Source organism: Triturus cristatus, chromosome 1_2 (genome assembly GCF_964204655.1).
Source record: "Triturus cristatus chromosome 1_2, aTriCri1.1, whole genome shotgun sequence".
Taxonomy (NCBI): Eukaryota; Metazoa; Chordata; class Amphibia; order Caudata; family Salamandridae; genus Triturus; species Triturus cristatus.
In genome coordinates, this window is record NC_140580.1 from 305,548,092 (window position 1) to 305,620,180 (window position 72,089).

Genomic DNA, 72,089 nt, shown 5'->3' on the forward strand with positions numbered 1-72,089 from the left:
ACCCCAACCAGGGATCGCGTAGTTTCTCAGCAGAGCACCCACTTCATTTTTTGGGGTCAATGTCGCCGATCTGGTAGGATTGGGACAGGATTTCAGTGGTCCGGACACGGAGCTCGCTCACACTGCGTCCGCCATGCTTGGCGGTTAGCCACGCCCCAGAAACATCTAATACATTTATTGAAACTATCGTAGTCTATTATGATGCAAATGTGCTGCTGTTATTAGATAGATACAACTAAACAATGTAATTAGCATTACTATCAGGCCGTATAAATAAACATCCCCACCATGGCAAATTATGTATCTGTCTAGGCCTACCCTTACTGTGTGAGCACAGGGATATATAAATGATCTCTGGGATTGGCAACATACCTCATACCTGGTGTACGTAGTTAGGTGGTCCGCATCACAGGTATAAACTCACTTTATGCAAGGCTGCATATCAGGCTCTGCGGGCAATCATTCCAGTCTGCTGGAATTCAGCTCTCTGCCCCCAAGTGAACAATAAACAGTTTATATGATAGACTGTGTTGGAAAGCTGCAGCTGTGCTATCATGTTATGTCTAAAACGTTAGGCGCTGTTGCTGACTCAAGGAAAGAAAACAGTACACCATGTTGTTGTGTATTCCAGGCAACCTTGTACAAAATGTGCAGCTTGACTCCTGAGAAGAATCACTGAATAACAAACAACATGTACAGCGTATTCCTAAAATAATGTAATGAAAAATAAGTGCATTATGTGTCGCTGTACAAAGCAAAGGTAGCCTCAAACATTTAATACGGAAAACTAAGGGAGAGCCAAAGTGGGCCAAGTACGGCTATCACTACACTAAGGGCCAGATGTACGACCATTCCAAATTGCGACTCGCAATTTGCGCTCAATTGCGAGTTGCAAATTGTGAGTCTCAATTTGGAATGTACAACAGTATCCACCAAGGACTAAAAGTTAAGAACATACCAGGCTTATTCGTTCAGATTAAGCAATTCCTGGAAAGATGCAAAAACAACAGTTGATGGACAGAATGCAGAACAATGTCATACGTTCACCCCAGTACAGAGATCTGGGCCTAAATCCATCGTTTTTTGGTTCACCATGCCATTCCAGTTTGAACCCAGCCATATGCAAATCAGTCTTGACCCTGTGCCTCATGGGAACAGTCCAGCCCGAACTGCCAAGCCAGGTCCTCCCTGGACTGGAAACAAGCATCCTAGGACCGGTTTTGGGGTTTCCTGGAAAGATGGTCATTGATCGCAAATCGCTGTTCTCGTGACCTCATGATGTTGATCGTAGAGACAGGCAAAAAAGTCATGCAACAACTGGCCCTCGAAGTTTCTGAGCTGGAAAGTAAAATTAAAAGTACCCTAGCCGTAGAAGACGCTAAAAAGAAATTAGAGGACGTAGATAGAGATCTCCACTCTTATACAGAGTATCTAACAAAAAGAAAAATGGACAAATTGAAAAAAGACATACGCTTTTTTAGTAAAGAAAACACCTATACTTACCTAAGTGATAATTAGTACACCACACTGAACAAGCCTCTAATCAACAATTTACTCACAGACATTATAATCGTAAAGTCACGACTTTCTTGGATACTTCGGATTCTGACAACGAGAATCCAAACAACCAATATGATCAAAGAGGTAACAATACAGTACCAGACCCCAACAAGTTACACAACCTTTTTTAGGGAGACGCTTTTACAGGAGAGGTAATTGGCAGACACAATATCAGCCGAGATTCAGGGGAAATCAACAGATGGACCACAACCGGTATCTTGTCACACGAAATGCACAGTACTGGAGGGAGTAAATAAGATCCTTATCTTCAATCTCAGTACCTCTAGCCTTTTACCGGCCACCCATTTATTATTGGCGAAAGGTCTATTGTATGTTCCCCATTCAGGTCTAAACAAATTTGAATTACTTACTGATTTAATGGCCTTTTTCGCAAAGTCCGCCTTAAAGCCTTTTTCTCGCAGGAGGACAACAGGGTTACCAAAACCAACATCTCAGGGTTAGCGCCTGCGTCTTCATTTACTCTCCAGCTAGATCAACTTCCACCCGAAATCGCGGTGTTTGAAAAGTGGTATATGATAAAATTGTTTCTATAAGTAAACATATACCTAAAACACCCTATAATCTGAGTAAAGAGGAATACCAAGCCATGATTGATCTAAAACAGACCCCTTCCATCACAATCAAAAATTGCGACAAGGGAGGAGGCAAAGTGGTTTTAGATACTTTCACATATATCAACAACATGGAAATAATGTTGGGTGATACAAATTTTTAACAACCTGTTCATCGTGAACCTACAAACAACACGATCAAGAAGATTAAAAGACTGACCAATTTGGCCTTCAAGGACAACTATATATGTGAAAAAGAGCTAACCTAACTAAATGTCCAGAGGCCAAAAATGGCCAGTATCTATGGCATTCCAAAGATACAAAAACACGAAACCGATCCACCTTACAGACTGATAGTAACAACCGTTAGTTCTGTCACAGAACCATTATCCAAATACATTGCTGCCATTCTTCACCCACATGTACCTCAAGTACCCTCCAATGTCCAAGATACTAGACACATCATCAATCTAATAGAAGATACCATCTTTTATACCAATGCCCATATATTGGTTACCTTGGACATAGAAGCGCAGTATAGCAATATTCCCATTGAAGGAGCCCTAAAGGCTGTAAATTGGTTCATGATGGACAATAATATTGCATGTTCTAAGATTTTTATCCTAGAGTGTCTTCAAATAGTTCTAGAGGACAATGTCTTTGAATTTAACGGTAACCTCTACAAGCAGACCAAAGGAGTAAGCATGGGGGCTTCCTGTGCCCCAACAGTGGCAAATATATACATGGCCAAGTTTGAAAAAAGATTCATCCATAACGAGATAGCACCATTCTTCGAATCTGTGACCAAATGGTCGCGATATATGGACAATATCTTTTTCATTTGGATAAACACCTCTGCTACATTAGCTGCATTCTTAGAATGGCTAAATCTATGTGACAATAACATCCGTTTCACAGCCAATTCAAGCAGAACCCAGGTGGAATTTCTGGATATTGTTGTCAAAGACGTAGAAGGAACATTAGGTGTAGATCTTTATACAAAACCTACTGCTTGCAACACCTTGCTTCTCTACACCAGCTTTCATCCCCCTGCCCAAAAAAATAGCATTCCTTTTGGGCAATTCCTCCGTCTTTGAAGGAATTGCACAAGTATAAAAGATTTTGACATCAAACCAGTCAGTATGAAAGAAAAATTCCTCCCACGAGGTTACCCAAAAACATTGGTGAGAGATTCTATGAAAAGAGCTTGATATTACGATAGACAGCATTTATTGACAAACCGCATCACCAAAACTAATACATCAACTGTATTTTTGCCAAGACACTCCATGGTAAATGAAAGAATCCGACAAGCGATCTGTTCTAGCTGGCACATTCTCAATATCAATCGGTCAGTCCCCGACAAATTGCTCAAACCCTTATTTGCCTACCATAGAAACAGCAATTTGAAAGATCATATGGTCCATTCCAGGATGAAAAATACCAACTCAGTTTCACAAAGATCTATAGATGGACTTAAACCAGTTATTGGCAACTTCCGCTGCAATACATGCAAAGCATGTCCACAAGCGATAGAAACCTCTGAATTGGAATTTAATAATCAGGTTACCAAATCGAAGGGATTCAATAATTGCAAAACAAAGGACATTATCAATTTATTGCTGTTTCCTTGCAATTTAGGTTATGTTGGGGAAATGTCTAGATCTTTAAACACACGTCTGACAGAGCAAAGATCTGCTGTCAGAACTAAAAAAATAACATCGCCTATTGTCCAACATTATATCGATAACCATCACACTCCGGAACACATACGATGGTTTATACTGGAAAAAATACAAAACAAACCAGGTACTAATACTGAAGCCATCAGGGAACAGACAGAGGTTTATTGGATTTTCTTGCATGGTACTGCCACCCAGGGACTCAATTTGGAGATCCCGTTGCACCAAGCAATCCAATTCAACGATTAACGCTTTCATTTATATTACCTCTCAGGAAATTCTCGGTTCTAGACATGAGGATATAGCTGAAATTATCTGTATAATCATAAATGGGCTTTTAATAACCCATCCTTATTGTCTTCTCAGCCACTCTTCTAAAACAAAATGGCTTTATTTCATCATTCTTTATGTGCCATCTTTGACATGTACTCAACATAGCCATTACAATTGGCACTTTTGCTATTTCCATGTACCGTTTTATCTCACTTTACGCTACGATAAGTACTTCCAGTATGGCCGCCAGCTCTGGCCGTCATGTTGTTCTATGTCCTGTTCCATTGTTTTTTTCAGTTCAGTACACGTACTTTCACTTCCGGTCCCCATTAAGGATTTATATCCTGGTTTCAAAGGTGCTTTACAAACTGAAACGCTAGTTGCCGGTTGATACGCGTTCCACATCTAGGAACAGGTAAGTTATACCATGGGGGTCGACCTTGAGCGCTCATGTATTTACGCGATAGCAGGCAGGCAGGAGCTCGGGATGCGTGATTTTAGAAATGTGTGAGGATGGACTGCCACCCCCACAGCGCTGCATCAATTGCAATCAAGCTCTCCCCAAGTTCTACGGGGAAACTAGTAAGTACTGTTCGGCCTCATCAGTGCCTTGGATAAGGAAAGAACACACTGCAGTTAAATGCCTGTTACTTAACGCTAGATCCCTGGTGAGACACAGTATAGAGCTAGCGGACCTCATAGTTGAAACCAAATCACAGATAGCATTCGTAACAGAATCCTGGACAGATGCAGCCTCAGGTCCGGATATCGTCAAAGCTACCCCCCCTGAGTACGACTGCTTTGTCCAGAACAGAGGACATAAAAGGGGGGGAGGTCTCGCTATTATCTACCATAATTCCATCAGAGGTTCATTCCAGTCGGGTACCACCGACCATTTTGAAGCCCTTATCTATAACCTGACCCTTTCTAACCATCAATCTCTCAAGGGTGGCCTAATTTATAGGCCCCCCGGACCCAAAGCCCCGTTCCTCCCTGCACTCAGTTGCTTGCTAGAAGAAGCACTTTGAGCAAAAACATTTACTGCGCTGGGAGATTTTAACTTTCATCTGGAATGTGAGTTAGATCCCGACACGCGGAATCTCTTAGATCAGATGCGTGGGGTTGAGCTCAACCAAAGGGTTATCGGCCCAACCCACAGGGCTGGGCACACTCTAGATGGGATTTTCTCCAATCTTCCCAACCTTGAAATCACGGCAATTCTTCAGGTCTCCTGGTCTGACCATGCGGTAGTGCACTTTGAAATCAGCCTGGCCCCGCCTTCTAGACCTAGTAAGGTCATGAACCCGCCTAGAACGATCAGGAGGTGGAAAAATATAGATGGAGAGGCCCTAGAGAACCTGCTCAAAACCTCCATGCGGCCCCTTATGGCTAACGTGGAAGATGCAGCCACTTCATACACTAACTGGCTGGAGGCAGCATGCCTCAACCTTGCCCCTCCAAAAACGTTTCACTCCACTCGATCCAGCCCCTCTGCGCCGTGGTTCTCTGAACGTATCAGGGACCATAAACAAAAGAATGGGGTAGTAATGTATCTGAGGGTGCACATCATAACAATTATTAGAATCAAATTGGGTGTATAGTAATAGTTGTCAGAGAAACAATAAGATCGATAACAAGTTGAGTATGTGGTGCCACTCGGGATGGGGAAGCACCCTACTACCTAAGTGCTGAAATATACGGATCATGCAAAGCAATCCCCGTAATAAACAGGTTTTTTACATAAAGAAATCCCGGCACTCTAAAGTCACGTATTATTCTTATTGGTTATTAGCCAAAGGGACAAGGAACAAAGTAATGATAGTGAAAAACTGGCTACGGAACAGATTGGGTCCTCACAAAAATATATGACAAAGAGTAATTTAATTCATAAATTTTACAGAAAGGAAAGTCATAATCATGAACATAAATCAGAACTCCCTAGTACATTTGGTTCTAGTTGTTGGTTCGTAGAAAGGAGACTTGTATTCTCCAAATCTTGATCCAAATGGATGACAGCCGACACGTGTTTCGTCACGTATAGTGACTTCCTCAGGGCTTTTGTTAAAGAGTCTTAGGACACTTTATATGTCAGACATGCAATTATGCTTCTGCCAGACGAAATATTGATTGTAGGATATTTCAAGGGACACATTCAGAGGTACGATATGATTCTGTGAAGAGGATCCAAGATTTTTAACCCTTGTGATGGTCCAAGGAGACAGTTTCAATCACAAGGAAAGCTCCTGATGTCTGTACCAGTTGTGTATGAGCAATAACGAATCTCCGCCAATAGTTTCTATTGTTTTAGGAAAGATCGACCAAGAGAAAACTATCCATAGTTGTTATTCTTGTAATCATTAACGAGTGTTGTTTGTATCACAGTGGAAGTTCCTGGTGTCTTGCGTCTTATTTTGAAGAAGAGCGGGTCTCCACCAATATTTTCTAATACTTAGACATGGTGGACCGTCTTATAAATCATATTTCTAAGAATAAGTCGATGTGACGGTCTTCGTGTTGTCCTCTAAGTAATGGTTTTTAATATATTTTTGTTGGCTCCATCATGTTAAGTGAAGTCAAAGAACCGGCTCTGGTAAGCCCTTGTAATATAGTAGGTAATGACCGAAAAGTAACTCCCGTCTCTTCTTTACAGCAATAGACGTATCAGGGACCATAAACTGCTTTGTAAAAAGCAGGAAAGAATCTGGCGGAAAAACTACAAAGAGGAGGACAGAAAGCTTCTCTATCTAGAGATAAAAAGGTATAAAGGTATAAATTTGCGATCCAAGAGGCAAAACACGAGTTCTACACGAAACGTATCAAGGAGGCCAGTAATTCCGCTATGGAATTATTTCGCACAGTATCGTCCCTGGCGGCCATCAAACCAGTGGAGATACCCCCTAGCCGCAAACTATGCCAAGAGCTGGCAAATTTCTTCCTAGAAAAGGTAGAAATGATCTTCCGTCCGCTAGACATGCGTGTCAATACCGCCGCTCCTGAATTTAACCCTGAGGCAGACATTAACCTTCCGAAGCTTCTCAACTTTTCCCCCATTAGGGAGGAAGAGGTGGAGAGCAGACTTCTACGGACAAACTCAGGCTCCCCCAATGACCCGTGCCCAGCCAGCGTGGCCAAACTGGCCTCTTCGGCCGTGGCCGCAGGGCTCACCCCACTGTTCAATGTCATGTTGGAAAATGGGGAATTTCCCTTACGTTGGAAACAAGCCTCCATCTTACCCCTGTTGAAGAAGCCGAATTTAGCGGTGACTGACCTGAACAACTTTCGGCCAATAGCTAGGCTACCCCTTCTGACGAAAATCCTGGAGGGTATCCTAAACACTCAGCTAAGCGCTTTTCTAGGGGCAGGCCAGGGCCTGGACTGTTCCCAACATGGATTCAGGGCAGGGCATAGTACCGAATCTGCCCTGATTAAAGCAAAAGAAGATGTGAGAACAGTGATGGATGCAGGAGGCAGAGCTGCCCTGATCCTGTTGGACCTGTCCGCGGCCTTTGATACGGTCCACCATAAGATACTTGGGGACCGGCTCAGGGCCACTGGGATTCAGGGCAATGCGCTAAAACTCCTGCCCGCCTTCTTGTCGGATAGGACTCAGAAGGTGGCACTAGGGGACTACGAATCAGACCCTTTCATGCTTCCCTGCGGAGTCCCTCAGGGATCCTCCTTGAGTCCCACCCTTTTTAATATATACGTCTCCACCTTGGCACCAGTCATCAGATCTTTTGGCTTCAAGTTAACTTCTTACGCAGATGATACTCAGATAGTGGTATCTCTGCTATCAGGGGAAATTGACAGCACAGCGGATAGATTCAGAGGCTGTATGCGGGAAGTTAGTAACTGGATGGCTCTTAACTGCCTCAAATTAAATTCTACTAAAACCGAAGTCTTGCTGTTCGGGTCCAGCGATAATTTCTGGTCCCCACGTTGGTGGCCCGAGGAAATGGGCACTCCTCCAGCTCCGGTCCCAAAGGTCAAAAACCTGGGTGTACTTATGGACAACTCTTTGTCCTTTAAGCCCCAAATTAATGCACTCTCCTCAGCAACTCACTTTGTCCTAAAAACCATTCGGAAAGTCTTGCCGTTTCTTGCAGATGAGCATAAGAAGACCGTGGTCACAGGGCTGGTGATGTCTCGGCTGGACTATTGTAACAGCCTTCTGCTGAACGCCCAACAGGGGCTCCTCAACAAACTCCAGATTCTGCAGAATGCTGCAGCCCGACTAATCACAGGCACACCCAAATTCGCCTCTGTATCTCGGGACCTGGCTAAGCTACACTGGCTACCAGTTTGCAAGAGAATTATTTTCAAATCACTTTGCGTAACTTTCAAGGCCTTGCATGGCCTAGGCCCCCACTGTATTTCCCAACTCTTTCAGTGGCATAGACCAACAAGACTTCTGAGATCAGCTGAGCAGGGTCTGGTAGTCATCCCCAGAGTTAGGAAAGCCCGCTGGGGAGGCAGGAGCTTCTCTCTAGGGGCAGCAAAGGCATGGAATGCGCTACCACTAAACCTCAGACAACTACCGGACCTCTTGTCTTTTAGGAAAGCTTTAAAGACCTGGCTTTTCACACAGTAACCCCCTGCTTATACACACTCTCTCAACTAGCGCCAGGACACCTCTGGGTAACAGTGCGCTCTATAAATGTGAAAAATAAATAAAATAAATAAATAGCGCCTGCATATAATACACGGCTATGAATTTAGGTCGCTGGCCGTTCTCGCATCTTGAATCAGAACCATTTCTTTCAGCCATCATATTCTCATGCGTTATTAGTTACATGAGTAATCGTTGTCTGCATTGGGTAGTACATGTCATACGATGTGTACAGTCTTCTTATACAAGGGCTATATCTACATGTTTGCCAAAGTAGGAACCAGCACTTTTGAAACAGGGACACTAATGGGATTGTAGTTCTAAGTTTAATATCTCTTCATGCTAAAATATGTTATCTGTCCTATATTTTCTTTATTCCTTTTTTCTCCGTAAAGTCCCATACCATATCGTTTCAGATCAACAAAATGCCTGCAGAGAGTCTGCCTCATTAGAATCTTACTGTCCCGCTCATTCTACCCACATCTGCTTTCCGGAGGGTAAGACACCATCGGCGTCCCGTAATCTCCACACTTTGACCACTTTTAGAGTCCAATCATAAACAACGTTACAATCCTTTTTAATATGTATGCTTTTCCGCTTTAACAACAGGGCCTCGCAGTCTCCTCTGACCATATCTTGAATAGACTGGAATATAATTTTACCTGGCATACATAAAGTAAAACCCTTCTGTTTCCAAATTAAGGTAACACCTTTAGCCATCAGTTTATACTAAAGTACTGTACTGCAACAAATATTTTTTAGAAGTCAGTTACATCAGCTTTTATATATCTATACAGGAGATAGATATTCTATCGTGTTGACATCCCCATCACCATTGGAAATATCTGAACCCCATTGGACACAGTTTCAGATAGGTACTCAGTTCATAGGTGCATAAAAACAATTTTGGAAAACAGTCTTCCTGGGTTCCACAACCTCTATAGGAATGTTAATGTGCACATCTTTTTACACTATGGTGTTACTCAAATGTAAATATGAATTTCAACATTCGGTCTTCTATTACTTAGTTCTTCATGTGGTTCACAACTCTTGGATCTTTTTTGTTTTTATTCCCTCAGCTATTTCATTTGAGATATCCTCTATGTTATGTACAGAATAATTTGATATGCTTAGGTTTGGGCATTGAAACCTAGTCTCGTTGTTGTTTCTTATCTTTTCAGTGTTCACTGAGACGAAATCCTGAAGAAGGCAATGCCGAAACACGCGTAGTGCTAACCTGCCGCCAGTTTTCATAATTTTATTATGCCAATTGTCCATATAAGATATATGAAAAGAGCGTTTATAATGATTGATATGAGTTTATGGATCTAAACAAATTAGAGTTCACAATTCAGGATATAAATCAGATTTGTGTATTCATTGAATTATTGAGAACAGTCACAACAACGCCTGATGTATTCTTCTTTTTGACACCTGTACTGCATATAATTCTTTTTATGCAAACAAGTGCTATTGATGGAAAATCAATGTATTATAAACAAATAAGAAAAAGTTTATATAATAAAAATTATTTAAAAATGTAATACAATTTGTATACAATAAATCCCACAATACCAAAAGTTTGTTGTTAGTGTTGAATTTGGTGTTTTTCACACACTTGGTTTTTCTGCCCAAAGTAACATATTTTTATCGCCTCGCCTTGGCTTGTTTCCTTCAATTGTGTTTTTCCTTGTAACAGGTATGTTTATCTTGAGTACAGGGGCCCCGTTGCTTTCCAAATTTATCAACAGTGTGTTTAACACTGTTTGTGATTCCTAATGGGGTCGCAAATTGCGAGGCTCATGAATATTAATGAACCTCTCGCAATTTGCAAGCCCATTGGGAATGACAGGCCCTGCCAGGGATGGTGGCCTGCTGGGCTTTCTAAAAAATTGAAAGATCTCTGTTTTTAGTGCGAAAAAGTCAGTTCGCTCAGGGAAGCAGAAATACTCAAAGCCAAGCTAGTTACAAGAGGGTACCCTAACAGACTAGTTAGAAGGTAGCAAATACGTGCCTGGCCTTGTCCAAGAGAAGAGTTACTGAAAACTAAAGATAAACAAGGTTTGGATAAAATAGTTTGCGTCACCACCTTTGGCACTCACACCAACCAAGTTCGTAACCTTATCACAAAAAATTGGAATCTAATCTAAAACATAGACCAAACACTTGAGACACCAGTGTTTGCATACAAAAGAGGAAAGAATATAAAAGACCACCTTGTGAGATCTGCAACAGACATAAAAGTGACCCCACCCAATACACTTATCGAAGCATGGGGCCTGCCCGAAATAAAGGGACATCATAAATGTGGAAATTGTGTCTCATGTGATTTCACATTCAATACCACCACATTTGAGCATGGCAACCTCAAACACAATCTAGAAACCTTCTCTAACTGCAACACACGGAACGTAGTGTACTGTATCTGGTGCCCTTGCAATCTTCCATACATTGGTCAGACACAACAACCAGTTAAGGCTAGGATCAGCCAGCATCGCAGTCGCATTCGCAGATCACACTATAATGAGAAAAACCACACGGCAGATGATGTCAAGTGGCAAGTGATTTACATTGCAACCCTACCAGAAAGAGGAGGCGATATCACTAACATACTCCAACGTATCGAATGCCGTTGGATAGACAGAGTCAACTCCATAGAAGAAGGACTTAACTCTCTTGAGGAATGGAGAGGCTTTGTAACAACACTACATTGACAAATCCCCTTAAAATGAATCAGTGCCATCAACGTACACTTTCAGCCAGAGACCCCTTCCGCTTGCAAAGTAAATGTGCAACACACTTTTGATTGAATAATACTGTCAATACATCTATATAGTATGTCTAGCGCAGCCATAGTACAGTTCATTGTGCTCGCGCTTTGGGAACATTAAAACTAGCTTAATGTCTAACAGACTCTGCCTCAATAGAATGTATACTACATGCTGTATTTAACTTGGTTGAATTTAATAATTGTAGATGTAAATAACGAACTAGTGCCATTTTTTACACATGCAATGTTGAATATGATGTTTCAAAAATTGTAAAACCAGTAACAGTACAGCACTCACAAATCACTGGGTAGAGTAACTATCTCCAGACCCCATCCCAGACAGTATCTCTTCTGTTTCCATCGCTTAATGGAAACCGAGCACCAGATGGATCGGTGGCACGGTTTTCCATTGGGAAGCCTGCCGGTTCCCAGATCAGAAAGGCGGGAAACCCGAGATAAAACAAAGCGTCCCGCAGGCGCTCGGTGTCATTGCACCCGGAGCCCACTTGGGAGGCCTCACTGCAGCTGACACACGCTGCTGCCTAAGAAATTGATTTATCCAGACAAGAACAACAAGTAAGTCCCGAGCCCCGGTTGCTCAGCTCCCCACCTTTTCCACTCAGAACCCATCCCTAAAGCTTAACTCTCCGTATGCCTTATTTCACAGTACCCTACAGTGCACCGTCACTGCAATCAGCACCACGCTGTCAAACAGAACGCTACGGCTGTAGCGAACTTAAAGAAGAGCTTACCGGCCATCTAACATCCTGAAGTGCCGTCCTGACCTCACTTTGAGGTAAATATCATTTCTTCCACCACGACATGTTATAACCGGCTATCTCTATGTCTTTACTATAATGCAGTAACTGACATGCATTCTCTTGTCCTTTCACTGAAGAACCCGGCCGGGTCCTCACGTGAGTTTTTACCTTCATCTTTCACTTCACTGTCACAGAGGCAGCACTCTCTTCATCCAGGTAATTCCCTATAGATGCCTTCTCATTAGTTTTTCTTGCATCTGTGCCGGTATATAGGCCTTATGCTTTACTTATTTTGTTTTAGATGTCCCTACATAGTTAGTCCTGAGGAGACCCCCATTGATAGAAGGGTCGAAACGCAGTCGACAAGTAAAAAAGAACAGACCATTACCCAGCCCGTATCATTGTGTACTGAAGCTGTAAAAAATACTGTATAAGAATGGTCGTTTTTCACAACAGATGGAAACCGTGTACATAATAATTCACTTTGTATATTCACTTATTGGTTCCATTTCTTCACTTGGGGACACAATGCACAAACAGTACTACTTTTGACTGAAAGAAGTGTACCTATTGTTTTTTTTTTTCTTTCATAAAATATGTTATACCGAGCAAACTGTGTAGAAAGTTTTTCTTGCCCTCTGACATTAGATGGTCCTTTTTTTTGCGAATGTGCACAAGTATTTCAAATATTAGTTCTATTTATCCACAGGAACCATTGTCAACTTTTATTCAAAGCATATGGTTATATAGGAAGATGGACAACTATACCAGAGCAGAATCGCCGATAGCAGTTGAGAGTGCCAGACTATCAATGATACTAGATGGTGTCGAAGGTGGCAGCTAGATCAAGTAGTACCAATGCAGTAGGGTGCCCTTGGTCACGGGGCCAAACTGGCCTCTCTAATGTTTGATAGAGGGATTTCAGTTGTCCTTTGTGGCCTGAATCCAGACTTGAAGTCACTAAGGAGGCCACTGGACACCAGGTGAGAGGAGAATTGGCATGAGGCACCAGTTTTATGTACCTCAGCACTAGAGCAGAGGCCTGAGATATTTCTGCAGTTAACAAGGACTACAAATTGCACAGTATGTTCTTATAAGATGAGAGTAAAGATGGTGCTTATAGGACAGTGGATTTTCTCCACTTGCTAAGAAGTTATGCATAAGGTTGGTGTTGATTGATGATAATACAGGAACGTCAAGATTGAGGACTTTGGCATTGGCAATATCCTAAGATGGAGAGCTCTTCTTGAAGGAGTCCAGGATGTTGCTAACTTTAGATTCCATGGCAGGCGCAAACTCTCTTAAGGTGCTTTCGCTAGAGGGCTAGGGAGATGGATGACTATGCATTAGGGTACGTTCGATGGAATCAGCAATTTGGTCTCTCAGGGACTTAATTTTTTGGTAAAAGAAATGAGGTGACATGACATGAGGTATCACTAAAGTCAGAAGAGGGAGCAGACAGGTTATTAGGGGCTATAGCGGATACCATTTTGTTATAGGTTTATGTTTATTCTTTATCTCTATCTTTCAAGGTTCTGTATTAAATGGAAACCATATTGTAATGTTGTTGAGGCATCTCTTGACAGATGTTCCACACTTCAGTCAGCTATTTGGTGGAGCCTGGAGGAGATGTGTGAAGACATTGGAACTGTTCCTGTATTTCGTGCACATTAAACTCAGATAAATTCCTTGCGTCTAGAGCACTGTTCTTTTAACACAAGAAACACATATTTTGGTGACAAGTTGTTTTGAGCGAACCCAGAAACGGCACCTTTGAACTATATTTGAAATCTACATTGTAAATGTCTTTCATCTAAGCGGGAGGTGAGCCACTTGTATAGACCAACTGGATGCTAACATACATCAAAACCAGATTGTCCCAACTGATTTTTGGAAAGTTTACTGAACCTACAGTTATTCAGCCTGTGCACACAAGACCTACTAGCTCATGCTCTCAGAGTTATTCTCTAACCAAGAGTGTGGCCAAAACATGGATCAGCATAGAGTGTATGGTACAATGTGGCAGTAACGTGTATTCAGTTAATGGTCAGCTACACATACCACTTGAATGTTGTCCTTTCTTTTTAGAGCGTACGCTACATCGTGGTGGTGATGTGTGTTCACTTTACGTGTCTGCTACCGGTACCCCCTGAAATTTTCCTTTCTTCGTCTCCGACCATGATGGTCCAGGATCACACTGCGTTCACTTGAAGCTTCTTGTAGAAAGGTTCAGATCATTTAAATGCGGAGGAGCAGTGCTGCACTGCATCTGTTTGGACTAGTCATCACTATCCCCTTAACAGTTGCTGCGAAAGGGAGCTGTTTGTTTATTCATTTTAATAAAATTCTTCCTGCCTTTGTTGGTAAACATGCATAATGCTTGTTCCTAAAGAACCTTCTGTACAGAAACTGAAATGGAAGTAGTGGTTTAAGATCTTTAAAAGTTATTTAATTGCAATTGATGGACCTACATATGATCCTATCAGGAAAAAAGCCACATTATATAATTGTCTGGGGACAGAAAGTCAGAGAAGTTTTGATCATCTGACTGGGGTGAGTCCTCCAGCTATTTGGGATGTTTATACCAAAGCAGTTAAGAGGCTGGAAAACTTATGTAAAGATGACACAAGTATAATTGTCAAGAGGCACAGTTTTCTCACACGTCCACAATTACAGCATGAAGCAATTGATGGTTTCCTAGCAGAACTTAGGATTCTTACACCTATTTGTGAATTCGATGGTACATTAGACAATTATTTCAGGGACCAATTGGTTGTCAACTGTTAAGATTCAAAAACACAAGAAAGACTTTTATGCTGTAGGAATCCAAGCCTTGAGGAAGCCTTAGAGATTGCCATAGAAATATAAAAATAGATAATGGCATCCAAAGAACTAGGAAAATGTAATAATATGACTGATTTCTTGAATGTGCACACTAGTGTCCAAACCAAAGTATAATTGTAACCCGATTATTGACAGTAAGAAAATGTGAAAAAAAATATTCAAGCCCCTTAGGCATGTATTATAGGTGTGGCTCCAATAATCATCTGGCTAATTTGAATACATGCCCTGCTGTAAAGAAAAGCTGCATGTAAGAAAGTTAGGCATTTTGCAAGGGGGTGCACAAATTCGCAGAAATTATTTTTGGTCAATGAGAAACATGCTTCCATGGAAAGTGAGGAATAAACGAAGAATGTTGGCAATAGAGCGGTGTTATATATCAAGATAGTGGAAACACCGTACAAAGTATTAAAGGATGGAATCTTGTCTATGTGTAACAGTTAGGGAAGTTGAAGTTGACGTCACTGTTGATTTGGGATCAGCTATTACTATAGTGACAGCTGAACTATATTGGAAGGAGTGGGGTTGTCTGAAATTATACTCACCTAATACACGCATGGCAGCATGTTGGGGTAATGAAATGGACATGATGGGCTATTTCCAATAAAACGTCAGGTACAAGGCTAGGCAAATGTACACCAAAGTTTATGCAGCTAAAAAGGGATACAGAGATGGTTAGAGAGATCAAGGGGCTTTCGGTATGGTTTTGAGATCAGGTACTGAATTTTCTATTTCGTTCGTTGAGGTATCTGATACGCAGTTTGACTTCTTTGAACACCTGTTAGACATGCATAAAACGTTATTTGAGAACAGCTTCGGAACTGTAAAAGGAAATAAACATAGAATTGTCTTAAAGCAGATACCATTCCAGTAGTTCATAAAGTGCGGAGTGTCCCATTAAGCATAAGTAGTGAATTAAAGAAACATCTACAAAAACAAGGTTGAGATAAGGCCATAGAATCAGTTTATTCTTCTCTTTGGGTCTCCCTTATTGTGGTTGGAAAAAAGAAAACAAGAAAAGTAAGGTTGTACATGGACCTTAGATCCTTGAATAAAAACATTTTGGTTGAATGCTTTTCCCTGCCAAAGATGCATGAGATATTAGCCCCATTGCGGCAAGCAAAGATATTCTCAGTGTTGCATTTAAGGGATACTCATTACCAGGTAGAGTTAATTGAAGACTCTCATTCTCTCATGGTATTTAGTACTCCGTTTGGGGCCTTTAGATTTCTTCAAGTGCCCTTTGAGCTAGCCTCAGCTTCTTTGGATTTTCAAAAACCAATGTATCAAATTCTGGAGGGACATGAAAAAGGGCTTGGCATACCAGGAAGATATTCCTATTTTACTGATATGGAAACAAACCATCTCCAGGTCTTGGGAGAAGTCTTGAAAGCATTCAAAAGCATGGCATTATAATGAAATAAAGTAAATGTATTTTTTTGTTAAGACGGGTGCACCATCTGTGGCATAATATTTCTGCTGAGTGAATAAAACCAAAATTTGATCTGGTGGACGAGATTATGGACAGTCCTGTCCCAAAAGACAAGGATCAGCTATATTCTTGTTTTGTGTTCAAGTGAATATTATTCACGTGTTATAGATAGTTTTGCACTGTAGACAGAATCTTTGGACCAGACTCCTTCCTGGTGAAGAATAACAGGAGATGAGTGCAGACTTTGTGGGAAGAGAAAGGAGACAATGATTCACATCCTTTGTGTCTGTTCAGCATTACTCCCTGAAAGAAGAAAATTACAGAGGGGGCTCTATAGTCAAGTTAGAATAAGAACCTGTAGACAAGCATTTACGCAAGATCTCAATCCAGTACACACGTACCTGAACATAAGAGTTGTCAAATTTGTCTAGATATTTGTGGCAAAAAGTAAAGGCCAACAACAGTGAGAGCAAGACTGAAAATGATAAATGAAATGAATCAGCTAGTCCATTGGAACCTGACAAAATTTTTGACATTTGCAGGGACCGGGCATTTTAATAGACTGTCGACCGGTGGTAAAACATCCCTGTTGGCTTAAATTACTGGAACCTCAGGACATTTTTAATAACTGTAGGAATGGGACATTTTTATCATATCATCGACCTGATGTGAAGAACATTTTAGTTTAACATACTAATTGTTTGATTTGTGCTGCTTTTATTGCAATGGTCTTAATGTGTTATTTTTTGTGTATTGGTTTAATTAACTATGCACTTTATAAATAAACCTAAAAACCTAATGTAATCTGTCTGAGACCGATGGAAAGATAGAGTTGATGACCCTGAAACTGAGAATGATAAAATTGTGCATAGTCTGTAAGCACACATGAGAATATCAGAGGATTCACCTACATAAACCCAGATGTCTTGGAGCTTTATCATGAAAAGCCATCCCATGTGACTAAATATCAAGACACCACTAAACAGGAGATCAAGGATACCTTTTTAGCTCATCAAATAGAGATGCGTAGGAGAGCGGAAGGGAAGCAACCTACCCTTGTATTTTATCAACAGATTGAGCTCAGAGCGGGAGTTCAAGATTACCTGTCAGAAGTGACTAGGCCCTCACACCGCTTTGTTCTGAGCCGTTTGAGACTAGGTATAGCACATCACCTAGTTGCCTTCCATACTATGAAAATGTGTCCTTCTACCCCATGCCCCTGTGATGGGCTATCGAAACAAAGCACCATACATTTTATGCTCTTCTGTAAGTTTTATTCATTTCTAAGACATTTTTATCTGAAACCATTTTTTAAAAAAAATCAATGTGAGAACAACCCATGCTGCTATGAACTTATTGGTTACTCTTGAAGGTCCTGGGATATGTTTTTATGTTGCTTCTTTTATCCAAAAAACAATTGCTACTAGGAAAGGCATCATGCTTGATAATTAATTTGACTGTTTTATGCATTGAAATGTCTTTAAACATGTGTTTTAAATCTTGTTTTTGATTCTATGGTTGTTGTACAAACCGAATAAAGTTATTTTGAATTGAATTGAATCAGCTAGTCCATTGGAACCTGATGACATTTTTAACATCTGCAGGAACTAGGCATTTTAACATACTGTTGACCGGTGGGAAAAAAAAAAAGTTAGCTTAAATTACTGGAACCTCAGGACATTGTTAATATCTGTAGGAATGGGACATTTTTATCATATCATCGACCTGATGTGAAGATCATTTTAGTTTAACATACTAATTGTTTGATTGTGCTGCTTTTATTGCAATGGTCTTAATGTGTTATTTTTTTGTGTAATGGTGTTAATTAATTATGCACTTTATAAATAAACCTAAGAGCCTAATGCAATCTGTCTGAGGCAGATGGAAAGATAGAGTTGATGACCCTGAAGCTGAGAATGATAAAATTGAGCGTAGCATGTAAGCACACATCAGAATCTCAGAGGAATGACCAACAGAAACCCAGATGTCTTGGAGCCCTATCATGAAAGCCATCCCATGTGACTAAATATCTAGATTCAAAGAGGGCATAGTCTCATAATATTCTCACCTAATTATCATCCACAGTGTTTTATTTGTACCGTGGTTGCCAGTGGTGGACACCAACACTCAATTTTGGGGACCAGGACTTATTTTTCTACATCAATCTGCGTTCAAAAGTGATAGGCAGAAATGGGAGTAATATATTTGGAAACAATATTTAGGCTGCAATATTTATGTCATAACATATTCATGTTATCATATTCTCACATACAACTTCACAAGAGAAATCTGCACATGTCCCCAGACCTCAGGCATCATGGTCAGGGTGGTGTACGCCTGATTTCCACCCAGGCTGTACATGTGGACTAACAAGCATTTCAGGTCAGTGATGTGCCAAACCATGGACTAGTGAGATAGGTGCTGAAGTGGTGACAGGTGTTAGTCCACCTTGATGCCCAGTTGCTACCTTTTTCACTGGAATTTAGAACTAAATGTACTGGTGCGGCAAACATTGGGAAATGGCTTTGCGTATTCCCCAGCCAAACCAACTGACATAAATTGTTACTGCATCTGAGCAGAGGGAAGAAGTACAGAAGTCTTTGTGAGAGTGGTAAGAGCATTCTTGGGACTGGACATTCAAGTGAGTTTTCAACAAGGTGCAGTAGAACTGAAGAATGTGTGAAAGCAACACAGAATAGTAACTGCTGATCAATGGAAGTAGTGAACTTATGTATTGGACTTCCAAACAGATTGGTAGCCACATACAAGTTCCTCTGCCACCTGCAGTGTACAGTTCCCTCTTTGAGCCCATCTGCTTCCTTTCAGTGGCAGAATCAATAATGTCAATTGTAATTGTAGTTAACAGTCCTCAAGCCCTAGACAGTCTTACCGCAGAGCACAAGGTTAATTAACTTTTAGTTGTCGAAATGCAGGACTATCCATGGCAATAGTCCTCCCTCAGTCTTTGCCCTCATTCAGGGCACTGCAGATATTCTGCATAAAGCCTTCTGTGGCTGATGGCAACCAAGATCAAGCTGACGAGTAGATCTGGAATAGGGGAAGAAGTGAGCACAAGCTCAGACAGTGCTCAAACCCATGCCATACTGGAGCCCAGAGTCGTCATTTGCCCTAGCTGAAAGCCACTTGAACTACTCATTCCACACCTCCAAGTAGACAGGTCAGCTGTTCAGAGTTAGTGATGTCCTCTTTGCCTTCACCTGTCAGCTCTGACTTGCTGTAAAACCCGTCACGCAGTCATCTAGCCACTCCATTTCCCACCTAACTCAGCTTTCACATTCCTTGCCCATGGCAACACCAGTCCTTTACATGACCATCAGCACTCATCCCTTTGCCCAAGGCCAACGGATGTCATCTCCTAATCTCATTATGCAAACACCTGTGCTGCAGATCCTTGCAGGATTGTCCAGCAGCTGAACCCAAGAGCCTACCAATCCTCACCAACGAATGTGGGGGAAATGTACAGAACGAGTTTCGGCAGTAAGGTTTCAGATTTACTTCCTGCCCACTATGCACAAACAAACACAGTATTGCTTGTTTAGTACTTTATGATGGGTCCATGTTGCATTCATCTGTTTTGTTCCCAGAATGTTGCAAAACATTGTGAGGTACTAGCACAACTTCACTTGATTGCTCCTCACTAATCATCTTTCCATGTGTTGCCAAGTAATGTCATTCCTGAGCCTGGCTGAGGAGACTATAGACTGAAAAATTCCCCAAATGTATCCAGGTGGATGTAAATATTGTGATGCATAGAGTGTCCTTGTTAGGGTCCTTTGCCGGTAAGGGATCACAAGATAGAGCTGAGCCAGAATACACACTTGGTGATATGGTAGAACATCACCAGGAAGTGCAATACACTGGCTCGTGCTACCAAGAAGGGTGGGGAAGTTAGGAAGATCTGGGAGAAACTTCAGCCCCGATCAAGAATCAATGCCATGGAGATCCTGGGAAAATATCCCCTGCACCAACAAAAGATTATTTTACGGCCCACCAAACTGCAATACTAGGGCATTGTAAAGACCTCAGCAGTCCTCCATGTTCAGCTGTAGGAACATGAACAGCTGTCTAGTGGTAAGGTACTTAACTTTGCAATGCTGAACATACTAAAGCTTATGTCATGATCTCATGTATTGCTTCTCACCTTTTTTCAATTTTACATTTTTAAAGTTCATATCAGCATGACCTCACTCACTGTCTTGCAAGGGGTTGGTTTAGGGTTGTTGCCTTGCGCTCTTCGTACATTTTCCTCATACAATTGCTCACACATGTATTTCCACTCAATGGCATGTTTTAATATGTATGCCACAATAGCATATGGCGATTGAAACACAAGATGAGGATTCAGTGTTTAAAATCAGATCATAAGATTCAAGGGTCCAGTTGTTCCCAGCTTTAAAAAAAGATGGCCTCTTTGTGGATTTAAGACATTCTATCAAAGAATGGGTGTGGGATTTTTCTGGAAAAGACATGAAACTGATAAAAACAAAAGTGCATAGACAGGTAAAATTAGAATAAAACCTCACACCATTTTCCCAATAATTAAGCAATATAATCTTTCAGGAGAAGCAGAGGAGGGTATGAAATCTGTTATTGAGAACATGATTGAGCAACAAATTCTTCAGGAGGTGCATGATAGCCCTTGATGGGTATAAAGAAATCTGGTGGGAAAAGGTTAGAAATGACGCATAGTGCATGTTCTTGGAAACATTCATAGAACTGTCACTCCATTTTGTCAGGTGGTACTAAATCTAACAGTGATTTTGCTCCAAATTCCTTCACATGCAGAATTGTATAGTCATTGACTTATGCCAAGCGTTCTTCTCAGTTCCACTACATGATTAAAGTCAGTTCCTCTTTGTATTTCAATGTCAAAATAAAGTTCTCATCTGCTGAAAAATCCCACAAGCATATACTGAAAGTCCTTCTATCTTTAGTCAAATTCTAAAGAAAGATCTAGAAAATGAGAGATTGTCCTCCACTCAGTCCTAGTACCGTATGTCGATGACTTGTTTGTCTTGTCCAAGGCAAAAGAGGACTGCAGATGTGATACATTTGCCTTGTGGAATCATTTATGGTCATAAAGTTTTCTCTAGAAAAACAAAAAGGACAAGTTTTTGGTGATTTAGAGCAAACGTTTTTCGCTGTCACCTTATGGGAAACTTGAAGCAGAATCCAATGGTGATATCAGCAAACAAGAAGCATCCTTCCTTACCTCAGGTGGCACCACTACTCCATATTTCTACACCATCCCAAAAATCCACAAAAACAAAACACCACCTCCTGGCAGACCGATTGTTTCCGGAATAGGCTCGCTACTCGAACCCCTTTCCCGCTTTTGCGACTTCTATTTGCAACCACTGGTTCAATCAACACCAGCCTACTTAAGAGACACCAAAGACCTACTGAACCAAATCAATAATCTTGAATTCAACCCTACTACATCTATCCTAGTAAGCCTGGACATAGAAAGCCTTTATACCAGCCTACCTCAAGATGCCACCCTCGAGGTCATCCGCACCTCCCTTGACAAAACAACTTGGGATTACAATACTCCTAAATCCTTCATAATGGAATGTGCTGAAATAGCTCTCAAAGACAATTTCTTTGAATATGAAGGCACCCTCTTTCTCCAACAATACGGTACATCTATGGGGAGCACCTTCGCTCCCAGTGTAGCGGGTCTGTATGTGTCTAATTTTGAAGATCTACATATTCTAAACCATCAATCACCATATATCCAGGACATCACTTTCTACAAAAGATACATCGATAATGTATTCCTGATATGGACAAATGAAAGCCAAAGACTCCGTGAATTTTTAAACTGGATAAACACACTCGATCCTAACTTACGATTCACTCACACAACAAGCCGCACCAACATCACTTTTTTGGACCTAGAGATTGAAGCACGAAATGGGGTACTGTCGACAAAAACCCATTTCAAACCCACGGCCAAAAATTCCCTTCTACATTTCCAGAGTTTTCACCCAAGGCCACTGAGGGACAATTTACCATTTGGTCAATATCTTAGATTACGCCGCAATTGCAGTGAAATAAAAGAGTTCAAAACACAATCAGAAGAATTGACAATAAAACTACAAAACCGTGGATACCCGAACAACATCATCCAAAGAGCGCAAAAAAGAGCAAGGAACCAAAACCGAGACAGTCTACTGGAACCCAAAGTGGATACACCAACAACCATACCACTCACATGCGTAACTACTTTTAACCCCATCTCAAACAAAGTAGCCAAACTCATTCAAAGCAATTGGAAAATGGTAACTTCAGGTAAACTACAATGGGACAAACCACTATTCTCCTACAAAAGGTCTCACAATCTTAGAGACAGTCTTGTTTCCACCAGACCAAAAAAAGTCCTCAACGCCCCCAATTCAGTACGGAATGCATGGGGGCTACCAGAAGTGACAGGCCACTACCCATGTGGCAACTGCAGCATCTGCCATCTTACTCAAACAACTAAAACCTTACATCTCGAACAAGGTAAAACCTGGACCATCATGAAACATACTAACTGCAATTCGACAAATGTAATCTACCTTATTACATGCCCCTGCAAATTACGGTATGTGGGGATGACCAGCAGAAAAGTTAAAATCAGAATCTGTGAGCATCGCAGCAACATCCGCTGCAAACGCAGCACGACAAAACTCACAGAACATTATCTAGCTAAGGGACATACCACCAATGACATGTCCTGGGTCATAATTGAACAACTTGAGTCTAATCAGACCAATATCCAGGAACGATTGTTCGAAAAAGAACAACGTTGGGTATATAGACTCTCAACCCACATCTCAGGGCTAAACGATAACGTACCCTGGAACAGCATACATCGCTCATGAACAAATTCCAGAACCAATGTATGTAACAGACGTAATCACGGTTTCAACTGCACGTTCCCTAAACAGACTTGAGGATATTTGCAGTGGGATTATCATTATAGACACATGCCCACTCTTTACTACACTGGCTTGTTTGACATTCTGCCATTGGCACCCCATCTCTTACTCTTAGGACTCTACATAGACGTTATGACGTCACAAGAGTCCTCTTAGCATTGCCAACATCAATAACCCAGAGATAAGTCCATGTAATTATTTAATTACACATTTGCGACCTCTCACTCCCATTTCCTGCCCGCTGCTCCGGGATCATGGCGCTCACACAACTTGTGTGTAGTCACTACCTTTCAAGATGTATTCATAAGTTAAATACACATAATGATACTTTAATCTACTACACTTCATAACACACATAACAGGTTTTTAATCCACCAGACTTTGTATTTTCCATCCTGATGTCTTTAACTATTTGGTAGTACTATTACACCACACATGATCTCATGGATGACAGCCATCCCCAAAACTTTATTGAGATACTCGAGCACAGTGTTAACAGGATGGCATACGCTTTATTCCTTTCTTTTTTGCCTATCTCAACAACTTTATTGAGACATCTGAACACACTCCTAATAGGATGACATACACTTTACTCCTCCCTCCTTTTGCCCATCCAGCTCGCGTGTCTTCACCAGATGATCCCCAGCACCGCAGCGGAACGACACACAAAACCTCGATCCATAGTCAGGATCTATCGTGTCACCTCCATGCTAGTTTCCCCTCCCATTCACATCGCGCTCACGCATGCGCAGTCTTCACCCTTCGCAGGCACTACGCTCTAGCCTTTCAGGGCTGCCCATGTGACATCCCGCCTCCCTTCCGCTTCCTTGTTAGCCCCCTCCAACCATCAGTACGGGGCTTACCAAGCGGACCCGATCGACGTCCTAGGTACTCTGGACCTTACTTTCCCTGACAAACGTGAGTACTTCGCTCCAACAAGGAGCACGCCGCCATACTTGCTACTTTAGCCCCTTACAGAGGCTCAGACGAGCTCCACACATAGTAAGTGGCGCTTACATGCTCCGTGTAAAATAACCCCACGTAGCCTCATACTGCTCAACCTCCCGATCTACACATCGCCATCACCTCTCTATTTCATTAGGGTCAAGAGGGGAATTTACACGTTAATCGGATACCAGAGGCATAACCACCTCGATACCCAAGTGAGATCGCTTTATCAGCCTTCATGTTGTCTGTCTTCAATGTTGTTGTCTGCGTGATAGTCTTCACGCTATTTTTTAAAGTAAGATACAACGCGCCACAACTAAATCAACGTTGAATGTTATTCACGCGTATGTCTACAATATACTGTACTAGCCATTACACGTGTTACCATTTATCACTAATAGTAGAGTGTGTCTCATGCAAGATATAATTGGACCAAACACACATACACTACCGATAGATGATAGAGATTATGAGCACTATGTGCCCTAGTATACCACGCTATCGACTCACTTTAAGTCTACCCACTTATGGATTCCCCGTGTATATCTACACCATTGGGGCACATTGTAGCCACGCAAGTTCTTTCTAGTGTTCGTGCATGCCCACCATGCCACAGGCATTAGACCACCGGCTACAAGTACAAAGGAGCATGCATTCAATTGAGATGCATGTAAACAACTGTTGTATGTGTCCTTATTAATTAACCTTTTATTTACAGGTACTCTCAAACGGAGATACTGTGAGTAAACTACCACTACACTCACAGCACACTTTAGGGTGTGTGCTGATATTCACACTTCACCTGGCCTTGTTCATGTTTTTGCGGCCAGTCACCAGTTTTTCGGTCCTGACGAAAGCCTCCAGATCCATTTAGTAGGCTGAAACTAGTAGACCTTATGTACAAGGGATACCAAGAAAAATAATATTCCTATTCAGAGATCCCGAATAATTTTTAACACTTGTCCTGGGACCCTTCTAATAAAACTTTTTTCAAAAGGGCATTCCTCAGAGACATTTTTAACCTATATCTACACCTCACATAGCACGTCACTTTCTGCTCAACTTCAAAAATCCTGCTCTGCTGTAATTCAGGCGTCGTAGCACAGCTGGATTGTACTAGGCAATCCAGTTGGGCCCCAATGATGAATCATGCCACCTACTAGGTAGGTGGGTGAGGGGTTTTTCTACAACAGTTGTGCACTCTCCTTTCAAGTTTCCCATAAGGTGACAGCGAAAAACGTTTGCTCTAAATCACCAAAAACTTGTCCTTTTTGTTTTTCTAAAGTTACTGGGGAAGTGGACAAGCTTTCTCTTTTTCCTCGCTCTCTTTTTGTTCTTATTCATAAAGTTTTCTCAACAAAGATACAGTACCTTAAAAAGGAATGATTTATCTTGGTCACCATATTGAGAATGGTGCAAGGAAAGCCTGTAATGAACGTGTTTTTGCAATTCTGAAACTGAATCATTTTACCACCCAGAGAGAGATGGGAATGTTTCTGGGAATTGATGGTCACTGTTGTCAGTAGATTCCAAATTTCTTAAAAGGTTGTCTCACAGTTACATGAAAGATCCAGTACAATTTGACAAAGAGTGTTCAGAGGTATTCCACATATTAGGACAGTGTTTTTGCAATGCACCTGCCATTGGAATTCCTGACTCTAATTTGACTTTCTTTCCATACTATCATCAGAAGGGTGGGTGTGCATTGTTGGTTCTTACACAGAGATATGCAGGGATGATGAGGCCAGTGGCATACCTTTCAGCTATATTGGGTCCAGTAGCTATATTTCTTCCCACTTGTCTGAAATCATTTACAGCTGTTTGTACTGCCATTGAACCAAGTAAAGGAATAGTAATGGGCCATACTTTAATTGTAAATGTCCCACATTCACTTAAGATACTTTTAACATACACAAGGACTCAGCACATGACTAGCAGTAAACTAACTAGATGTGCAAATCATTATTGCAGTAGAAAACATTTCAATTGAAAGGTGCAATTTGCTCAACCCAGCAACATTGCTTCCAATATCAGACAAATATGTCGACAGGGACAAGGATGAAAATGAGGATGAAGACAATGAGCGTGAACATTACTGTATTGCAGATACTGAATTATGTACCCAACCAATACCTGATGTAATGGAAACTTCTTTGGAAATGGCTGATCTGACTTTATATATTGATGGTTCTTGTTTGAAAGACCAACATGGAGCATAGAAGGCGGCCTATGCAGTATAGTTAATTCTGAAATTCTTGAAGCGTCATAGCTGCTGAATTTAACTTCAGCTCAAGTGGCAGAATTTGTTGTACTGGCAAGCTTGTTGCCTGTCAGAAAATGTAAATGTGACTATTTATACAGACAGCCAGAATGGTTTTTGTGTGGTGCATGATATTGGTCAACTGTGGTCACAAAGTGGTTTCATGGCATCTTCTGGAGCTTCCATGAAGAATAGTCTCTATATACTTAATATCTTGAAGGAAATACAACAACCAAAGGAGATTGCTGTGGTTAAATGTGCTGCCCATAAGGTTAGAAAAGATTTGGCTACCCTTGTGTCACGGGGCGGGTGTTCCCAGTCAGATCAGATATCAGCTCAGATGTGTACATGGCGATGTCAAACCTTATCCTATTGCGTTAATATCCCTCACTCACTCTAATGGGATAAAGAATAACATAAAGGTGAGAGTATTAGAGGGACTTCCTGAGGATTTAATCATAGGAACCGACAACCCTGAGTTTCTCAAACTATTCTCACAAGTACTACAGGTAGCAGAGCGAGAGGAAGGGACAGAAAGTAATCCCAAAGCTACGGTTCCAGCTCTAACGACCCCGGAACCGTAGCTCTTAGGCAGAAGTTGTAGGTTTGCCCAGGCCAACGACGCTACTCTGTATAATGCATGGGAACAGGCGCATAGCACCCAAGATAGTAACACCACTGTATATCCCAGATTCCTTATCAAAGAAGGATTGCTGTACCGGCAGGCATCCCCCACCGAACCCCACCAACTATTGGTTCCCCTCTCCTTTCGGAATCAAATATTATTTTTTTCCCATTCTCACCTCACTGCTGGACACACTGGGGCGGAGAAAACCACCCAGAACGTCTTGAGGCATTTCTTTTGGCCAGGGGTTTACAAGGACATAAAAATACACTGTCAGTCATGTGTTATATGTCAAAAAAGGTACACTCATCGACCACCAGCAGTTCCCCTGCAGCCCCTCCCCATCATTGGTAACCCCTTCGAGAGAGTAGGGATGGACTTGATAGGACCATTACCCCGCACGAAGAAAGGGAATTTGTATGCCCTGGTGATACTGGATTACACCACCCATTTTCCGGAGGCGTTTCCACTACGGGCACCCACCACCCGCAATATAGCTGAGAAGTTTTTGGAGCTATTTTCCAGTCGGCTTCCCGAAGGAAATTCTGACCGATCAAGGCACCCACTTCATGTCACGCCTTATGAAGGAAGTATGTAAAATCCTGGACTTACGCCATATCAAGACATCGGTTTACCACCCCCAAACAGATGGACTGGTTGAGCGCTAAAATAGGACACTGAAGCTTACGCTGAAGAAAATGTTGGAGGTGAACGGAAAGGAAGGGGATCAGCTGTTACCCTTGGCATTGTATGGGATAAGAGGTCAAGTACAAAGTAGCCTCGGCTGCTCAGCCTTCGAAATGCTTTATGGACGACAACCAAGAAGTCTCCTAGAGTTGACAAAAGAGGCCTGGGAGAAAGAAGAGGCGAGCAAAACCGGAGAAATGTTGGAATATACGCAGGGACTCAAAGCCAAGATAGGAAAACTCTGCGACCTAGCCTATTCCAACCTCGTGAAGAAACAGGAAAGGCAGACTCACTTCTATAACAAAGGAAAGAAGTGGAGGACCCTAAGTATTAATGATTGGCCACTGGTACTGCTACCTACGTCCACGAAGAAGTTCAAAACGGAATGGAAAGGTCCCTATAAAGTCATCGCCACCATTGGGGAAACCACATATAGACCGCAAATAACTCCCTGCCGCAGCCAGACGTTTCATATAACCCCCCCCCCCCCCCCCGGAAGAGTGATAAAGCAACAACCTTAACGGATCCCTTCCGCCAGACGAATAGCCATTCAGAAAGAAGTACAGGACATGTTAAACTTGGGTGTGATAAGACCCTTGAGAAGTGAGTGGTCATCCCCGATCGTAATGGTACCCAAACCTGACGGCAGTATACGATTTTGTATGGACTTTATGTTACGAAAGCCTGAGTTCTGTCTCAACAGATCTATTGTCCACTATTGACCAGTAACTTTCATCCTGTTGTAAAGGGTTAAGTGTTTGGTTTAATGTTGTTCTCATTGCAAATTGCTCTTCACGCTATTTGTAAACACTGTAAGCGAATATAACTAAGTGCACAAGTTGTGCGGTTGCCAATGCTTGTTTCTAGACAATTAATCGAACTAACAAAACAGCAGTGGTCCCACGTTTCAAGACACATGCTGCGCACGCACGTGTAAACCGTTCTGGCTGGCACACGCGCTGCTTTAATTATTGGCAACCTCAGGACACGTTTAAACTGCATTAGCATGTGCAAACCCTATTTACGATGCTTCGCTTCTTGAAAGCAGGAACTAACCTGACTCCACTTCGGTTCCCGATCCTCTCCTGGATTTCCCATCGCGCTCTCAGCTTTGCATCAGTCCCTGGCTTCCTCGGAGGTGCTTCAGTTTCAGGATCCGGCTGGGTCCTCTTCAGCTTCTTTGGCGCCTTCATTTCCGGTGACCTGTAAAGAGAAGCAACCCTTCGTGAACACGGTAACCGTCCTTTTCCTAGACTTTCACTAACAGGGTAAGAGCTCTTACATTATTTTTTTATTGTTAAAAGAACTGAAGGTCAAACTTGGCAGCAAGTCTTTCACGTTTGATGTTACTTTAGAAAGCCAAGTGAAGCCTTTAAAACGCGGATGCTATTTCTTTCAGGAAAAGAAAAGCAAATAGAGTTAATTAAAAGACATTGAACTCTGCTCAGTAAACGCTTGGCTACAGGAAAGGAAGATTTCCATTTTGTAATTTGAAGAGCCTTCCGAACAATTAACGCTTTTGCACGATTAAGAATAATTTAAGTTTTGTAACAATTAGTTTATTTAAATATGCATCTGGAAATCTCTGTCCTTGAAAAGAGTGGTACTGTTAAAAATTACTTTGTTTTTTTTTGTGTGGGTTTTGCTGCTATTATTTTTTCATGGAACCTTTTAAACAGTCTAGCTTTCTACTAGGTATGTTCTGTTCCTAACACATTACAAGAAGTAGACAACCTTGGTAAGATATGATTCATGCCTCTGTAACCATCTTATTGTTTATGTTTAAACAAGGACCCAATACTTCTAAAGGACATTACGCACAGTAAACTAATCGCAGTTTAGAATCCAGGAGGTGATTAAAACATCCGGATTCTTTTATTGGGTACGTGATAGAAGAAACTCTAAAAGTAATAATTGTCTAAGTTGCATAGTGTATGTGCAAGAGTTGTGTATGATATTTGTCTTTTCTCCAATAGACGAAAGTTGCAAGTCTCATTACAAGAAAGAACCAGGAATCAAGTCCCTTCCAATCCCCTGAGAGACCCGTGGTTGAATCCAGTCCTTGGACTCCAGTGTTTTTGTATTTTTGTCTCTCCTTCCCATTCCCCCCTTCCCCCGGAAGTCAATCAGAAAGGTAAGCGAACCCTATTCTTGCCTCTCTTGTTGATTTCAGGGGGAGTCGGGACCAGGCAGCATCGAAGAAGGAACAAACCGGAGTTCAGGTGGGTGACTTCGTAACACTTTAGGGCCCTCAATGAGATCTCGTCCTTCGATGCCTACCCTATTCCTCGAATAGACGAGCTGATAGAAAAACTAGGAGATGCCAGTTATATCACTACGTTGGACCTTACCAAAGGCTACTGGCAAGTGCCTTTAAGGGAAGAGGACATAAAGAAAACTGCTTTTTCGACCCTGGATGGACTCTATGAATTTACAGTGCTCCTGTTTGGACTACACGGGGCCCCAGCAACATTTCAGCAACTCATAAACACCGTGTTGCAAGATCACCACTCCTTCTCATCGGCACACCTTGATGATATTGTGGTTTTTAGCCCAGACTGGAAGACCCATGTGAAACGCCTCCAGATCGTATTTAAGGCCCTACAGGAAGCAGGTCTGCACGTGAACTCCAAGAAATCCCGTGTAGGATATCAAAAAGTAAAATACTTGGGGTATGTTTTAGGACATGGGATGATTACCCCTCGAACTGAAAAGGTTAGAGCCATAGCAGAGACCCCTTTTCCAACCACTAAATGAGAGCATTTCTTGGCCTGATCGGCTATTAAAGGCGTTTTATTTCCCAATTCTCTGAAGTGGCAGCCCCCCTGACAGACACCCTGCAGAAAGATGTAAAACCACAGATCCTGTTACACCCTACGGTACCAATGATAGAGGCATTCCAAACCTTAAAAAGAGCCAGAACCACCAGCCCCGTGTTGTCCTCTCCCGATTTTTCAAGGCCTTTTCTCCTGCATACTGATGCCTTGAACCACGGAATAGGTGCAGTACTCTCCCAACTTTCCCCAGAAGGAATAGATCACCTTAAAGTATACATTAGCAGGAAGCTATTCCCTAGGGAAATGAAATATCCCACCATTGGGCGTGAGCGTCTGGCTGTGAAATGGGCCATAGACAAGTTACGCTACTATCTAGAGGGACACCATTTCACCCTGTATACGGACCATGCACCCCTCCAATGGATGAGCCATAACATCACTCATAACCCCAGGGTTCTCCGTTGGTTTCTCTCTCTCCAACCCTTCTCCTTTACAGTCAAACACCGCAAGGAAGTGGACAATGGTAGTGCGGACTATCTCTCTAGGGTGTTTCCTCTCCGCGATCGGGAGAATCCAGGGGAGGAGGAGTGTCGCTGGGCGGGTGTTTCCAGGGAAAGAATGGACCAGACAAGGAACTGGTGGGAGGTACAAGACGTTATCGCACCTCTTCTTTTCCCACAACAGGATGACTGGAGATGTCCTCCCCAAGCAGCCACCACAGAAATGAGCCCCGGTCCCTTTAACTGGGACTCTGTGATTGAGGACTCCAACCCCAGGGATGACGTCGCAACCTTCGGACCAACCAGAGTAGACGAGATCTGGAAGACCGTGTGTGTTATCACCGGAGGACGAGAAGAGTGAGGAGTGAGAGGAGAACCGAAGAGTGGAGAATGAGACGGAGAGAGAAGGAGTACAGAGAGAACATCAGGCCGAGGAGAATCAAGAGACGACGGGAGAGCCAGGTGGCTACCAGGAACACGCTTCGCCCAGCCACTCTCCAGGAGGAGCGTGGCTAACACAGGTATGAGAGCGGTTTGCGGGCTGGATAGGGAGGCGGGGGAGCCCTGAAGTGTAGAGGCGCCAGCCCCTTACCGGACCTTGTGTATATAAATACCCCAACCCAACACCTTCACTCCTCTCCACTAGAAGTGTATCACTGGGTTTTGGGTTGCTCCTTCACTCCCTTTCCCTCCAAACGCACAGCGTAGCAGAGCACTTACCCACTTTTTTCCCCCCTTGTTTTCCTCTTCCTTTTTGGGGTTCCCTAATGCTACAACAATACTGCCCTGGTCCTTGGAACTTTCAGAGGGAGAACACCTGGTAGTCGGCGAGGGAGTCACCTGGAGACGTGGGAACCAGGAGGTGGCGTACCGGTTGCTCTTGTGTTTATACCTGCATTCTGGCTACACGTAGAAGACGAGAGCTCCACAAAATAAAACCTTCTTTAACTCACCCTATTGTCCCGCCCCTTACTTCAGAAACGCTACACCTTAGAAATAATCATTTTGATCATATATCCAGATATTGTGTACTTAAGGATGAAACGGTGGTTCAGGAAACTGAGAATGATGAATCAAGAATAAGCATTGTATAAAATGCAGAAAATATCAACAGTTTCTCTTAAAATTTGATCCATACTTGTTTAAGTGAGTTGAGAAACCTTCAAGAGAAAGCTACACAAAATTTGAAAAGAAAACGGGAGAAATTGGATTACAAGAAAAATCATCAAGATTTATATGTTAAGACTGAAAAATAAATACATTCTCCTAGATGCCATGCTATATCCTATTGCGAGGTATTTCCACAACCAATATCACTTAGGATGAGATAGCATGATTCACACATTTAAAAAATATTGGAAACATTCAAATATTAGAACTGTTGCTAAAGTTTTGTGCTCTAGGTGTCTGACATATCATCTCAATAATCGGGGACAGACACCATTAATAGTGTTAAATCATATTGGCAAATCAGAAGGCCTATTTACAAGACTCCAGGCAGACTTTGTAGACATGGCAGTTTGAAATGGCTTAAAGTATATCCTGCCTATTGTCTACTTGATTTGTAAATGGATGGAAGCATACACCACTTGGAGGGACAATAGCATTACAGTTGCGAAACATTTGTTGAGGGAATTGTTGCCTAGATTTGGCCTAGCAACTTCTATTGAGACAGATCGTGGCTTGCATTTTAGAAACAAGGTTTTGCAAATAAATCAGAGGTTTTGTTGGAGTTATCGTCCTCCGTCTTCCATTACGGTAGAGAGAGTAAATGGAGATTTCAAGAACAAATCGTCCAAAGTCTGTTCTTTAATTGGTTTAATGTGACCTGACACACTTACTCTTGTGTTAATGAACATCAGTGGACCACCTGACACAAAGACTGGCCTATCACCTCATGAGGTGATCATGGGCTGAGTATTGCGCATGGCTTATATTCCTTCAGCTGCATTAGGGTCATTAACTGAAGACATTGTGCTAAAGTAGTGTAAAGGTCTGGCTAATATGGTGAAATCTGTCTCTCACCAGGTAACTGTGGCAACAAAAGAAACGAAAGACATATTGTGGCATGGACTGAAACCAGGGGACTGGAAAGTGGTCCTAAAACGCGTCAGGAAAAGGTGTCTTGAAGAGCGCTGGTATGGACTCTATCGGGTGATCTTGATGACGAACACTGCGGTAAAGTGTGCAGGAATCCTGCAGTATATCCACGCACTCATACGAAAAGAGTGAAGGCACTAAATTAAGAGGTGGTAAAAACAGCTAAATCTCAAGTTGGTAGAGGGGATCCAGAGGATGGTGAACACTTAGATTTTGAAACTGGTGAAAATTAAGTAATACAAGTCCAGATCAGTGAAAGTGAGACTTATGATGAATAACCTGGCACCTTTATAAGTAGTAATACAGTCCCGTTTCAAGACGGGTCAGAGCGAAGAGCTGTTGCAACATCAAAGGAATGAGTGGAAGCAAGAAAAAGTAGACTCTGATCCAAACAATGAAAAACTGCAGTTGAAATTTAGAGTTACAAGAACCCCCAGTGGAAAAAAGTAATTCACAGTAAGTCGTGCAGTGGGGGTTGATGAAGATTAAAGTTCATCATTGAGTGAAAAGGCAGCTAAAATGGTGAGAGTAGTGGAAAATAAGTCACTGAAAAGAACCTGTAAAAGAAAACACTGTCAACCAGAGAAACAATACAGACTAAAAACAATGAATGTAAATCTTGAAGTAATTAAATGGGACTCAGAAAATAGTGCAAGTAAAACATCTGTTGCTAAAAGAACCATTTAGAAAGAGAAAACAAATATAAAATATGTATTGCCTGAACAGGTATATCTAGCTACAGTGTCAGAAGAATCAGAGACAGAAATCTACAGCTCAGTAAATCGTTGCCAATGCAGTTTTGAAAATGAAATTGAAAGTAAAACAGAAGAAGAAAAGGAACCACCTTGAAAAGTTCAAAGACTGTTAAAATTGATTTTTGTGTGCACAAGTAAATCAAATGAAAGAAAACTTGTTGAGAGCATGAACTGAAAGATTATTTTTTTTAAAGAAGACTGTTTTTGAAATTTCATGTTTTGTTTAATGTTTGTAAGAAATAAGAAAAGAAGAACATGTAATATTGTTTTAAAGGAAAGTTTTGAGTTTTTGAGACTTACAATCACATTTATTCTTTGTAGAAAATGAAGGAAAGCAAAAGCTGTAAAATGATTGGTTATATTGTGTTATTAATAAAATCACTGATCCTAGTTAGCCTGTTACTTACTACCTCTGGTGGGACATTCCTCCACAAGAGTTGAATTAACTAGAGATCATAATGCAGTAAAGCATAACATATTTGAACATAGGGAAAGCTTAGTCAGTGAATTTCAAGATAAAAGTTATACTAAAATGGGGTTTGAATTTTCTAACATGAAGGTTAGGAATTGCTTAACTTGTACTTACCTTTCTTCTTTTTCAGGTGAGGGTGTTGCCTACATGCAGCTTCTGATTTCATATGGTTTATCCTTTACTGTGTTTGTTAGCATATTTAATGAATTTGTGTCTCCTTGTTTGGATTTCAATATGTTGCTTGAAGATTTGTTTATTTTGGGGAATGAGGAACCTGGTAATGGAAAAAATATGGTAAAAAAGTTTTGATTATTGCACAAATTAGGCATTAAACTAAAACTATTTAAAGAAGTATGTGTCTGGTTGAGTGAAAAAGGACACACATTTATTAGACTATAATTAGAGAAGAGTGAAAATTGTAAGAGAATGGAAAGATGAAAAGCTATAAGGGAGCAAATTAAGGAAGAGACAATTTAGACTGTCAAATGTACATTCTAGATTTTTTATTTATTAATTTTTTGTAGAGTTTTATATAGCACGAACAAGACCCAATCGGTTGACAGAGCGCTTTACAAGAATAACTAGGGAGGTACGGTACAAAAAAAACACCCAGCAAGCTATATAATAAAACTTATAAGTCAAGAGGGGAGTATTTACAGGAGCAAGGGAGATAAGAACATATAGTTAATCAACAGTAATGGCCTGAGTAGAATTTGCTGAATGTCAATCGGTGTGGGGATAAGAGTACAGAGCAATAAGCATTATGTAGAAACATAATTAAATATAATGAGACATGATGCCAATATTTACAAGAGAAAGGGTATAAGGAGAGAATGGAACACAAGGACAATCAGAGGTACTGGCATAGGCAATGTTTGATGGGCGTCAGAATGGTTTGAGGTAGGCTGGAAGAAGGCTGGAAACACAGGAAGATATTGTGGTTATCAGGGATATGTGGGAAGGCGTGAGCAGATATCAGCACCAGGCCATCAGGAAGGAGTGGCTCTAGGGGGAGGTAGGTCTGTCTTTAGTACAAGAGGATTTGTTGAGTAGTAGAATGGAAACTGGACCAGGCTGCTGTATTTTTAAGGATGAGGAGGTGGTTTCTTGGTTATTGGTTGTGATTAAATAGGGTGGGGTGTATGGGAGGTTCATCAGGAAGGATTTTCATATTGTTCTAGATCTCTGTGGTGATAGGCATAATTTTCTCCGCAAAGAAGGAGGCAAGGTTTTCGCAGTTAGCTACAGTTTTGTTGTCTGAGGACGAGGGATCGCTTTTCCGTATAATCTGTTTTTTAACAATTTCAAGCAGTATTTCAGGTCGATTAATTGCCGTGTCAAGTTGAGTTTGAAAGAATGCTGCTTTGGAGTTCGTGACATGTGTGTTTTAGGGGCTCAGTCTCTGCCGTAGAAGCTTGAGGTTGGACAGTGATATGTGTGTTTCCATGCTCTTTTTGCAAGTCTCAGGTGTCAGCGTTCTCCATTAAGGTTGCTATTGAACCAGGTGTTGCATCTTTTAGACAGGATTCTCTTTAGTTGTTTTGGGCCAGGGTGTCCATGTGTCTGATACGGAATTGATGTAGTGTTCAGTGAGGTCCTGAGTGTTATGCATGGAGGAAGGTAGAAGTAGGAAGTTGTTACTAAAGGTAGACAAAGTGAATGGGTTAATGTTGCAGGTGTCTCGGACCCAACATTAGGCTTTTACTGGTAGGCCCTTAGTGATGGTTGCCATTCAAGAAATGAGGAAGGTGACACAATAGTGGAATGGAACTAGAAAAAAAGACCTCTTAAGGGTGGCAAGGCTGAGTATTTAGGGGAGAGTGAGTGTGGAAGGAGCTATGTTATAAGTGGTGATTATCTGATTGATGAAGAGCTGATTCTGAGAAGTCTGTATTATGTGTGTTTGTTAAGACTGTTTATTTCAATTTGCCTAGAAATTGGGTTGGATCTTGTTATCTTGCATTGGTGTTTCCTAGAGCTTACCATATGAGTGAAATAGATGATGCAGTTGGTTTGAAAAGGGTGTAGAGAGATGTGGCAATGAACAATGTGAAATTATGATGTTTATCTACACTAGTGGATAGACTTACTTGAAGTACAGAGGGAGTACTAATTCAAAAAAATTCTAAACTAATGGCTATTAGAGCTATGGTTATGCAGAGTGGCTTAGCATTATATATCCTTTTTGGAAGTCAGGGGGTGTTTGAAGAGTTCTAAAAGGTAAAAGGTTCGGGAGGAGGGCATCTTCTACCATATATTATGGGAATGCTCAGAGATGGTGCCCTTTTGGACCAAGGTTGAGGACAAGATGTCGGCTATGGTGGGTTGACCGGTCCGGTTAGAGCCCAGATGGTTATTGCTAATGATCAAGAATGATTCAGACTGGTCTAGGCACAACGAGATCTGGCTGGCATTGGCAGCCGGGGTGGCAAAAAGGAACATAGCAAGTGGATGGGGGTCGCAGACACCACCGAAGTGGGACCAGTGGGTGCGCGACCTGGATTGGTGTCAAAGGGCTGAGGAAACTATCTATAAGGGTAGGGGCTGCCCGAAGAAATGGCAGAAAATCTGGGGGCCCTGGCGAAAGTACCGAGAGCGGGGGGGGGGGGGCGTGGGGGGGGGGACGGGTCGGGATTGTGAATTTAACAGTTGTTTGCCCCACTTATGCCTCTGAATGTCTTATACTGGGCTCTAGATTGCAATTATATCGCATGTCCTATGAGAACTGTCCTACAATGTATGATGAAATGAGCAATATTAATAAAAAGAGTAAAAAAAAAAACTTTAAAAAAAAGGTAAAAGGTTCTGTACTTTCATCCCTGATAATTGTCCTCATTAACTCTAATATCATGAATCTAACTAATATCGCTCATGAGCTTCAATCATTTGAAGAGCATGGCTTGAAGGAGACTGTAGGATCCTGGGTTAGTGAGATAGGGAAGTGGTTTAGTAAGGTTGATGAATGGATTGGTATTTTGGGAGGAGGGATTATACGTCTCATACTAACCCCAATGATAATCAGACTGATTTGTACAATTATTTGTTTCTTTTGTTAAAACTTTCAGGTTGGCTAATTAAAAGTTGCAAATATAAAGCTAAAGAGAGATCATTATATAGGAAACGTCTGAAACATACGAGATGGAAAATATCAAGAATTGTGTCTACAACCACTTAAAAATGGTGGAGGAAAATTCTAGAAGGAAGCAAAAAGTGATCAGGACAGAATGAGTTCTAGATTAATAACATTGTATTAATTATTTTAGTTTTTATACAGTAATCAGAGGGGAGATTTGTTATATTGTTATTCGGGGTTTATATGTTGTGCCTTAATAATGCAATTAATATGCCTTTTCACTTCCGGTTGTACATATACAGGCCTAATTAACATGGTTGCAATTGAAATGAATTTTAAAAGATATGTAGAAGTGTGTTTATTAATGTGTTTTAGTTATGCCACAATTTCCTGTTAGGCGCCATATTAAACATGATGGATCACATCTCTGCCACTCACTCCTGCTGTCCCCCATGTACATCTTTTCAGCATAGGCTCCGCAGAGCACGGCTAAGCTGATGTGTTGTGGTTGATTTCCACTATTATGATAACATTACTTTCGATGAACTTTTCCCTGTTTCCTATGACTTGTAGCATATATCAAGGTCCTTTCAACTGCCTTCCTTTTTGTATACTGGTTCATTCATTCGCTGAATGTTTTGTTGTTTTAATATTTCATATTTGGTAGAACATCTCCAGATGGTATTGGCATAGAGGGTGCTGAATACGTTTTTAGAAAAGGAACGGTGTTCATGTGTTAAAGTAAAGATGTGTATTTTTCTTGTATTCTAAATTGTAAAAAATTCATACTTTTGCTCACATCATGATAATTTTGCAGTTTTCCCAATTTATTATACAAGAATTATGTATAATTGCCCCTTGATTTGGGGGATGAGCTAGAAGTCTTTCCTATTCTACTAGGGATGATGCCTGAATTCTTTTTGATTTTGTTGCTTATTTGGGACTTAGGATAGTTTCTGTTTTTGCATACTCGCTATAACTTTGCACCTGAGAGCCTATATGGTATTGACTCTGTACCGCTTATTCTGGATTTTATTATAAAACCCTTCAACTTTTTTTGCTCTAGAACTCAATTATTTAGTGTGCCCTATTATTTGAACCATTTTATTCCATTAATTGATGTTTAGCGGGTGCCCTTACGCACAATTTATTAAGTGTGAGAACCAATGGGGTGATACAATTTTGGGTACGATTTTGCTTCTACGGTGTGGCTATACTTGGGCTGTACCATATCTGTCTCTGGGTTTTCCTCATAGACGCATTACTGTAGTGTCTCTGATTTTCTGCTTCTGGAGTGTCTCTGGCTGCCCTTGAGTTGTTGTAATATGTATGTCACAATAACATATGAAAGCAACAAACGCAGAAAATGTTGGGTCTTCTTAGTCTGCTATTGCTGTGGGAGAAATACTTGGCTGAGCATTCATAGCAGACTGCTCCTCTGGATAGAGGTACTGGGAAATCTAAGTTGACCAGCTTATAACTGCTGACAAGTGCAGTTCAGTTTTTTTTTTAGGTCAAACACTCTTTTCTATTGCTTTGTTTTTGTTTCTTTTCCCACATAGATGTCTGCAACTTCCTATTTGGGCTTTACCTATTGCCTGTTTTCCCCCGGAAATGAGTCCAATGCTCGCTGTGCCACTTGAACCAAGCTGCACCCGACTAAAGAGGCCCAACTAAGCCGAAACAAGTCTTGGGTTGCTTGTGTTCCGATTTAGAGAGGACCTTGCTTGGCAGTTAGGGCTGGAATCTTCCTTTTGGAGCAGGATGAAGGCTTATTTGTATATGGCTGGGTCTAATCTAAGGTGGCCTGGTGGGAAAAAAATGATGGGTTGGAATGATACCCAAAGTGATTGCCAGTGGTAAGACTATTTGCAAACATTCCTCCCATTGCCTTATTTGTGATTGATGCCCTAGGGGTGTATATTCCCACTTCTGGTTTACCCTCCTAGATCGACTACTGCTGTGCCTCTGATAATATTGGTTGTAAGATCCTTGCTTCTAGACTGTTCGGTAGACTCAGTGTTATGTGGGCACTATTAGTGCGAGGCCTGATATCCTCTGACATGTGATGTAAATTCTCTATTCTGAACATCTTTTTCTGTTAGCATGGCCAGGCTTAAGGTCTATATGACCCTACATTGCTGTGCTCAATGTTCAACACTCCGTCCATCATCTAAAGAATGATGATGGATTAAACCCAGATCAGTTGACTGGGGGTGAGTGCTTGCAATGTTTAACACTCCGTCCATCATCCCCTTTGGTTTTGCTTTGTTCGCCCTAAGTTGGCAGGGTATGCCCAGACGTGGGTCCCTTGCTCACTTTGCCACTGGATTCAAGATAGCCTGGCTAATGAGGGTTATGAACCGAAACCGGTCCCAGGATGCTTTTTTCCGGTCCAGTGAAGACATGGCTTGGCAGTTTGGGCTGGACTGTTCCCATGAGGCACAGGGTCAGACTGATTTGCATATGGCCATGTCTGAACTGGGGTGGCGGAGTGAGCTAAAGAATGATGATGGATTAAACCCAGATCAGTTGACTGGGGGTGAGTGCTTGCAATGTTCCACACTCCGTCCATCATCCCCTTTGGTTTTGCTTTGTTCGCCCTAAGTTGGCAGGGTATGCCCAGACATGGGTCCCTTGCTCACTTTGCCACTGGATTCAAGATAGCCTGGCTGATGAGGGTTATGAACCCGAAACCGGTCCCAGGATGCATGTTTCCGGTCCAGGGAAGACATGGCTTGGCAGTTCGGGCTGGACTGTTCCCATGAGGCACAGGGTCAGACTGATTTGCATATGGCCATGTCTGAACTGGGGTGGCAGAGTGAGCTAAAGAAAGATGATGGATTAAACCCAGATCAGTTGACTGGGGGTGAGTGCTTACAATGTTCAACACTCCGTCCATCATCCCCTTTGGTTTTGCAATGTTTTAGTATTAGCAGTGGCGTCCGGCACGGATCTGGGGTGGCGAACAGTGGGTGAGGGGATAAAGAGATGTAAAAAAAAGAAATCTTACCTCCTCACCGCTCGTCTTTCCCCAGTCTGCCAACCAGGAAGCGGACAGGATCCCCTGAGCCAATCACAACGCTGCAATGCAATGTTGTGATTGGTCTGAGCGCCGTAATTTGGCGCTTAGATGGGGACTGGGTGCCTAGGCATGTTCTCCACCCAGGCTGTAATGCAGCCTGGGTGGAGAACATGCTAAGTGAGCATACCAGTTTGGTCAGCCTGAGACGGCCGGCCAAAGCGTCATGCACACTTCAGTGTGCCCACCACTCCTCCCCTGCCCTGCTCTGTCAGCCGAGCAGCTCGCCCCCATGCTGCTGCAGCAGGAAGGAACAAATAAAATGATAACATCGTTATTATCATTTTATTTTTCCTTTCCTTCACTGCTGCCATGCACTGGGGCAACGCTCCTCCGCCTTAGCAGAGGAGCTGCGACTGAGTATTAGCTACCTTTATTCACATTAGTGTGCCTATACTTAATGTGTATTCAGAACTTGTATGGTGGCACTATTTGTTAGTAATGTACAGTTCTGCCTTTTACATACAGCCACTGCATTTTGATAATAAGTCTATTGTGTGAGGCCACTCTCACTGCAAATTCTCAGGCTACTGTCCTCACCACGTTATGTCTCAGAAAGACACCTTTACACGCACGCTGTGAGAAACGATACAAAAGGCTGGTCTTCCATATATTTTAGGAGTTAGATAACCAATACCATTGATAGAAGTGCAGCTGCAAGGTTGTCTTGCATCCTCAATCATGGGCTCTACAGAACAAAAGTTGCATTCAGTCTGGTTCAGGTAAGTAAATCTCCATCTCACTTCTCAAGATGGCTGAACATAGCTACTAGCAATGAGAGATATGATACCTAGAAATATGTCCACAAATGTACTCAATGTTTTGGTCTTTATTATGTCTACTTTTCTTATGTCTGTAATAGCCAATATCACATGATCTTTGTGACCATTTTACTACACATGTTCTCTACTTGTGTGTGTGTTTGTATGTGATACAAAATAAGGGGAACCTGCAAACTGAACCGCTTGTGTCTCTGGCAGGACTGATGGTCCACTCCAAAATGGGCCCCTCTTCTGGTATAACCATGGGTTCATGGGTCACCCATTTGTTTTGTCTGCCCTGCACAACTTGTGGTTATTCCATGAACGTCTGGGAGCCAAGAGAACTGTACCTGGTAAGAGCAAAAAACTCTGTCAGCATCACCACTACTCTTGTGTCTCACACTATTCGTAGGCTGTGAAATCTCCACTTCTGTGTGGCCTCCAGCAACCCCCTACCTACTGTAGTGTCTATGGTTTGATTCTTGGGTTACTATTCCCCACCTAAGTTGCTTCTTAGACCCACTACTGTTGTTTTTCAAGTTAATGTTAGTTTCCGCCATCTGCATTGGGTGGAATCTTTATACCTACAAGAATTGTGTCTGGAAGCATGCCTGCGGGGGACTGCTGCAGATCCTGAATGGAGACAGCCCTGTTAATCATACCACATACCCATTTGCCAGAACATGTAAAGTTGATAAGGTATTTATGGCAGGTATATGCAAATGACAGTCTCTCCTTCACACATCTGTTATGGACGTGCTTCAGAGCAGCTACGAGTTTACTCCAACCAATTTTGAGCATACTCCTTAGTGTCCCACATGACAGAAAAATTATTTCAACATAGACTATTTAAAATACAACCCTACCGAATACAACCTATTTAAACCCTATTTAACCCTATTTAAAATACAACCCTACCAACCATAATTGAAAATGGAGTTGTTCCCTCCGGAAAGCGAGTTTGATCTTGCAAGAGGTATGATAAGCCCTATGTACATACCAACGCAATGCATAATCGTAGCTCTGTTGCTAATTGACCGTATTATGCTTATATAGAATTACAGGACAGGCCGATTTCTCTTCACGCTGATCACGTTGGTCCCAACGGTGCTAGACACCAATTCAACCACAATGTTTTTTATATACCTCTTTTGAAACAAAAATGGGATGTTTTAAACGGCACTGGTTCAAAATTGTTTAAAAAATCTCTCACAAAGGCTTTTAAAATGTTTTTATTTAACAATATTAACAGCATTTTAAATGTATTTAGATCTTTGCTGTGTTTTTCCAGATCAATACACAGTCTTATTTGACAATCTTGAGCTTGCCAGTAATTGTAGTTATCCTGGACTTCTCAATGCATTACAGAATTATGTTATTCGTTCACAAGGGCTGCCCATTTATTTCTCCAATTGTTGAGTGTGACCTTCTAAAACAGAGTGCATTTAAATAATTAGCTCTTGATTCTAGACTAACAATCAGCTACAATGTACCAAAATAATATGTTTAAGACAAGTTATTAATTCATAATAACCAGAATTGCAACATGCCAGTAAACTACTTATACCAACAAAAATTAATTATACTACCTCTACTATAGGTATAAACCAGTTTGATTAAAGTTGGCAATTCGATTCCCCACTTCTGAAATTGAGACTCCAAGAAATCAACGTAACTTTATTTAATTTCCTGTTTTCTCATTCATTAATCTGATTATCAAAGATTTAATGCAGAGTTTAATATCAAGTCCAGACTTGTCCAAATTACTGACGGTTCCAAATGCAATAATCTCATGTCCTTGTTCAGAAAATATTTGACTGACATAGTATGTCTACAAAGACGACCTCAAGTAATCAAAAGCATGCACGTTTAACTGTGTTGACCTATGCTTCACCCATAAGAAATTCATAATTATTCCGTATTTGCTTGTTGAACTGCTGATTTCAATTTCTGTTGGCATTTGTCACACTCCGAATGTTGTTGTTTCCTATGTAAATTCATAAATAGAAAATCTATTTTCTCGTTCTGCATCTATTTTAGTTCTGGAGAGGATGACATTGTTTTCTTATATATTATGTATGAAGTACAAATCTTTCTTTTGTAAAGTGTCCTCTTTAGTGGTTAGGAGATTTATGGTTTTTCTGATAGGTTTTATTTTACATGAAGGGTCTGCTCTCTTGATTTTTATTCCCCTCCCGTTTTTTCTTTCATGTCAAAAGTTGGTCCTAAATAGGTAACTGTTTGTAAGGTTGCTTGCCAAGCAAATTACGTGAAATGTTACTTTCTAACTGCAGTTGTGTTAGATCAAATGCCTGATTAGTTTTTTTTTGTGATGTCTTCTGAGTCATCGCTGAATCGACTGGGCAGTAGTCAATATTTTTATCTATAATACGTCTTCCAAGTTGATCACAGAGCACAAGTGGGCCATGTAATTTTATGGTTTACATTTTTGTTAGACGGACCGGGAGGGTCGGCCGAGGACGAGGGGAGAGGTCTCCGGGGAGAGCCGTCTCCAGAGATCGTACAGACGAGTAACTTCCCCCCCACAGATGTACACCACACGAAGATAAGGTTTAACGTTCTTTATAAGCAATCTTTAGGTACGATAAAAATGGTACAAGGAGGTCAGGACTCAGGGGTCCCCTCGATTCTAGTCTCCTGGTTGGGAAAGGGGGTAGCGGGACAGTCTTGTTACCAATCTGGTAGATACGATGATATGATGGGTAGCTCACAATCCTCGAGCTCGGTGTTCTAGCTGGACGGGCCGCGGCAGCGCCAGCAGGTCCCGGTGAAGGTGGTAGTTACGACGGTCCGCGGCAGCGCCAGCAGGTCCCGGTGAAGGTGGTAGTTACAACGGTCCGCGGCAGCGCCAGCAGGTCCCGGTGAAGGTGGTAGTTACAACGGTCCGCGGCAGCGCCAGCAGGTCCCGACGAGGATGAAGGATGCAGAAGGTTGCGGCAGCGCCAGCAGGCAGGACAGTAGTTCGCCAGGCAGGGCTACGGCAGCGCCAGTAGTCCGTCAAGGATGAGTTCTTCACTGTGCCTCTCGACTCCAGGATACAACTGCCTTCCTGCTCTGGAGCTGCCCCAGTTATAGGTCTGGCGCCCTTTGATGTCCGGACCCTCGCACTTGGAGGTCGGGAGGTCCGGGGATGAGGGAGTCCAGACACCCAGCAGGGGGGTGGAGCCAGGATGTCGGGGCCTGGCCAGGCCCAGGGTTAGGGTCGAGCTGAGGCCACGCGGCCTCGTGGTGCAGTGTCCAAGATGGCGGCCGGGCCGGGCGAGGGAGCCGGTAGTGGTTCGGCCCCATGATACAGAGATGTCCGGGGGCCGGAGTCCCGTATGACACGGGGTGCGGGTTGCTTCTGTGGGTAACACCTGGAGGGCCGGGGCTCGGGCCCTGTCATGCGGGGAGGGAGCAAGCCCTTTATGTGGCCTGTCCAACATGCGTCCCCCCCAGCTGAAGGCGGGGAGAGTCACCCATCCTCTTGGGGACTCTCCTCGTCGAGGCGGAAAAAGCGTGACAGGCCATCCGCGTTGGCGTGGTCTTGGCCAGGTCGATGTTCCACAGTGAAGTCCATCCCCTGCAGGGAGATGGACCAACGCAATAGTTTGGGGTTTTCCCCCCGCATCTGCATTAGCCACTGCAGGGGCCGATGATCTGTTTGCACCCGGAAGTGGGTACCGAAGAGATAGGGCCGGAGCTTTTTGAGGGCCCACACCACTGCGAAGGCCTCCCTCTCGATGGTGCTCCAGCGCTGTTCTCGGGCCAGGAGGCGTCTGCTGATGAAGGCCACTGGTTGGTCAAGTCCCTCGGAGTTCAACTGGGAGAGGACCGCCCCGATGCCATGGTCGGAGGCATCTGTTTGTACGATGAATTCCCGACCGTAGTCGGGGGCCTGGAGCACAGGGGCAGTGCACATGGCGGCCTTCAGCTTCTCGAAGGCCGCTTGACAGTCTGGGGTCCAGTTGACCTTCTTCGGGTGGTTTTTGGATGTGAGTTCCGTGAGGGGCCCCACAATGCTGCCATAGTCCCTCACGAACCGCCGGTAGTAGCCGGTGAGCCCCAAGAAGGCTCGGACCTCGGTCTGCATGACTGGAGGCTGCCAGGACTGGATGGCAGCGGTCTTGAGTTGTAGAGGGGCCACCAGACCGCTTCCCACCTGGTGTCCGAGATAGGTCACGGACCCCTGACCAATTTGGCACTTGCTGGCCTTGATTGTGAGGCCGGCCCGGTGGAGGGCCTGCAGGACCTCCCGGAGGTGGTGGAGGTGGTCGGACCAGTGGCGACTGTACACAGCGATATCGTCCAGGTAGGCGGCGCTGAACTCCTCGAGTCCCGCCAAGACCTGGTTCACCAGTCGCTGAAAAGTAGCTGGGGCATTCTTCATGCCGAATGGCATGACTTTGAAGTGGTAGTGGCCATCGGGGGTGGAAAAGGCGGATCGTTCTTGAGCCCGGGGTGTGAGGCCGATCTGCCAGTAGCCCGCTGTCAGGTCGAAGATGCTGAGGTAGCGGGCAGCCCCCATGCGGTCGATCAGTTCATCCGCTCGGGGGATGGGATGAGCGTCGGTTCTGGTGACAGCATTCAAGCCCCGATAGTCGACGCAGAATCGGAGCTCAGGAGTGGTGCCGGGGGCAGCAGCTTTGGGGACCAGCACGACCGGGCTGGCCCAGGGGTTGTCCGAGGGCTCGATGACCCCGAGCGTGAGCATCTTTGACACCTCCTCCTGGATGCAGGCCCGTACCCGATCTGGTACGCGGTACGCCCGATGTCTGATAGGGGGACTGTCCCCAGTGTCCACGTCGTGCAAGCACCAGGGGGTGACCCCTGGGGTGAGGGAAAACAGGGTCGCAAACTGCCGCAGGAGGTCCCGGCAGCCTTGGCGCTGTTCCGGGGTGAGGGCATCTGAGAGTCGGACCCCGTCCACGGAGCCATCTTTCTCACGAGTCTTTAGGAGATCAGGGAGAGGCTCGGAGTCTTCTTCCGTTCCACTGTCTGTAGCCATCAGGAGGCTGAGCTCCGAGCGCACAAAGTGGGGTTTGAGTCTGTTGGCGTGGAGGACCCGGAGGGGGTTCCGTGGAGATTCCATATCGATGAGATAAGTGACGGGGCTCTTGCGCTCGACCACTTTGAAGGGCCCCGTCCACTTGTCCTGCAGGGCACATGGTTCGGTGGGGGACATCACCCACACTTGTTGGCCAGGTTCGAATTCGATGGAGGAGGCATTTTGATCGTACCATTTTTTCATGTCCTCCTGACTGGCCTCCAGGTTCGCTTTCGCCATTTCTCTGAATCGCCTGGTCTGATTGCGCAGGGTCAGGAGGTACTTGAAGACGTCTGGAGGGGTCTTTAGGGGGGCCATCTCCCAACCTTCTTTGACTAGGCTGAGGGGCCCCCGCACCGGGTGTCCGTACAGGAGTTCGAAAGGGCTGAAGCCGAGGGACTTCTGGGGGACTTCCCGATATGCGAAGAGGAGGCACGGAAGTAGCACATCCCACTGGCGACGGAGGGGCTCTTCCAACCCCCCAATCATTCCCTTGAGTGTGCGGTTGAACCGCTCGACTAGTCCGTTTCCTTGAGGGTGATAGGGGGTCGTGAATCGGTAGGTGACCCCGCACTGTTGCCAGAGGGATTTCATATATTTTGAAATAAAGTTTGTGCCTCTGTCGCTGACGACTTCTCGGGGGAAGCCCACCCGGGAGAAGATCCCCATTAAGGCCCGGCCGACCACCGGGGCTGTTACAGTTCGCAGGGGAACAGCCTCGGGGTAGCGGGTGGCGTGGTCCACCAGTACCAGGATGAACCGATGTCCTTGTGCTGTACGGGGGTCCAGGGGCCCCACAATGTCTATTCCCACCCTCTCGAACCGGGTGGTGACAACTGGGAAGGGTTGCAGAGGTGCTTTAAGTTTGCGGCCGCTCTTCCCGCTGGCCTGGCACGTGGGGCAGGACCGGCAGTGGTTGAGGACGTCGTTTCTCATCTTTGGCCAGAAAAAGTGGGTCACCAGGCGACTGTAGGTTTTGTCCTGGCCCAGGTGTCCAGCCAGAGGGACATCGTGGGCCAAATTTAACAAGAAGTCTCTAAAACGGAGGGGCACCACCAGCACTCGACTGGCCCCCAACTCCGCGATTCTCTGTTCGCTGTACAACAGGTCGTTGTCCCAATAGATCCAATGGGCTCCGGTGGTGTCCCCTGCGCTCTGGGCGAGGGCTTGCTGGCGGAGTCCCTCGAGGGAGGGACAGGTCTTCTGCTCTTGACGGAACTGTTCCTGGGTGGGCCCCCCTTCTTGACGCCACTGAGCCAGGTCGGGAAGGTCCTGGGGCTGAGCGAGCCCTTCGGGGGTTTGCTCTGGGGGGTCGGTATGGTCGGCGTCCTCTACTGGAGCGATCGGGGGAGGAGGTGCTGGCCATTCTGGTTCTTCTGGTCGGGGGATGGCCCGGGCGGCCATGGACCGGGTGGATACGCACGCCCAGTCCGGGAGGCCCAACATCCCCAGGTGCTCTCTTCTTTCTACGGCGGCCCACGGGGAACTCTCAAGATCATTCCCCAGGAGACAGTCCACGGGGGCATCATCTCGGACCGTCACCTTTAACATGCCGGAGACTCCTCCCCATTCGAAGGGGACGCAGGCCATCCGACATAGACTCTCTGAATTGTCGGCTGAACGGACGGGGCAGAGAATGTTCGGCAGGATCTGTTCCGGGGTCACCAGGTGACAGCGGACGGCCGTCACACTGGCCCCCGTGTCACGTAGTGCTTCGGCCCTGCGTCCATTAATGTTCACCCACTGACTATATTTTCTGGTGTTGGCGGGTAGGGGAGCCCGCGGGACCATGTCTCTTCCCCCTAGGCACGCTAGAATCATGGCGGCCGGTTCCCACTCTTGTTGTTCTTGTTCGCCTTCTTCCTGTTCTTCTGAGATTTGTTCTCCCCCCAGGGCGGCGGCAGCTACCTGGCGGGGTCTCGGAGTTTGGTTCTGTGGACAGTTCGGGTCATTGGCGTAGTGGCCGACTCGCTGGCATCGGTGACACGTGATATTGGCTCGGAACCCCGGGCGCATCGGGGGGTTGCCCCGGCTGGCCGGGGGCGTGGTGCTGGCAGCGGGGGCGGCCGGGACGGTGTCTCTTCCTCGTCCCTGGCCGCCTCCTCCTCCTCGGGGACGGTGCTGACCTTGGCTGTTCCGGTTCTGTTCGTGCGGCCCCCTTCGGCCTACTCGGGTGCTTTCCCACCGGTCAGCTTCGGCGGCGAGCTGCCGTGGGTCAGTCAATTTACTGTCGAGGAGGTGCTGCCGGAGCTCGACGAAGCAGTTGTTAGAGAGGTGCTCCCACACCATGAGATTAAAAAGTTGCTCGTAGGTCGTTACGTGGCTTCCCTTGATCCAACCCTCGAAGGCTCGGCTGAAATAGTTCACATATTCCACCCAAGTTGTACCCGGGATCCGGGTGCAGTCTCGGAACCTCTGGCGGTACATTTCGGGTGTGAGCCCATATCGGGTGAGGAGGGCCGCCTTCATGTGGTCGTAGGATGTCATCAGATGGTCTGGGAGCTGTAACAGGGCATCGCGGCCTTCATTGACGAACCTCCCCCATAGACCGGCTCCCCAGTCACTTCGATCGATCCGGTGGGAGGTCATGGTGATCTCGTAGGCCTTGAACCACTGTTGTATGTCGTCGTCTCGGACATACTCTCGAACGACATCCTTGGGAATGTGTACTTTCTTTTCTGTCGCTCCTGGGGTGTGCGGTTGCTCGGGCGCCCCCAGTTCTTTGTTCTGCTTCCGTAGGTCTATTTCTGCCAGTTTGCGCTCGTGTTCGTACGCTAATCTCTTTTCTTCGAGCTCTCTCTGCCTCTGTTTTTCTTCCCGTTCTTCTCGGAGCCGCAGATGTTCTAGGTTCAGTTTTTGTTCGGCTAATTTTAGTTCACCGTCCATTTTGAGCCGTGCCATTTCTAACTCATGTAGTCTGCTTTTTTCTCTCTCTTGGATCTCTTCCTGCGAGAGACCCGTTCTTCGCTCCTCGGGAGCCGTGGTGTTCCCCTCTGATGCTGCAATGTTTTGGTCCAGGGGTCTGGCGGCCCCGGTTTCTGCCCACGACTCAATGGCGTGCTTGAAATCGTCTTTGGTACTCAGACCGGTGGTAGCAATGCCTAGTTCAATGCAGAATTGTTTCAACTCACGATGGCTGTACTCTTCTAATTTCTCCATCTGGAATTTTTCGGTGGATCCGCTCTCTCTGGTTGTCATTGTGGTTTTGTCGTGGGGTGAGCTACTCTCTGTACGATTACGCGTTGATTCGGATCGCGCCGCTGGCCACCAATGTTAGACGGACCGGGAGGGTCGGCCGAGGACGAGGGGAGAGGTCTCCGGGGAGAGCCGTCTCCAGAGATCGTACAGACGAGTAACTTCCCCCCCACAGATGTACACCACACGAAGATAAGGTTTAACGTTCTTTATAAGCAATCTTTAGGTACGATAAAAATGGTACAAGGAGGTCAGGACTCAGGGGTCCCCTCGATTCTAGTCTCCTGGTTGGGAAAGGGGGTAGCGGGACAGTCTTGTTACCAATCTGGTAGATACGATGATGTGATGGGTAGCTCACAATCCTCGAGCTCGGTGTTCTAGCTGGACGGTCCGCGGCAGCGCCAGCAGGTCCCGACGAGGATGAAGGATGCAGAAGGTTGCGGCAGCGCCAGCAGGCAGGACAGTAGTTCGCAAGGCAGGGCTACGGCAGCGCCAGTAGTCCGTCAAGGATGAGTTCTTCACGGTGCCTCTCGACTCCAGGATACAACTGCCTTCCTGCTCTGGAGCTGCCCCAGTTATAGGTCTGGCGCCCTTTGATGTCCGGACCCTCGCACTTGGAGGTCGGGAGGTCCGGGATGAGGGAGTCCAGACACCCAGCAGGGGGGTGGAGCCAGGATGTCGGGGCCTGGCCAGGCCCAGGGTTAGGGTCGAGCTGAGGCCACGCGGCCTCGTGGTGCAGTGTCCAAGATGGCGGCCGGGCCGGGCGAGGGAGCCGGTAGTGGTTCGGCCCCATGATACAGAGATGTCCGGGGGCCGGAGTCCCGTATGACACGGGGTGCGGGTTGCTTCTGTGGGTAACACCTGGAGGGCCGGGGCTCGGGCCCTGTCATGCGGGGAGGGAGCAAACCCTTTATGTGGCCTGTCCAACAATTTTTTTTACTGAAACATTTTCAAAACATATTCAGCATGTCGGAGGCAATACTAGAGCAGTGGGTACACGACCAGAGCATGCCGTAGCCAAGAAATCAGTGCAAATAAAGCACTTGAGGCAATTAGATAAAACATAACATGACTTATAAAAGGAATCGTAATTCAACCCCCCTACCACCCCCCCACCCCGCCCCTTGTCCACTAAGAAAAACAAAATGAAAGGAACATGGCCCAATGTTAGTCAGGCAGAATAGGACATCATGACCCTGCCGGTTGCTGGTCAGAGAGACGCAAAAGGCGGAGATACCTGGGAGAGGTGACTTCCCTGAATTCAGAAGAAAGGAGGGACAGAAACGGTTGCCATAGATCGTTGAAAGTGGACCCCTTCCCTGCTATAGTCAGAGTTAACTTCTCTATACCCAGCACGTGCCAGAGGCTGTACAGCCAACTTGTGAAGGTAGAAATCTGAGGGGGACGCCAGTGTGTCAGAATGTTTTAAACTGCTGATCCTAGCACTATTGCAATCAGGCGGCCTCTGCAGGATTTTAATGGATAGGTTAATGGGTTCAGGAGGCCCAGGAGGACGTATGCAGGAAAGGGTGGTAATTGCGTATCCAGGTGCTTATCTACATCATCGAGCACTTGGGCCCAGTAAGGCTGGAGATGGGCGCTTTCCCACAATAGATGCACAAGAGTGCCCCGGCCCCCGCATCCACCCCAGCATTCCGCCCCTTTAGAGGGATCCATTGAGTGTAGACGCTCAGGGATATAATACCAATATGTGGCCAGTTTGGTAAGGGTTTCGGTCAATCCCATGTGATGTGCCGAATGACGGGCTCTATAATACACCCCCTCCCATTCCTTATGGCTAAGTGTTCTGCCCAGATCTCTTTCCCATCTTTCGCGACTAGCATTGTGTCTGTTCCTAAGTAGCAGCATCTTATAAAGATCTGAAATGTGTTTTTTGTCCAAAGTGCGGGTGATAAGCCACTTTTCATATGCGGAGAGGTGTCTACTGGCAGAGGGTCTACCCTGGTTGTGTAAGGCCCAATGCCTAATCTGGAGGTATCGAAGCCTTTCGGTTTCAGGCAACCCATAGTCCGACTTAAGCTGCTGGAATGATATGATCCCGTCCACGTCAAACAAATGGCCAAGGGAATGACACCCTGTGGACCTCCACTGTGTGAAGGCGGCCACATCCAGGCCTGGAAGGAAGTCAGAGTTGTCGAATAGGGGAGTTAGCGGCGTAGGGAAAGTGGTTAAATTATGCTTGACGTTGGTGCGGTCCTATGTTTCAAGGGTGGCTCGGGTGATAGAGGACGCGTATAGATTAAGTGGTCTATGCACCTTCCGAAGGAAGGGGATCCCCGGCAGGGGCCTGGCAGCTACTGCTTGATCTTGGAATAGCCAGTGTTTTTCCGACTCCAGCCGGCTCCATTCCACTAAGTGACGTAATTGAGCCGCCTGAAAATACAGCTAGAGGTCAGGAATACCGAGGCCCCCCTGCTCAAGGGGAAGCACCGTCAGAGCTTGCTTCATCCGCGGTTTGCGACCGTTCCAAATGAATTGTGCCAGTTCAAACTGGGTTTGTTGTAGCCACCCCTGTGGGGGTCGAAGAGGCAAAGTTTGGAACAGATACAAGAGCTGGGGCAGTATAGTCATTTTAACTGCCGCTATTCTACCAAGCCAGGAAAGCGGGTAGTGCTTCCATTGGCTCAGTTCCTTGCGTATTTTCACCCGCAACCACGCGTAGTTAATAGTCACCATAGTCGGCAGAGAGGGAGACAGCTGAATCCCGAGATAAGGAACTGAACCTGACGCCCACTGTATGGGGTGGCGGTCCTGAAGGTGTGCCCGGGTGGAAGACGTCAAGGAGAGGTCTAGCGCACTGATTTATCCATATTTACCCTAAACCCCGAAATTTGTGCAAAGGTCTGCAGTTCTGTGAGACATGCCAGAAGTGCGAGAGTCGGGTTCGACAATGTGATCAGGACGTCATCTGCATATAAACTAATCGTGTGGATGTCCCCCCCCCCAAATTTAATCCCTGTCTGGGTTGTGTCAAAAGTGGGAGGCCAAGGGTTCCATGTAGAACACGAAGAGAAGGGGTGATAAAGGGCACCTCTGTCTCGTACCCCTCTCTATGGGAAACTGGGATGACGTGTGGCCGTTTACACGCACTGTGGCCGTTGGAAGCCGGTAGCAGTTGAAGATGCGCGTTCGGAACTTCTCCCCCATCCCCACCCATACGAGGACCTGTTCCAGGTATGGCCAGTGGACCCTATCGAAGGCCTTTTCGGCGTCGATGGTGAGTAACATATATTCCCCTTGCGTTTTAGAGGCTTTCTCGATAAGGTGGAGAGCCCGCTTTGTATTATCACTTGTTTGGCGCTGGGGGATAAAGCCTGCTTGATCTGGGTCTATCAGGCCTGGCATATAAGGCGTAAGGCGAGTAGCCAAAATCCCAGTGTACAGCTTAATGACCATGTTAAGGAGAGATATAGGGCGGTAGGCTCCGCATGTCGTTCTATCCTTGCCCGATTTCGGGATGACCACTATGGAGGCATCCAGCATGTCTCCTGGAATCGCCCCGGGCTCCGTGAAGGAATTAAAAAGCTTAGTGAGAATCGGGGCCACCAGCGTGCAGAAGATTTTGTAAAATGCGGCCGAAAAGCCGTCCGGTCCAGGGGCCTTGGCAGGCTTAAGGCGTGAGATGGCCGTGACAACCTCTTCTATCTTTACGTCTCTGTCCAAAAGAGCAGCCTGCGCTTTAGTCAGAGTAGACAGGTCAGTGGCTGCGAGGTAATCAGCTCTGTCTGTAGAGGACAAGGGTGTGCTAGCATATAAGCGGGAGTAGAAATCTCGGAACGCCTCAGCGATATCGGAGTCCTCTGAGACCCGGCGACCGCCCCCATCGTAGATATCCTGAACCCCTTGTCTCTGTCGGGTCTCTCACAATTTATGTGCAAGGAGTCGACCGCATCTGTCACCCCCAGAGTAATAAGCATGTCGCAGCCGGAGGGCTGCATACTCTGCCCTGTCCTTATCGAGTGCTGCTAACTGTTTCCACACGGCCATCAGTTGACGCCAAATCCGTGGTGCCCCTGTCAGCTGATGCATCTGTTCAAGCTCCTTTGTTTTTTAGGTGAGATCTTCTCGCGGTCTGCTTTTTCTGCCGCTGAAATGGCCAGTAGTTCCCCGCGTAAGACTGCTTTGAGCGCTGCCCATTGTGTGGCTAGGGACGTGCCATTAGTATCTTTGTGGGAGAGATAATCTTTTATTGTGCGCTGTAGTTGTTCTACCACTGATGCACGGTGTAAGTGAGTGTCGCAAAGGCGCCATTGTCGCATGGATCGCTGCATGGGGGGAAGAGTGAAGGTGGCAAGTACTGATGCATGGTCTGATAGGGAAGCTACTCCTATTTCTATGGTCGTTGCTAGCACATGCAGAGGGACTGAGGTCAGCAGGTAGTCCAGTCAAGCGTACGTTTTGTGCGCATTAGAGTAGTAAGAGTATTCCCTGGAGCTGGGGTGGGAAACTGCGCCATAAATCTTTGAGGCCTAAGTCTCGCAAGCGTGCCAGCCCCGCAGTCGATAGCACCCCAGTCTGCCCTGTGCATTGGCATGATCTGTCTGCTACATTGTCAAAAACCAAATTCAGGTCTCCCCCCAATAGGATCCGTCGTTCCGCCGTGGCTGTCGCTTCGGTGAGCGCTGTGCGTAAAAACCTTTCTTGTCCCTCATTGGGGGCGTACACGGAGCCCACCGTGAATGTGAGGCCTCCCAGGGTGAAGCGATATGTAAGGAGTCTCCCCTTAATCTCGGCCTCTTTGAGAAGGACTTTACCCCGAAACCCCTGAGCAACTAGTATAGCGACTCCTGCTGTTTTGGTGGGACTAGAGGAGAACAGTTGCGTTGGGAATTTACAGGACTTAAGGCGGTGACAGTCTCTGGATAAGAGATGTGTTTCCTGCAAGAGGCAAATATTGGCATTAGTATTGTCAAGACAGGACAAAACTGCTTTGCGTTTAACGTGGTTGTTGAGCCCCCTCACGTTCAGGGAGAGTATCTTAAGTGTGTTGGGGGCCATTCATTCAGGCGGGAATAATGAGGGACATGGACGGAGCCCGGTGTATTTCTCTGTGCTCGCAGGGAGCCTGTTATGATGCAGAAGGGCCCTACCTATACAGAGCTGTATTATCGATAAAAAGGGGTGGACAAGGGGCACCAAAACCTCTAACCCCCGCCCAATAAATAACAAAGTGAAACTCCTCTGCATAGGGCAGAAGTGAAAAAGAGAAATAATGTAACCACAATAAAGTCTGTCATCCTCAGATGAGCGTGTGAATGTCTCCATTGGGGCGAAGTTGTGGCCAGGGGCATCCCCCACCTCCCCACCGGCAGCCCATTATGTGAAGATACAGATCAAGAAGAGTCAGTGGGACAAATGAGCTTCAGCAAGGCTGTGCTTTTGCCAATTCTGTGGACAGAGTCTCGTGCACCGCTTTTCGTCCCTCGGAGATCTCGGCGGGGTCTGGTCGCTGTGGCCGGCGTCGCCATCGTTGTTGTCTCCAGCGTGGCCTCGTGTCCTATGTCTGGGGGGTAGAGCGTCATCTCCGCTCTCCGCCGTGGGGGATCGATACCGAGCAGGAGGCAGGACTCCATAAGGGAGCGAAGCTGGAAAAGTTTGCCTTCCATTCGGAAAATCAGGTGGAACGGGTGACCCCAGCTGAAGGACACATTGCGTTGGTGGAGGTATGAGGTAACCGGTCTAAAGGTTCTCCTTTTTTGCAGGGGGAGGGCTGCTGGGTCTTGATACAGGACAGGGTTCTGTCCGCGGAACGTCAAGGGGTGTTTCTGTCGGGCTTTCTGAAGAATTTCTTCCTTGGTTCGATAATCTTGAATGCATACCAATATGTCCGAGGGTGGGAGCGTGTCGAGGCGTGGTGGTCCCACCCTGTGTGCCCTATCAAGCTTAAGCTCAGCGTCCAGTGGGTTGCCCAAGATATGGTTAAAGAGTGCCCTGGCATATTGGAAAATGTCACCTGCCTCCTCATTGGTCTTCACTCCCCAGATCCTGATGTTATGGCAGCAGGAATGGTTCTCCAGGTCCTCAAGGTGGGACTGGAGGTCCACTTGCTGGTCGTGGATGCGAACAACATCTTGTTGGAGGGACGACAGCTCTGTGTCCCTTTTGTCACTTTTCTCCTCTAGCTCAGCAACCCTCTCACCGATGCCATCCATTTCCCTTCTGACATCTTTGATTTTGGCCGTAAGATCCCGCTTGAGTGTCTGCAGATCTTCGTGTAACGACACAAACAGGGACTCTAGGAAGGCTTTAGTGATGGGCTCTCCGCCGTCACTTCTCATTGGTGCAGATAGTTCAGCGTTCGTGGGAATTTCGTCCGCCTGACTTCCAGCCTGGGTCTTTGCGAATAAGTCTTTTAGGGTTTTCTCCTTCCGTCCTCGAGAAGAGGACATGGTGCGTGGTCGCAGGCTACTGGAGTGGGTGCAGATAGGATCCGTGCGAGTTGAGGCAGGTTGTGATCAAAGGTCCTCAGTCTCCAGTGCCTTTCGGTAGCTCCCTCTCTGAGGTATCGTACGCCAAGTTTGCTCCGCCTTGTAGCTGTGCCCCACAAGGTCTAAACTGACTCTCCAAGCGTGAGCCGTCCACCCGCCGCACCCGGCCAGCCACCGCGGGTAGGTGTGGAGATGACTCCCTCGGCGTGTCACGGAGCGACTGCCCCGTCTCGTGTCGGGCCCGTGACCCCTGAGGAGTGCTGCGAGGCCCTGATGTCGCCAGTGATAATGCTTGGGCCGGAACCGGCGTGTCTGTGCTCCAGGCGAGGGGGCCGCAGTCGGTTCCCAGTGCTCTGTGTAGCGTGTAATCAAACCCGTAGGAAAATCGGCCCCCTGCTCCGCACCCCCGGGGCGCTACAATGCTCCCGGCCCCCTTTGAGCCTCAAGCGGGCCTGCTCCTCGGCTTCCCCCAGTCGCCGTCAGTGCCGACCTCGGTCAAACCGTTGATAATTGTGTCCCGGGCATAGGCCGCCGCCCCTCACCACAGTCTCCCAGGGGCGAACGCTGCTGTCATCCCTGATCTGGTAACCTGCCCGGGTCGTGGCGAGGGGACGGTAGTCAGTGGGTCTGCCGATCCGCTGGTCCGCTTCAGAAACTTCCTCCCGCTGCTAGGCCGCACCGCTAAGAGCGGGTCTCTCGCTGCTTCAATATTGGCTGCGCCGCTGCGAGGCCTGCCCGTACTCCGTATGTTGCGCTGGGCCTCCGCCGAACCTCCCGAACTGAATGCCAATGTAAACTCGAGCCTAGTCGTGCTGTGCCACCCCGGGCCCCCGGGGACAAATCGCCGCCCCACTCCGTGCTTTCTAGTGCTGAGCGAGTACCATGATCGCAGTCTCTTAATTGTGCACTTGCCTAAGCTGCAATGTGGTGGGCGGGACTCCGATTTTTGCCGACCCAGTGGCTGGATCAAGGCGACACACCGCTGCCAGGCCTTGTCTCAAGATGGCGTTCCTCACTCCGTGGTAATGCCGGCCCAGGGGTATGCTGGTTCTCTACCCTGAATGGGGTGTCCACTGCTCCCGGGACATCAACCGGCAAGCGGCGCCATCCACCTCCCGCCAGCCGCGTTTCTGGTGAGTGCTGGGGTGCTTGCTGGCTGCGGCGATGTTTATGTTTATGTTTTTCCAATTTTTATTGCGCACGAATACCCAGAGGTGTCTCGGCGCATACGGAGCATCCTACTGACAAAGACATCTAGAGGAATTATTGGTTGAATAACCAAGTCTTCAGAAGTTTACGGAACATGATAAGGGTGGGGGCCGTTTTTATGGCAAAAGGGAGGGAGTTCCACAGCCTAGGAGTTGCTACCAAAAAACGTCTATCTCCCCATGTGGAGGTTCTGGTGCGTGGCACTGGGAGCAGATAAGTGGAGGCTGATCTTAAAGTTCTGTTGGGAACATAAATCCGAAAAGCCTCCTTCAAAAACTTAGGTCCCGAGTCATGAATGGCTTTATAAGCGATGCATAGAGCCTTGAATTTTATTCGACTCTTTACTCTCAGCCAATGCAGCTGGTGAATGGCCGAAGATGTAGGGTGACGAAAAGGAACACCAAGCATTAATCTATCTGCCGCATTCTGTACCGATTGCAGCTTAGCTAGAACCTGCTCCTGAGCGTTAAGAAAAAGGCCGTTGCTATAGTCCAATTTTGAGAAAACAAGTGTGGTAACTAAAGTTTTACCTGCAGTTGAAGGGAGGTATGGCAGCAGCTTCTTGATCTTTCTAAGCATATAATAGGATGATGCCGCCACAGCGTTGGCGTGACACTTAAAAGACAGTTTATCGTCGAACATGATACCGAGATTCCTGACCTTGGTTACTGGAGTGGGAGGGGGACCCATGTCACTAGGCCACCAGATCGCAGACCACTCAGGAGAAAGCCTGCCAAAGGTCAGCACCTCGGTCTTGTCCGAATTCAATTTTAAACTGTTGTCCGCCATCCAGGAGCTGATAGCCATCATCCCTTCCTGAAAATGGGCAGCAATTGCGGGACCATCTTTTTGAATAGACAGCACCAGTTGGGTGTCATCAGCATAGGTGGTTAGCCGCAGCTTGTAGGCCTTTATAACCTTCGCCAGATCCGCCACATATATATTAAATAATGTGAGGCTTAGCGAGGATCCCTGAGGAACCCCGCAAGGGAGAACAAAAGTGGGTGAGTAGAACTTACCCAACTTAACTGCTTGAGTTCGATTGGCAAGAAAAGAAGCGATAAGCTTCTTTGCAAGGTGAGTTACCCCCATGGATGCGACACGGTTGACCAAGATGGAGTGGGCGACCGTGTCGAAGGCGGCGGATAGGTCAAGGAGCACCAGAACCGCCGCCCCCCCCTGATCCATAATGGTCCTAATCTCATCGGATGCTTTTATCAAGGCCGTTTCTGTGCCATGATATTTCCTGAATCCGAACTGCGTGTCATCCAGAAGATTATGATGGTCGATAAATTCGGATAGTTGCAAGTTCATTGCAGACTCAAATATTTTTGCTGGAAACGGTAGGCAAGCAATAGGCCTATAACTGGCTGATTCGGTGGGGTCTAAAGAAGGTTTTTTAAGTAAAGGTTTGATAGCTGCTTTTTTCCATATTTCCGGATAAATGCCAGATTGAAAGATGGAGTTACAAAGGTCAGTTAGAGAAGGTACTATGACCTCAGTAAGAGTGTTCAATATCGCAGGGGGGCAAGGATCAAAAGGAGAACCGGACTTGATGGAAGTGACCAGCCTACCAATGTAATTCGATGAAACAGGAAGAAAATTGGTGAACATAGGTGTATGAGAGGGAAGATCGGGGGCAACAGGACGTGTGGAAAGGGAGAATGACGAATAAATCGTAGAGACCTTGGAAAAAAAGAAAGTAGCCAATGCATTACACAGGACTTGGGAGGGTTCCGTCGGAGGACCTGTAGGAGGATTGGACAGGGTGTCAACTACCTGATACAGCTTTTTGGCTGAATTTTGAGCAGATTCAATTTGGGCCAGAAAGAAACTACTTTTACATCTTACAATGGATTTTTTATATAGTGCAAGGGCATCTTTATAGGTCTGCCTGTCGACAGGGTTGTAATGCTTTCGCCAACGCCTTTCTAGGTTCCTGCAATATTGACGCTGTAAGCGGAGATCCTCCGTGAACCATGGCGCAGAAGGAGATACCCTATTGGAGATAAAAGATTTCACTGGGACCACACGGTTCACTGCATCAGAGATCCAATCCTGATATCTGATGGAGGTTTCGCTAGGATTAGAGGAGATTTCATATCGGGAGTCCGCTAGAGTCTGGGAGAGAAGTGAATGATCCAAATTATTCCAGGCTCTGGTGCGGACCGAAGTGCGGAGCGGGATTTTGGGGGTGTTACGATTAATGACTTGAATAGTAAAAATTACTGCGGAATGGTCCGACCATACCAGAGAGATAACCGAAGACAAGGAAAGCTTAGGATTGTTAGTAAACAGCCCATCAAGCGTGTGTCCAGCTTGATGTGTAGGAACATCGACCAATTGCGATAAACCGGCCACATATAGGTCCGCTATTAATTGGGCGGTGTCTTTATCCTCTAGGTCCTCTAAATGGAAATTAAAATCTCCTAATATAGTGAAATCCGGATGACTTATGGAGAGTTCTTGAAATTCTTCAAGGACATGAAGGAAGCGCGAGTGTGGGCCGGGGGGACGATATAACAAAATCCCTTTAAAGGCCTGATTGTAATTAAGTAAAATAGAGAAATGAAGCGCTTCACAGTCTTGTTGACTTATAGGGTCAATCTTGACTCGTAAATCGGATTTCTAAATGATGGCTAAACCACCTCCTCTCCCTGTAGTTCTGTCCTGTCTCACCACACAATATCCCTCCGGGGTGGCTGAACAGAAGTCCGGGCCTGAAGAAGCATCTCCCCATGATTCTGTGATAAACAGAATATCAAGTTCCTGAGATACAATAAGTTCCCTTATTTCCCAGCAATGACTAGGGAGAGAGCGAGCGTTAATAAGAGCTACAAGTATATTACGTGTAGATCCTGGGCCAGGAGTATACTTTAAAGGGAGAGGAGGAGAAAGTGCAAATTTACAACCTGGACAAGTGGCAGGTGAGGAAGCAAGAGGTAAAATCGCACACCGGTTACTATACACCGCAGAACTCAACTCCCTCAACTGAGAAGAGGAGTATTGTATGCTGGTACTCTGGTGCACTAGGTCAGCAAGGCCAGGGATTAAGGCCCCAGGCCCGGAGCTGGCGCGGATGGGCGCAGACGGGCTCGCCATTGGCGCGCCCGCGGCGCGCCCGCTGCACGCGTCCGCTGCGCGTACGCGTCATCGGCTGTTAATGATGCCGAGTGCGAGTCACGTGAGGGGGGGGGAGTGTCTGCAGCAGGTGAAGCTGTGACCTGGCTTACGTAAATGGCCTAAGGAGCATTGAACACAGCTCCGGTTGCAAATGGATCAGGACGGCGATTATTAAAATACACAGAGTTAAAAGTTATTGGCGATTCACACAGTTCCCCTAAAAGTTATTAGCAATTCGCACAGTTCCCCAACCAAATTCACAAAATACCAGGACTAAGTCAGATGCAGGGCCGCTCCTGGGCTGATCCGCACCTCGGTAGGGCCGCGCCCGGCCCGCTGCTGATTCCGCGGCCACAGGCGAGAGACTCGACCGTCACCCGTCCCCGCGGTTGTTTCCGCACTGTCCTCGGTGTGTGGGCACACTGCAACAGGAGTCTGCCTGCTGTAGACCGCGGAACGCCGGTGCTTTACAGGGTCGCCGGCGGGAGCGGAGGAGCCGCATGTCTGATCAAGTCGCCATCTTGGCCACGCCCTCGGCCATGTAATTTTAATAATGATATCTGTCTTGTTTAAATTTACATACTCTTCGTTGCTAAATAATATTCCAGTCGTGTTCTAGTTCATTGTTAACAGTTTACAGTATTTTTGGACAGTTTACTTGAGTAAGGAGTCAGTTGTGTTGTTCCTTCACTTGAAGTTCATCTTAAAAAATATTAAGATTTTGGCAGGTTTGTCTAATGTTTGTTCGAAATAATATACCACTTATTAATTAGTTTAATTTGACCTTAACATAAGCTATGTTTTAGTTATATCAGCAAACCTCTCAGTGTATTTTGCAACAGTTAGCACTGTACTAGGGTCAAGGAATGTAATTTCTGTCAAACTTCCTTCATGATAGGTATTCCAACTTATGTTAGTTCTGGTCAAATAGAACAATCATCATTATTAAGCGAGCTGTGTTAATCAATTCATGATAACATTCCATGACCTACCTCAACCTATATTGTTACACTGTATTCATTAATATGACTGACTGATCCAGATGACTAAGAAACAATCAGGTTTCTAGGAATCCTTTTACTCATGTCTTCTATGACAACCTACAAGCTCTCAAACAATTAACCAGCTACTTCTTACACTATGCAAAATGGAACTTAAAACTCTATTTGATTTGTGAGGCAAATTTGGGAAGTACGTATGTAATGCACATATGAATGTGATTTGCCCTCGCTCTCCTGGGCACAAGCAGGTCTAAGCACAGTGTCCATCCCCACTCCTTTGAACACCCCTTCAAGTATCACCTACTACTTCATACACCTCCAATCTAGTCTGATCTTCAACCTCACACTTAACCAACCATTCATGTAGGCTCTAGCTTGCAATGGACTAGGTTTGGCTTGCAGACTGCGGTTGCGACCATTAGCACAATGTAGGTGGCCATGGCCTTCAACTAACAGAACATGTAATAAAGTACTACACCAGTGGTAGAAGCGCATTTTACAATTGACTGGTAACATAAAATATGAGTACAGTGTTGCTCACAAACAACATTCTGACTGGTGTTTGGGAGTGCCTGATGTTTTTGGACAAGCAAAAGATCTTTGTTCTTTGTTCAAATATCTTTCTTCTATTTCTTGTAGACTCTCGACATGCCCTCACCCAGGATTCCACAGAGCCCTGTCTTCCATTTCGTTTGCAAACTGTGGGGCACCCAGTTCAGTTTTATTTTCGGAATCTTCAGCATTGGAACCAACCAATTTCGTTTTACTCTAGCTTGACATTGGACACCTTTTTTATTGGGCATTAGAAGGAAACACTATCAGTTATCTGGGACAGGCTCTACACAATTACTTGTTTTTATTTTGAAATATATGCTTTGTTATCTGTCTGCACCGTTTGTTGAGGGAGTGAGGTCCTAATAGATCAGTGGCTCCTAACTTGTGGTCCGAAGTCTACTCGGGGAGTCTACTCAGGGGGTCCAGGTGTTACCACATTAAATAATATTAAGATAGTACATTAAAATCAATAATGTGTATACAAATTAAGAATCAAAATTGAAACTGCAAGATAAAGAGATTTCCTTCATGTGCTCTAGCACTGATGGTATACACTAATCATCTGGCATTATTCTATAACAAAATGGGAGCTTGTAAGGAATTATGTCTGTTTTTCTGGATTTGATATTGTCCTTGTCCAATGCCTGCTGACCTCTGCTCAGCCACATGTGTTCTATCTAAAATGGTGTTTCTAATTACTCTCAGTATACCCCTGTTAACAAGGGAGTAGTTTGACGCATGCATACAGAGGCATCTCTGTCCATTTCCAGTTACACCTGTGTTGCTATGTAGCGGTAGAGCGGTTCATATTGCCTAAAAGTCTAATATGTCTAACAAGGACTTTGTGTGTTACATTGAAACCTGCCAGACAATCCCTGCAACCGCACCAGTCATAACATGTATTGCACCTACGGTACCAGACAGGCATGTGCTGTGATTAGGACATAGGAAGGATTGCTATTATAATGGTGAGTGACCTATGTGCATCGTTCCTTCGCCTTTCATACTTTTCATGCCAGTACCTAGCCTGGGGGTGGTGCGGTCCCTAGTTATGGGAAAGGGTGATTCGATGGAGTGCATGGGAAGGGTTGGATGCTAGAATGCACATGTGGATGTCATTCAAGATGCTGGTGTGGCAAGGGTCCTATGGGACCTAATAAAGAACCCGCAGTCAAGATCCTTGAATCCATCATCCTGAATGAGTGAGTTCTTGGCTTCACAATTGCTCTGGTTTTGTTTTGTGATGTACCATAAGTTAAGTTATTTTAAGGAACATGTGTGGGAAATTATGACATTTAAATCACACTCAGCCTTTACACTTTGTGAAACCTTGAAAGGCTTTAGAAGTAAATTGACTGCAGGGTCTGTGGTATGACCCTCAAGCTTTCAATTTTTTTTTGTAAGTGATGCACTTTTATATACATTAGGTCAGTAAAATTGGCCATCGCTGCTCAGGATTGAAAGGCAATTTTACATTAGCTCTTAAACATACAGACCAGCTCTATTTTTTTGGTTGCTTTTTAGGTTCTACTTTAGACAGCTGTTGCTTGCGAGGTAATTTATTAGCTTACATGGGGATTAAAGTCCTCCCTTGCTTATCATTGGTTGGCTTCATTGTCACTCTCATTTCCCCACTTCTCTTTGGTCAGCACATGCCAGCTTCACTTACTCTTTGTGTATTTGTCCTCCCCTTGGAAGTACTGCTTCGTTTTGACGCCCATTGCCCTTCCACTGTTCGCGAGCTTTATGAGGTACTTAATTTTATTTTAACTGCAGCACTCGTCATCATCAAATAGTTAATTTGTGCTTCACCAAACCCTTAAAACATACATGCCATAAATAGAAACATCATAAAACATTGTGAGCTTACAAAATAGATAATTAAGAAGAAAACTACAGCTACTGAACAGACTATCAAAAAATATTGCTCTGGTTACATAAAGAGCTTGTGCATCCACAATTCCATCTACACATTACTATAAAAGTATCCTAGAGCATCACAGCGCATAAAACAAACTCAACATTAAAAATAGTTAAAATCAAAGTATGAATAAGCTAACAGCTAAAATATTTTAGCAATTGTAAATGGCCAAGTGCCCATCTCTCAAAAGTCATGTTGCCTTAGGTCGAACAAATCGCCAAGCCCGTACAGTATAGTGGATGGTTATTGATAGCTGTCAAAACGCTTCCTTGTGAGCCTGACCACATGGAGATATCTACTCACAGCAAATACAATGGGTCCGTCTGTACTTGTTCTTAATATGCTCGAGGTTAATCGCCCCAAGTTAATACAGATAAGTTTAATCCATTTCCTAAGGGGATGTTTATACTCGGGACAAAACAACTGTAAGTGATCGATATTGTTAGATATGGGGTCTCTTGGGAGTGGTTCGCGCCCTGTCCAAGTAGGGACCCACAATCCTGTCAGGGTAAGTAAGTTACACATCAAAAATAACCTGTGCTCACCCCCATGATAGTTTGGCCAGAGCAGTCAGGATTATCCCTAGAGGCAATAGGCAGTTTAGAAAAATAGCCAATATTTATCTGAGTCAAACAAGACCAAAATGACAAAATCCAACATACACAAGTCAAGATATGAATTTTGAAAGATAAATTAAAATGCAGTGCAGTGTTTAGAAGTCAATAACTCCAACTGGGGCTACCTGATCAGGCTTGACCGGGACAAATCCAAAAGTTCAGTCTGACCGCGATGGAGTGCGGGCCAGCCACAGGAATCACGCAGACCCCCTACCAGTACCTTGGATGCATCGGAAATCAAAGACAATGCAAAGTGCAGAGGCGATGAGATGTCATGGATGCAGATGAGGCGTCGGTTCTTTAAGGCGGTGCAGTGTCGTTGCTCAGATGAGCTGATGCGTCAGTTGCTGGTGTGAGACCTTGTTTCCTAAAAGGTGACACGGGTCAATGATGCATCGATTCCTAGGCATTGATGTTGAATCTGTTCGCTGTAGGTGCTGCATCAGTTGAAAGCCACACAAGGTTGGGCTGCATCGTAGCAGGGCGTCACAGACTTGGTGAGCCGATTCTTGAGACTCACGCAACAGCGGTTCTTTCGAGGTGCTGTGGCAAAGTCGGGGCTGCATTGAAAGTCGAGGTCGGTGTGTTGCACATTAGGCTAGTAGTGTCCAAGGCTTCAGTGCAGGCAGTGGTAATGTTGCAGGAATGAGCCTGTTCCGAACTAAAGCTTGAAGTCGATGCGTTGGTTCCTTGATTGCAGCACCAAATTTACCTCCAAGTGCCCAGGACTGGATTTGGCACCACTTGGCAGGGCAGGGCAGGACTCACAGTAGAGGAGCCTAGATGCTGGTAGCAAGATGCATGTGAAGTCTTTGATGTCCCTGAGGCTTCAGCAATGGGAGGCAAGCCCAGTCAAGCCCTTGGAGAACATTAGAAAGCAGGATACAGAGAGTAAAGTCCATTCCTCTCACTCCCAGGCAAGAAGCAGCAGGCCAACACAGCAAAGCAAGCAGCAAAGATGCTAGCCCTCCTGGCAGTACAAAAGCTCTTCTTCCTGGCAGAAAGTCCTAAGTCCAGAAGTGTTCTGAGTAAATGGTGTTAGAGGTCCGGTACTTATACCCATTTTAGCCTTTGAAGTAGGGAGACTTCAAAAGAAAGGTCTCTATGGAGCACAAGACCCTGCCCTTCCTGGCCCTGGTTCCAGACACACTAAAAGGGGGGTATGCAGCTCTTGGTGTGGGGACAGACACAGCCTTATTCCGTTGTGAGTGTCAGCTCCTCCCACCACTCTAGCCCAGGAAAGCTCATCAGCATGGTGATGGGTCATCAGGATATGCAGGTCACACCTCAGCTCCCTTTGTGGGTGACTTTCTAAAGTGAATTCACTAAGCCCAACTGTCATCCAACCCAGACGTGTATTCTAGGGACAGGCAGAGGCACAGAATGGTTAAGTAAGAAAATTCCAACATTCTAAAAATAAACAAAACAAATAATGGACAGAATGCTGAACAATGCAAACATTCACCCCCAGTTACAAGGATCTGGGTTTAATTCATCCTTCACCCCGAGTGGGACGGGTATGCCCAGATGTGGGTACCATGCTCTCCATGCCAATGGAGACAAGCTAGCCTGACTGATGAGGGAAGAAACCCCGAAACTGGTCCCAGGATGCTTGTTTCCGGTCCAGGGAGGACCTAGCCTGGCAGTTCGGGCTGGACTGTTCCCATGGGGAGCAGGGTCAAGACTGATTTGCATATTGCTGGGATTAAACTGGAATGGCATGGGGAGCAAAAACACGATGGATTTAGGCCCAGATCTCTCTACTGGGGTGAATGTTGACATTGTTCAACGTTCTGTCCATCAATTGTTCTTTTTGCATTTGTCACCCAAGTGGGACAGGTATGCCCAGATGTGAGTCCCGTGCTGTCCATGCCAATGGATTCAGGCTAGTGTTTTTAAGGAACAAGGGTACCCCAATATGTGAACCTGGGGTGATACAATGTAGGAGAGTACAATGGTTCTTAATGGCCTATAAAGGTCCAGTTTAGCGACAAGCCCTAGAGAGGGCAGGTGGTTTATATAGGTACAAAAGACTCAAGGGGAGAGAGATAATTAATATAGAGAAATTAATTAATATAGAGAAGGGACAAGAAAGTCAAGTTGTGACACTTATTTATTATACATAGGATGAATTCAAGTGCTCACATATTCAGTGACAACAAGCGTGACGTGAGGGTGAGGGTGAACTTTAAAAGAGAACATCGCATTGGCAACAATTGTGAACCATTTTTTGTTAAATTAGTATAAAGGGTTCAAGTTGCGTAAGGTCGACGACGTTTCGAACTCAATTATTCGAGTTCATCTTCAGGACAAATGTGAGCATATGAACTTTAGCATATGTGAAGGCTTGAAAACCGCTGTGTCCGCGCGGACCAGCAGGCGAACAGACCCCCCTTGAGATTCCCATTTACTGGACCTTGTGCCGCCGCAACGAATTCATTTCTCGGCACCAGAAGATCCCCGCTCCAAATCATATTCTTGAATCTGGACACAGCGGTTTTCAAGCCTTAAACCCTCGAGGCCCTCACTGAAGTATTGGCCACTCCGGTGACTCGTTTACTAAACAATTGCACCGCAAGTGATCATCCATCACATATGCTAAAGTTCATATGCTCACATTTGTCCTGAAGATGAACTCGAATAATTGAGTTCGAAACGTCGTCGACCTTACGCAACTTGAACCCTTTATACTAATTTAACAAAAAATGGTTCACAATTGTTGCCAATGCGATGTTCTCTTTTAAAGTTCACCCTCACCCTCACGTCACGCTTGTTGTCACTGAATATGTGAGCACTTGAATTCATCCTATGTATAATAAATAAGTGTCACAACTTGACTTTCTTGTCCCTTCTCTATATTAATTAATTTCTCTATATTAATTATCTCTCTCCCCTTGAGTCTTTTGTACCTATATAAAACCACCTGCCCTCTCTAGGGCTTGTCGCTAAACTGGACCTTTATAGGCCATTAAGAACCATTGTACTCTCCTACAATGGAGTCAGGCTAGCCTGTGTGATGAGTGGTGAAGCCCCGAAACTGGTCAGAGGATGCTTGTTTCCAGTCCAGGAAGGACCTGGCCTGGCAGTTCGGGATGGACTGTTCCCATGGGGAGCAGCGTCAAGACTGATTTGCATATGGCTGGGTTTAAACTGGAATGGCATGGGGAGCAAAAAAACGATGAATTTAGGTCCAGATCTCTGTATTGGGGTGAATGTTTGACATTGTTCAACATTCTGTCCATCAAGTGTTAAAAGTGGCATTTTCAGACCTGCAAATTCAAAAACAACTTTACTAAAATATGTGTTTTTAAATTGTTAGTCCAAACTCCACTTTTCTGTCTGCTCTCAAGTGGAAGATGCAGCTGTAAGATGTCACAAGGGAGATCCAATGCTAACCTATGGGAGTGATAGGCCTTGCTGTAATGAAAAACGAATTTAGTCGTTTTTCACTCCCAGGAAAAGTAAATCTCCTACCATTAAAATACACTGCACTCTGCCCATGGGGCTACCTAGGGCCTACCTTAGGACTACTTTACGTGTAATAAAAGGGAAGGTTTGGGCACAGCAAGTAGGTGAACTTGCCTGGTCGAAATGGCAGTTTTAAAACTGCATACACAGGGTCTGCAGTTGCAGGCCTGAGACCAGTTTGAAGGGCTACTTATGTGGGTGGCACAATCAGCATTGGTGACCCACTAGTAGTATTTCATTTTCAGACCCTGGGCACATGTAGTGCACTGTACTAGGGACTTATTAGTAAATCAAATATGCCAGTCATGGAGAAACCAAATGCCATTACATTTTAGACACAGAACACATGCACCTTAGCAATGCTCAGCAGTGATAAAGTGTCTAGAGTCTTAAAACCAGCAAAAACAAAGTTCATCACACAGTCAAAAACAGGAGGTCAGAAGCAAAAAGACAGCAGAAACCACGCCAAAAGATGTCAGGTCTAACAGATATCTCTGCAGACTGCTACACATGTCACACAAGGATGAGTCTACTAGAAGCTATTCCAGTTTTTGGTGTAATTACTATTCTGAAGTATAACCATTCTGAATTTAATATACAGGGTCCTTGCAGGGACAGGTCTTATTTCATCCAGGTAGGCTTCAAATGCTGGATTAGATTTAAACTGTAGAAAAGCTGGTGTCAGCAGACCTTGCCTATCATTACAATGATGCTGCTCCATCACATATGACCAATATGCTGTTTTAACAGCCAGTTTCACGTTAGTGTTAATAACAGATGGAGTAGACTAGGTTTGGCTCGAGCTTATCAATGAAAAGGTCTTTTTTATATGTAGAAGCCACTTAATGGATGGTGAGTTGGGGATACTCATGGCCAACAAAGGCACCCAAGAAAGCAGAGGTCGAAGGCCTGCTATATCACCGATCCGCTTTAAGCCGGTTTACAAAACTAGAGGCACTATCAAGTAAATGCTTATGTACATGTTAATATATGACAAAAACACAATTGGGTCTAGCACACAGCTCAATTGCAATGCGTTTAGTTAATTCCCCTTTTGGACTCCATTTCATCTGTGCATAGTTTGAATAATGCAGTCTAATTATTATATGTAATAGAGATGGATCAATCCCTATCATCTCCAGCACTTTCCATAACTCAGCCCTGTGTACCAAGTCATATGCTGTTTTAAGGTCCACAAATACCACATAGATATGATCCTTAGAACGCTGAAGATACTTCCATTGCATTAGGGTGAACCGTAAGATTTGGTTAACAGTGCTAGTCTTCTGTCTAAAACCGGTTTGCAGAGGAGAGAGGATACTATCAGAATTTATCCAATCATTGAGCTTGTATAAAACCTGGAGACAAAATGTCTTTTGTGGATTGTCAATTAAACGTATGGAATGAGAGAGGATGTGGCTTAACAGCTAGAGTGGCTGACTTTGTGTCAAATCTGTTTATTGAAGATTAGAGAGATAAAAAGTCATCATCATACAAAGCATAAGACGGTTGAGTGTTGCTAGGAGGCTGCGGGGCCTCTTATGTTAGAGAAGGCATGAACATTTGACAAATGGAATGTATGTATCTCAAGGCAGAGATAAATCTGAGACTCAGCATATGGAAGAATGCATAAGCTAATTGCCAGTGATAGGTGAGGGTAAGACCTCAGTGGTGACCAGATAACACAACTGGGGAGGCGAGGTGGGGAGAGGGGAGAACACGTCAGGGGGGAGGTGGGGGTGGTAAGGGGACGAACCCCGGGGAGCGGCAGCTACATTTTGAGTAAGGACTAGGGAGAGAGGGGTTCCTCGCTGGATCTGTGGGGTAGGGACCCAGACTGTGGGGTCCCCCTGTCATTTGGCAAGATTGCATCTTCAAAATGTTGGAGAGTCCGAAGTCGGGCGGAGGGTATAGCGGAAATGTTATATTTTAGAAAAGAGATCGATTAATGGCTTCCAGGTGTGTGTGTGAATTTGGTTTAGGTATGCCCGATCCGGGACGTCAAGAGCTCCAGTGCCATGATGTACCAGAGATGCAGGAACCATGCAGAGATGGGGGGCGAATGGCTTCTTCCAGGGGAGAGCAACAGTCTGTTTAGCTGCTCTTAGCATGTGCGCAGTGAGGTGCCAATCAGAATGGGTCATGGCTGTGAGCTGTTGAGGCCGGATACCCAGTAGAGTCATTGTGGGGGAGCATGGTACAGGGAAACCCACAGTATCTTTAATATGACTCAGGACTTCCTTCCAAAACATGGTCAGCATTGGGCAGGACCACCAGGTGAGAATGAAATCCCCACCGATGAGTGGCAGCGCCAGCATAGGGGTGAGACTGCCGGGAGCATTTTCTGTAGACGCGCTGGGGTGTAGTACCAACGCGTCATAAGTTTGTAGTCAGATTCGCGCTGGGAAATGCTCCTGCAAATTTTAGGGATGTTGCGCCAAAGTTGTTCCCAGCTTTCTGGTGGTATTTCCTCCCCCAAGTCTACATGCCACTGCCTCTGATATGTGTGGGAGTGAACGGGATGCGCGTACTTGGGCCTCGGAGGGGATGAGAGGTATAGTTGCCCCATGTGCGTATGTTGGTGTAAGCAACCAATGTCGGAGTTGGTAATATTGTAGCCTGGATGAGTCCGTAAGGTAAAAGGCTTTCTTACACTGCTCAAAGGTTTTAAAACTCTCTCCCTCAAATAGATTTGAATTGTGCATCATTTTCCCTCCCCCGTGTTGAAAATGAATGTGGGTGCAGGTCTGGAGGGAAGGTAGGATTACGGGCCACTGGGGTATTGGGGGAGGGAAAGGATGTAAGGCCCCTAGAGATTGCTATTTTGTCCCAGATGTCGAGGACCATTTTCCTGGGAGTAGCTATGTATGAGCTATGTGGCTGGGCTATTCTGGGGAGCCAAGCCAGGCCCCAGAGGGGTCCACAGGCAACAGCCGTCCATATGAAACCAGTGTTTTTCACTTTCACGGATGACCCATTCAGTATGTAGAAGAGGTGGGGCACCCAGTAATACTCCAAAAGGTTAGGGTAAGCTAAGCCCCCACGGTCTCTGGGCAGCATGAGCAGCTTGTTGGAGAATCTCGGTCGTCCCTTTTCCCAGATGAAGGAGATCAAAATGCGTTGGAAATGTTGGATTTCTACTTGGGGAATGGGCGTGGGCAAGTTTTGGAATAGGTACAATACTTTTGGTAAAATGGACATTTTGACCATATTGAGACGGCCAAGCCAAGATATTGGGAGCGTTTTCCAATGCAGCAGGTCTTTCAAGATGTCCCACCTGCAGGACGGCCAGTTAGCCTCGGACCAAGAAGACAGAGAGGGGTCAAGTTTAGACCCAGATACCGATCGAGTGGGTGGCCCAGTGCGGTGGGACGAGGGTTTAGAGAGGAAGTATCTCCGGGGCGGAGAGAGTTAGATTTAGAGCCTGGGATCTGGCCATGTTGATTTTTAAAGCCCAAAGGCTTTTCAAAGGAGCAAAGGAGAGAAGCTAGTGCCAGTAGAGAGGTGCTAGGGGCGGTTAAGGAAAGTAAAAGATTGTCTGCGAAGAGGGCTACTTTGTGTTTGTGGCCTCCGAAAGGAATGCCGGTGATATCTGCTGACTGGCGTATAGCGATGGTGAGAGGTTCTACTGCTAGGGCGAAGAGCAAGGGAGAGAGCGGGAACCTTGCCTAGTGCCCCTTCCTATAGGAATAGTCAGAGAGAGATGACCGCACTTTGGGGTTGACATAGGATGCCATGAGCCTAGATATCATAGCCGTGCCTAGGCCTATTTTTTGTAGAACTGCATGCAGGAAGCGCCAATCGACCTAGTCAAAGGCTTTCTCTTGAGTCCAGTGATACCAGGCAAGCCAGGATATCCTGGCGGTTGACTTTCTTTACGAGATGAGCCATTCGGCTGATGTTATCTGCTCCCTGGCGGTGGCGTATGAATCCAATCTGGTCAGGGTCTATCAGACTAGGGAGGTATGCTTCAAGACGGTTCACCAGTATCTTGGTGTAAATCTTGGCGTCCGTATT